We start from the raw sequence: 72,089 nt of genomic DNA on the forward strand, positions 1-72,089 counted from the left end.
TGTTCCTCTCCTCAACTATAACTTTTATCGCCTCTTATTACTCAACTCTATACTTTTACCTTTGAAGCTTTGCTCCTTATTTTTAGTGAGAGGAGGCAACATAGGAGTGGTGATTTTTAATTGAATAAAAGAATGACAAAAATTTTAAAATTTTTACACTTTTTGGCTTTGCTCTAACTTTTGTTAAAATGCCTTATTCTTAAACGCCTTGATAGAATTTTCAAAAAGTTTCAAAAGCTTTAGCTCGGACCTCGCACACCCCCAAATTTAGAGGTTAGCAATGTCATTATTGCTAAAAATGAATGATAAAATTATTTACAGAAAAGTCTTACAAAAGAGGTTTGAGTTTAGGGTTTAGGGTTTAAGATTATTCGCAGAAAAATCTTACAAAAGAAGTTTGAGGTAAAACTTGCTTGATAAATTTTAGAATTGTTTCCTAGGTAAGTTTCCATAACAAATTAAACATATAACAAATGAAACTTTATTTCACATGGTTTATTTCACTGAAGTTATCATTAAGACGCAAGAAAAAATTAAAGTACCAAAAGGCGGTAAGCAATCAAGATCCTTGATGCAATATAACTTAGTTAATGTGCTTGTGATTAAGGCAAGCACCTCCCAGTGTCTTTAAATGCCACACTTTCTTTACCTCTCGAGATTCAAATGACCAAGCTGCGTTAAGAAATTTATATCTAGAACTCTTCACTTACAAGACTTATAGAGCTTCATATCTAAGGGTGACAACCTCTCGGCGTCTAATACCCACACTTGTTCTCCTTTAAGGATTCAAATGATGGAAGTTATCTTGCCAAGGTGGAGTTGGTCTCCAAACTCCTTCTTGCGTGTGTTAGCCATATCCTTGCTACTTGCCCTATCGGATAGTTAGCGATAAACACTGGCCAAGTAATGAAAATAGCTCAGCTAACACGATAAGAAATATAGGATGACCTTTTTATCAAGAACTTATCATAAGACTTAACTACGAATAACACAAAGATAGATGAACAGTAAAGAGATTAAGGATTGAAACAGGTATAAATATGCAATGTATTAAAAAATATAGGACTTCGGCCACTGCACAATATGAATAAATACATTACTAAGAAATACAAAGAATGAAAATAACAGAAATAACATTACAAATTAGGAAAAGTAGGGAATATGATCTCCTTCACTCAAACCTCAAGCTCTCACTTTTAGACTGACCGGAGAAGATGAAGAAAATTTTTACAAATGGTGGAAAGGATCACTTTCCACCACTCTTGAAGGTTCAGCCCATTTAGGCTAAAAATAAGGGTTGATTCAGACCTCTTTGGCTGGTTCTCAAATATTTAGCTCTACACACAGTCGGTCCCTTTTCTTGATGGCAATAGAGTCCTTTATATAAGCATATTTAGGCAGAAAATCTATTCTTTGAACATGTCAGCACTGAAAGTTGCTTCTGTGTTAAGTCACATCAACTCAAACTACCACTTTTGTCTTCTAGCGCACCTCTTCTCGCCTACTTATATGGTTTTCTCGCCTAGTCTTCGCGCGAGTTCCTCTACGATTCACTAGTTTTTTCTTTTATTCATAATCCCACATTTAGACACTTAAAACATGGTGAAACAGGCATAAATGTTTATGTAAAGTGTGTTTCCAAATATTTATGAATTTACAACATAAGCTACGTGTTTTAGCACATTTCTTATGCATTTTGGTCTCATTATTCTATCTAAAGGCTATAATAACTTGTATTTCTACGAGTTATCAAAAATCTCCTAGAAATTTAATAAGAATACATGTGAGTGAGGACAAAGCATGCTGAAAAGACTCGTATTGGTTTATGGTGACGACTTTCACTCTAATAAACCTTTAAGACAAGTAAGAATGATGCTGCCAAAGGTCACAAGAGATGCAAGTGAATGTCGAGGACCCAAATTTTGAATCTTGGTCCAAAACTTGAACCTAGGGCATTACATTTAAGGTACAACTCCAAATAATTTAATCCAAATAAATAGAAAAATACCTTATGTTGGAATTTATGTCCTAAAACTCTTAGTTTGTAGTTTAGATTATATTCTATTCAATAAAGTTTTTATTAAAGATTTATTAGTGAAATTGAATACTATAATCTTGAATCCAATAAGCTAAGGTCCTGAAGCTATTTAGTGTAAACTTGAACTTTAGTAGAGACATAAACGTGGATCAAGTTCGAATATAACCTAAACGGTTTATAGTATATGAATAAGGTTGGGCGTCTTATTCTTGGGACACTATGGTGCGGCCCGCTTTGTTGTTAGAAACGATGTGATCTTGAACGATTCATTCATGTAGAGACATAGAAGTGGAGACATCCTATGCAAAGAGTTTACATAAGATTGGAACCATGAAATTGTCACTTTTAAGTTATAATACCGTTGATTGTATAAAACTAACTATTTGATTATTGATGACCTAGGTAACTTAATCTTAATCTTGAGCTAACTTATGAACTTTTATTTAAACGGAATTATCCTTAGATTACATTAGTGAGGGCATGCTCAACAGTGTTGTAAAGACCCAACTCCTTATACTGAGCCGAAGTCATTACAAAATGTAAATAACATAGTTAAAGTTATAAAGTTTGGTTAAAATGAATAAAACCTCAAAATTTTATTTATTTAAAAAGATCAAATCAGAGTAATGTGCGAAATGTAAACAAATATTAAAATCCTACTCGGGGCCTATCTACTTTTAAAGAAACGAAATAATAAATAAAGAAAAGTAAAACTCAAGTACTAAATGTTTAAAAGAGGTGTAAAGCGGAAGCAGAAATCCCTATGGCTCGCCACGGTTACTTCTGGTCGCCCGCAAGCTTGCCCTTGCCGTTACCCCTGCCTCTACCTGAAAATATGACATGGAAAGAGTGAGTATAAAATACTCAGTAAGGGACCCACTACTAGTCCCACTAGGTGCCTGTTAACTTCCTATTAGAGTCTTGAAAATGGTACCCAAAAACTGGCACGTTCCAAAACACACGCAACATGCGCTCCCTTATGAACGAAATCTGGTCTTCGGTGTCCCGGGGGAGCACCTAGGACATACTGGTCTGTAGTGAACCCGGAGGAAACACTAAGACAATCGGGCTACGAGGATCCTGTCGAATCACTCGAATCATATCTATATCCATGCTAGACTGGCGGTCCCGTCGGACTACGCAGTTCTAAATAGGTGGTGATCCCGTAGGACACCCATGCAGGTACGACTCTAATAGGCTAAGCTAACAAGTACCCTAACCATAGCATACGTATACATAACATCATCATGAAATCATATCAGTCTAATCATCATATCACATTTCATCACAACATCCAAACATAAAGCGATAACCAGTCGTCATCACATTAAACCATGCTATCATATCAAATCACGTCATCAGTCACATCATGTCCTCATTAATTAACATATCGTTATGCAGTCTAGTCCTCAAGTGCATAACTAGGAATACATGCGGTCTCATGATTCTAGTCGTAGAGCTAGTAGTAGAAATCTCTTACCTGGAGATTTGCTCAAAGAGTCCTAACAGCAAGAAAAATGCGCTTTCCAAGCAACGAGATCCTAAATGTTTAATAACGACAGTTTTCATAACTTGAACATTAAACGACCAAGGACTCAAGGATTTAGTTGGAATAACTTACGCGTGGTCGGGGTTACAAGGAGGTGGTCCTTACTGGAGGAGTCTTTCACTCTACAATCCAATTGATCCAAGCTACCTTTGTAAGAGAGATAAATCAGTTTAGTCCCAATAAATTATTTAGGTTCGAACATCTTAATTCCTTGCTGCGCTTTGCAAGCCTTCACTCGGATGCGACGGCTGGCGGAAGAACTCGAAGGCGCGGCGGGCTGTGGTCGGCGGTGATGGCGGCGCGGCTAGGGTTTCCAACACAAAAAGAAAATTAGGGTTAGCCTCCATTTTTCTTCTCTTTTGTTTGTTTTTTTTTTTTTTGAAGAAGATGATAGGTTTTGATGGTGCACGGGTCCCTAGGCCTTATTTAAACACCAATTAATCCCACCTTCTCTCTCCTCCCCCAAATCTCACCAAAAATCCCCCTTTTCTCTCTTTTAATTAATTCTTTCTTTCTTTTCTTAAATAAGACTCCCAATATCTTAAATTTTCAAAATCATCAAATCACAACACTCCCTTTCATAAATGTATATTCTTTTCCAAATAAAAATATCACATTAACTTAACTCAATTACTTTATCTTCAACAAACAACCTTACCAAATTTAATTATCCAATTAGAGAAATTATTTTATCCTCGGACTTAAATAATTACTCCACCAAAAATTTCATTAAAACAACGTCCAAGGTTTCAATAACTAAGCTTAAGATGACAAAATTAGATTCCAATTTGTTGGGGCGTTGCAAGTGTTGTCCTAATAAGCATTCTATTTTATAGGTAAGACTGTGTAGATAGCTAGGGATCTAGAGTGTAAGACGAAATTCACTATTACCCACTTTAGAATTAGTAGTTAGGTTATTCCTTCAAGGACTGAATCCAAGTCTTGAACAAAGGACCCCGCCCTCTCATTGACCTGAAAGGGATTTGGTTTATAGGTTGGACCTTAAACCAAATGTCAATAGTGGATCAATAGGACATAAAGAGCAAGATGTAGTCTCGAGGGTAAAATGGTATTTTGACCCAGCTAAGGTTACGAACTACTTGTGATAGATTAACTTACTATATCAGATGGACACAAATATATCAATAGTGAGGGGAGTGCAATTACGAGACTTTAGTAGAATGATCCATTAGTTAATGAATGTTGATTAGCTCGGTCTAAAAGGGTTTAGCCAGTTAATCTTGGATCGTTGGAGCCCATGATGTATAAGTCCATTAGGTTCTTTTACTAGCTCATATGGAATTAACTTAGAACAATATGCTGGAATAATTTGAACTTTTCGAATTAGGTAAAGAGAGAGAAACTGACAAATATATATGATATAACCGTCGATTATCAGTTTGAGATAGAGATTTATTTTTAAATATGATTTAAAAATATGAATGTGGAATAATATTCAAAAGCTCTGAATTGATGGAAATGGTTAAAATTGTAAAAATTCAAAATGTTGACCTTTGACTTTGAAAAGTCAAACTTTCATTGGTTTTGTATTCAAATATGAGTTAAATTTTCTAAAAGTGAATGTAGATTCATGCTTAGGAGGTCTAAATTAGTCAAGATGGGTAAAATGATAAAAAATCAAAATGTTGACTTTTGACTTGAAAAAGTCAGTTAAAGTCAAATGACCATTGTCATGCTCTACCCCAAATATTGCACCCTACGATCAAATGGAGCTCAAAGCATTTTCCTTTATGGGATGAGGCGCTAACCGTTTAATAAGCAGAACAACTTATTACTTTAAAAATTTATATGCAGAAGGTAAACTTTGATGAAAAGAGAATACTTCATTAATGTAGTATTAGTGGTAAGATAAATAATATTAGCTTCTGGACTTAGCTTTTAGTTTTGTGGTATATGTTCTAGTATATATATATTCTCTATGTGGTGAGTCATGGTCATTGCATGCGAGATGCTCACTATGTCTCTTATGCTTGTGTAACTATTAAATCCTCGTTAAGTACACATTTTCCTATTGCTTGTCCAAGTGTACACAAAACATTAGGTTTTCTGAGAAATCCAAGGTAGAACACAGGGAATTAATATCAAATCTTAGTTCTATGGCTTACTCTTCATCCAGGTGGTATAAAATTTCTATCTATACAGTACAAAGGAAAATGTATCTAAAGCTAAACTACTATCTACACTAAAGATTCTATAAAGGGGAATAAAAATGAAGGCGAGATGGATGTGTGAACTAACTTGTCTTAAGAAAGAGTGAAGGAAGATCTCCGTGTTACTAGGCGACTAAGCCATGCAGTAACTTTGATGCGATAGATCAATTAACCAACTATGATTAAGGCGACCACCTCTCAATGTCTTAAATGTCACACTAGCTCACCTCTCGAGATGCAAATGATAAAGCTTACTTAAGCGAGATCTATCTAGAAGGGTTCACTTACATGACTTATAAAACTTCTCTTTTAAGGGTGACAACCTCTCGACGCCAAATACGCACAGTTATTCTCCGTTCGGGATACAAAAGTAATGCAAGTTATCTTTCCAATGTGGAGTTTGTCTCAAAACTTCCCCTTGCACGCATTAGTCATATCCTTGCTACTTACTCTCTAGAGTAGTTAGCGATATATATTGGCCAAGTGAAGATTATAGCTCAACTAATGCGATAAGCTTTATAAGCTAAAATTCTTATCAAGAACTTATCACAAACTTAAACTAAAGATAATAGAATGACAGATGAGTAGTAAGGGAATGTTGGAATTAAAAGGTATAAACATGCAATGTATTAAAGAATATAGGCCTTGGACCACTGTACAATGTGAACATATACATTACAAAGAAGTATCAAAATGAAAAGTAAAGAGAATGACTTTACAAGTTAGGGGAAAGGAAGGATGAAATCTTCTCTGCTTTGACTCTAAGCTTTCACTTACAGACTGATCGGGGAAGAAGAAGAATGACTTTTGTAGACGATGGAAAGGCTAGTCCTTTCCGCCACTCTCTAGGTTTTGGCCTATTAAGGCACACCTTGCTTGGTGTAGAAAGGAGACTTTATATAGGCAACTTTGGATAGGAAACTTCTATACTTTTGATCATGTTAGCACCAATTGCAGCCTTGTCAAGTCACATCAATCCCAACTACCATTCTTATCTTCTAGTGAACCTTCCTCACATGATGACGTTGTTTCTTGCCTAGAGATGTATTGCCAGACAAGTTTCTTCTTGCGTAAGTTTTGCACGCGCTCCTCTACGATTCACTGTTCTTATTAATCCTGCGTTAAAACACTAAAAACCAAGGTAAAACAAGCATGGAAACTTATGTAAGATGTATTTCCTAATAGTTATGAATTTACGATAGAAGTTGCACGTTTTGACACATTTTCTACGCATTTTGGTTCCATTATTCTACTTAAAATGCCATAATAACTTATATATTTACAAGTTATCAACTAGTACACGTGACTATGGGTACTTAAGTCCCTTCAAAAGAAATAAAAGACAACTGACTTGACTTGCTCGCATAACCCCTACATGTTAGGAGAAAAGACAGTGGCCACTAACAAAATGATACGATTTTAGGGCACATAAGGCGATCACGACTGCAATTCAACGATGGATGTCCTTTGCTACCTTGAGGGGATAAAACAAAAAGTTTGAAAGGTTAGACGAAAACGTCTAGTGAACGGACCTTTTATCTTTTACCGTTAACAAATCAAGTTGCCGAATGACCTCATAATCAAACACAAGAAAATTAGTTATATCAGGAAGTAACTTTATCATTTGGAGATTCTTCATATCGCATGTTTTAAGCATGCTGAATATTCATTTCATATAAGCATTCTACTCATTTGGTTTACACACTTGTACCCTTTTTCCTCAACTCAAGCGTTTACCACACTCTTTTGTTACGAGCATGCAGAGTAAACTCATCGCATGAGCAATGCCCATCAATTCCACTATGTGTTGTGTGTCTTCCAGTGGCAGATCACTCATTAAGCAAAGAGCATCTGATACCAGATCACACAACAAATATGAGGCATTTTATTCAACATCACACAATATGAATAGGGCATTCTATCTCAGATCACACAGTAAGAATAGAGCATCTTACCCCAGATCACACAACAAGGGTAAGACATTTTATCCCAAATCACACAACAAGGATAAGGTATCACGTCATCAAGGGTACAAGGTTAGTTTATCTTCATTATGACATTTGATCTCAATATCCAACATGTGATGATACAATATCTAGGATGTTAAATCACCACGTTTAAGCATAAAGCTGTTTAGAGCATATTGTCACACATTCTTTTCATTGGTGAACTGACTCACGTTAGTAGTGGAAAAACTTGTAGAAAATTTCACATTGTCCATAAACTCAGAAGGAGCTAGTAAAACATTAAATAAGAGTTAGAAATTCTTTTCTTATTTCAAAACTTTTAGTAAGAAACCACTCATAGTTACAATCAGCCCTTTTTGCTTCTCCAATCGAACTCCCTTCGCTGGTTTCAGAATCTTGATCGAAATGAGCTTGTCCCGTCTCAAATCCTTAAGCACCTTTAAATTTTCTTTCTCTTAACAAGATTAGAGTAAGAAGTATCTTCAGATGACTCGTACTCTTTATTTATAGATCTTTCCAGACGGGTTTCTCTACACTAAAATGATTTTCCTAACCGACGGTAGAAAGTGGCCCAGTTCGAAAATGCCACGTGCCTCTGACACACCTTATCCAAAACTTAGGTTGGGTGGTTAGGTCCCATCAATCACTTACCTACCACCTTTTGCATCATATCACCGTCTCTACGTGAAGTAGACTGACTTTACACATCTAATCATCACACCCCCTTCTGGCATCAAGGTCCTTATCCCGATTTGGCAGTAGCCAATGCTTTCGCGATCAGAAAATCTCTTTGAGTATCATTCTTATCGTAAGGCTCTTCGTCGCATTGGCTACATGTGATTGGGGTCTTACAACCATATTGCCCTTGGACTTAAAGTTAGTGAGAAAATCTAACATTTTGTTGGATAATTTCACTAACACTTAGTGGCATAAATGGATACATGAGATAAAAAATCCAAAAGTTCTACCATGACTAAACTTATAATTTAAAGTATACTTTAATAATGGTGACATGACTAAGCATGAATAAAATTAAGATTCATATAAACTATAATTGCCATGAAAAGTTTTGTAGGACCCATCAAATGCCCATGCAATGAAGATTTGAGTTTATAAAAAGCTCAAGTTTGTAAGGTAGCATTTGCAGAGTCAAACTATTCAATCAAACAATTTCTCTAACAATTCTCTCTTTGTTTTAGAGATATATATCTCTTCTTCTTCTTCTTCTTCTTCTTCTTCTTCTTTTTACAATATGGTTTATTTGGTGCTTGCTAGAACAGTTATTGGTATCATTGGTAAGTAAATTATTAAGAAAAAAGAAATTATATAAATCCCATTTTCTAAAAAGTAGACATATTTTAATCCATTATTATATAAAAAGTAGACATTTAGACAAGAATATGAAAAGAAAAGTGATGTTATATTTGGTATATAAAAAGGGTGTGCACCCTCACAACTTGTTGCTTCATTAACTCAACAGAAGCGATGGGCCTCTGGCTTCCTTGAAATTTTATTCAGCAAGCATTGCCCTATTTTTGGTACACTTTGAGAAACTACAATGGAAGCAATGTGCAGCCTACTTATGGATCCTCACTTGGGGCATTCATTCCATTCTTGAGCTTTCTTATGCTTTACTTCCACCCTACTGCCTCATCACTAACTCCTCTTTCTTTCCAACCGTAAGTACAATTCAATTCTTGCATAGATTGGACAACACTCTGATGAATAAAATTTAAGTATATAACACAGCTCCTAAACACGCACGCACTCACATATTTCTAAACTTTTTTAACTTTGTTGCAACAAAGCCTAAAATGTTTAGACTGGAAGTAGTGTTTATTTATAAGCAAGATAAACAGACACTCAAATGCTGAAACAAATTGAATTTTGAGATTGATGGGTGGTTTGCAATCTAAATCGAAATAAAAAAACATGCTAAAAACCCCAAATTAAAAAAATCGCGACCACTTGAAAGAAGATGGAAATTTTACCGTCATTGCTGTGAATGTGAGAGGGAGAATGAGAATGTGAGAGGAAGACGCGGACGAGCGGACGAGTTTCTTTAGAAGGAGAGAAATGCAGCCGAATTTGATTCCAAGGGTGGGGGAACAGAACAACAATCGTGGCGGCGATAGAAATGGTGGCGGCGATAAAAATGGTGGTGGTAATAAAAATGGTGGCGTCGATCGGAGAAGAAATGGAGGGGAATCGTTCGGAGAAGACGAGGGAGATGGTCGAATAGATTTGGAGAAATCGAGTTGATCTTCATATACCAGACGATCGAAAAGGGTAAAGTAAGAGAGAGAATGTTATTTTTTCACAAAAAAAATTATTAAAAAAAATTAAATGGACCTTTAATGTCGGTGGAAAACCGACATTAAAGTGTCTAATTTTTTCACAAAATAAAAATATTAAAATTAAAATTTAAATGGATCTTTAATGTCGGTTTTCAAAATGGCGGACCTTTAATGTCATTTTAGAACCGACATTAAAGCTTAGTCTTTAATGTCAGTGGAAAACCGACATTAAAGGTCCGCCTTTTCAAAACCGACATTAATGTTCTTTTTTCATTTTTCCCAAGCGACATTAAAGCCTATATTTCTTCTAGTGAAACATCTAGCTCACTAAGTTCCACTAATGATTAGTAGAATGTTAGAAGTTAGAGATATAATAAACTAATTACATGTAATTTTGCATGTAATTAGTTTTTTAAAGACCTTTTTTGAAATATTGGAAGAATTTTGAAAATTTTGGTATTTTTTATTTTACAAAATAAAACCAAATTATTTTTCTCTCTCAATTCTCATCCTAAGATTCCTCCTCCAATTTCCATATCTCTCACTTAATTCCTTCACTTATCAGATCCCACAACCCGATTTTAAGTTTGAAGAATAACAGGTAAACTCCAATTCTGGTCCCAAGTTTGTGTTCATGAGGAGATTAGGAAGATCGAGTAGCTAGCTTCAAAGGTATGTTTTCTTTTAACCCTAATTTCACTTAGTTAGGGTAGATGTAGCATGTCAATTTCTAAATAGTTTATATGTAATTATGGTAAAATAAATTCTGTTTTTCTGCTATGCATGTACCACTTTCCATTACCTTAAAATTCAAGATATCACACAGAATTGCATGTTTTTTTTTTATATATATATAATCATGATTTTTTTCAAACTTCGGCATAGGACATATGAATCTTTCATCGTAATATATCCAATATTTTATCTCTTATGAAGATAACGATGTCAAAGAAAAATGATGACCTTTGTCTTTTCTTGACTATATGTCATATTTTATTCTTTAATTGCTTCTTCAAGATTTACGATATTCAAATGAAATTAAAAAGCACCCATGGCAAATAATTATTTTTATTGATATCAAGAGCTACAAACTCTAATTTTGTAAGATTTGTTATGGTAATTGTAATGCCATGAGTTTAGGGAGAGACATGAATGAACCAATATTGCATATGACTGAGAGGGATTTTAAGGACATGAAAGTAAGGTTAAGAAATGCTTAAAAAGAATTAAAAGTTAATATCTATACTAACAATGTACACCTTCATTTTTCGTGACTCAATCATAAAAACTCCAAAATTAAGTGTGCTGAATCATAGGACCTGTGTTAGTTTGTAGGGACAGTTTTCATGAAAAATGTACTTATATTAAAAATTTAATAAACATACCAAACATGCATTCTTGAACAATGTAAGTAACTAACACATGTTATATTTTATGTTTTTAAAGTGTATATCTAAGGTAGATAACATGCGTAATATATACTTTATTATACACATGATATCTACATACTAAAATAATAATAATAACATGGCATATAATACAATATCAATGAGATTAGTACATGAGTAAACTAAAATAATTTCACTATTTATCAATGCTACCTATAATTAATAAACAATAATATTTTACAATATTTATAAATATTTTTTTCATTCTGCTATATCTTTTTTAGGTTTTTTTAATATTCATGAGTGTTGACCAACTTACACTCAATCTACAATAGCTAATCCTTTTTTTAGTTAAATCATTAATTATTAAAATATGCATTTTATTCGCTAAAGGTACATATGTGTATACATATTAAAATACATAGTAAGGTAGTAACAATATACCAATCCTTTTTTAGTTAAATTATTAATCTCTTAAATATGCATTTTATACACATATTGATGATACAACAAATAAACAAGCAAATTACAATATTAACCTCACTATAGACTCATAAAATAAAATGATTTATATATATATATATATATATATATAAATGGTTAACATGTTTAGATAAAGTGATATATCATTTTAGAATAATTCTACAAATATCACAAATATCAAGTTTAGATAAAATAAGAGGAGAATCACAAGATTAAAAGATCTTTTACATAACCTATTATTTTCATACATGAATAATAACATAAATCATAAATTAGAGAATAAGATGAATTTAATCCTAAAATTATGATCAAATAATAACTTTGTAATTATAAAATGTAAATAAAAGCAACATGTCAGTATGTTTACAATAATTTACCGTGAACATTTAAAGCATACACATGGATTATACGTATAGAACGTTCATAATAAAAAAAACTTACTTTTATCAATGAGAATGATAAAGATTCAGGTTGATAAGAGATATTATAAAGTCAAAACAATAAGAACTAAAATGAAAATTAAAGAGAAAGAGTAAAGAAAATAAAAAGGCAAATGAAGTTAGTTATGGTGTATATTAAGTATACACTACCACATTATTGATGAGACATAGAAGACTATATATTATAAGATAAAACTGAAGGGGGTTATGAAATTTTATATATTATAAGATAAAACTGAAGGGGGTTATGAAATTTTATAACTTATGAGTATCTACTAAATATTACACAACATTGGAAAAAACTTTTAAAAGAATATTTTTTTTTACGAAAAAAAAAAGAAAAAACATTGAGGCCAAAAGAAATATTAATTTGAAAATGTGAATTCGGTTTTTCAATTTCTCTTTTAGTACGAACCCCTACTTTGCTACTCTTCTCTTATCAGTCATCAACCACTACCTCTTTCTTCTCACTTTCCTCGCTCCCCCATTTCCTGCTCCTTCGATCATTCGCATTTTCACCTTCCTACTTTTTCATCACTTCCTCAATCTCATTTTCTGTTGAGTCACTGTTGGGGCCTTCTGCTTCCAAACGGTCCCACCATAAATGGAATCAGAGGATGAGCTCGACATGCACGATGCCCATGACGACGACGACGACTCTGTTGACAATGAGGAGGACTTCTACAGTGGCGGCGACGACGATGCTGCTGGCATTGACAGTGACGATGCTGATGTCGGTGATTATGAGTTTGTTGATAATGATTCCGACGATTCCGACGACATGGTTTCCTATCGCCACCAGGTTCTTATTGTTCCATTTTTATGTTTTATTTTCTGTGTGTTCGCCATGGGCATTCAGACTTTGCGGTTTTGCGAATGCTGGTGTTTGTTGATTGCTCTATTATACTCTTTACCAATCTCAATTTCCGATTCTTTTTTGATTTCTTTGTTTTTCTTTCAAAATTTGAGTATGAAATTGGGATTGTTTTGCCTCTTTCTACGAATGCGCAGCTAGAGATTCTTTTTTTATCACTCTGTTGATAACGGCACCACATTAGTCATGATAAATTCTATCATTCTCTTCATACGGGTTTGTTTCATTTTGATGGTTTGATTGGGTACTAAAGTAAAATTAAACTCTTGGAGTTTGTTACTTTTAGTTTTATACCTTGAAATGTGATACTATTTCGGGAAGAACTAGAGTGTTCCATGCCTAGGTCGAGGTTGAAGCATAATGGCTGGTTTGTTGTGGAGCGTAGCAGCTGAGCCTGCTGGAAGTGGCTTTTCTAACTTAAAATAGTATGAACAACAAGAGATAACCAAGACCAAGAGCGTAGTTTTCTTTTTGCCACGCAATGATTACTTTGTGATCTAAGCTTTTGGAAGCTTTCCTTTTCTACAGGACTTGTTCTGGATTAGATTGGCTGGTAATCTGGTGGTTTAGTTGTAGGGCAAAGATACAGGAACTGTTGGAGAGTTTTGTGGACCAATGTTTGTGGTGCTCTCCTCTAAAACATTTGCTAGTAGGAAAGAGAGAGAGAGAGAGAGAGAAAAAAAAAAAAAAAAAAAAAGAAAAAAAAAAGAAAGAAAAGAAAAGAAAAGAAAAAAAAAAAAAAGAAAAGAAATGAGCTTGGTTGAGTAGACAGGAGAGAGTGGCTTTGAGAAGTTATTGTTACCTTATTTCCTCAAAGAGATTGGGGGATTTCCTTTATCATAATATTTGAATCAAAAGGCTTCAGCACCAGGTCAACTTAAAGTGTGGAATAAAGTGGTTTTTGGTGAAATTCGGTTGAAAAAGAAGGAAGTTACCGCAAGGGTTGATGAGATTGATGCTTGGAAGGCTCCCTTGAAAGTGGTCTTAAGGAGGAGAGGGTAGGTTTAAAAGGGAACCTTGCGGAGTTGATCAGAAAGGAGAATGTGAGTTGGAAGCAAAAGTGTAAAATTAAGTGGGCTAAGGAAGGGATTGTAATACTGAATTTTTCCATAGAGTGGTAAATGGAAGAAGGAATAAGAATCATATTGGTCTCTTGCTTTTAGACAACAGGGTTTATGCAAGTGATAGTAAGGTGATAGAGGAGGAAATCATTAAATCCTTCTCTAATCTCCTTATCCCTAAAGTGAGGATTAAGCCGTTTCTGGAAGGTATTGACTAGAGTCCTATCTCGCCTAGGGAGGATGAGGAGTTGGTGGTGCCGTTTACCATAGAAGAGACTAAAAAGACTGTTTTCTGTTGTGAAGGTAACAAATCTCTAGGTGCTGATGGGTTCTCTATGGCCTTCTTTCGAAAGAATTGGAATCTTATCAAAGTGGATCTGGAGAGAGTTTTTAAAGAGTTATTTGAAAGAGGAAATACACGATTAAAGAAAAGGAAAGTTCTCTCTCCTATCTCTCATCTCCCTTCTCTGTTCCAACCACGACTTTCCTTGGCAAACTTCAGGCATTCAACGGACTCATAAATGGAAGTGAAGAGTTGCAAAATCATAGATTCCTACTACTGTATTTAGTTTGAAAAGGGGTTGTTTCACATCAAAGATGTAGATTTCCAAAAAATTCTTAGTCTATCCAAGCACCAACTAGAATGGTTTGTTTATTCAATTTCAGGTCTAGTCAAAGAACCTGATTGGAAGTTTTTCAAAAAAAGCCGATATGACTGAAAGGAAGCTACAAGATCGACAAAATTCCGAACCCCATCAGGTTGGTTTTTGTGGTGGGTCGCTCGAAGTGCATCCAGAATCCAGTCATCTGTTCACATCTTCTTGGGAGACTCAAAACAAGGATGGTTTTGCTTCCTGAATATGATAAATAACTTTTGAAGATTTATGACTGCACATTATGGCAATCCACACTACACATAGATTTTGATTAGTTAGGGCTGCAGACATCCCACCTTCCAAAACCAGGTTCAAGTTATTCAGATAAACTAAAGTTCTACGAAAAAGAAACATTGTTTTTAGTACTGGAAAACAGAATATAGATATTGTATCAACAAATCTGATCCAATTTCCAGGTGGAAGACCAAAACATAGCATAGAAACTTTCCTATTTCTACTGGCCATGATTAAGAGCAAAAGTACTGGTTTCGAAAGCCAGAAGACATTTTAGAGGAAGACTTCTCCAATCTTTGGGTACTTACAAGATTATTTGCATTTGACGAGTGGAAGGATATTAGAGTTCATTTGGAGGAATTGTTTCATCTAAAAGCATCAGTCCCTTATTTGCAGACAAAGCCGTTTTCAAAGTAACTCAAGGAAAGATTGAAGATCTGATTATCAATCAAGGAAAATGGTTCAATCACACGGAATACCTTTTTTCTCTTTGAAAAATGGGATGATGATAAGCACAGTAGACCAACTCTCATAGCAGGTTTCAGAGGGTGGCTATCAATAAAGAACCTCCCTCTCGACCTTTGGCAAAAAGAGATTTTTGAAGTTATTGGTGCATATTTTGGAGGTAGGATTGCATAGCATTGGACACTATTAATCGTATTAATTGCTCCGAAGCAAGAATTCAAATACAAAAGAACTTATGTGGCTTCTTACCAGCTACTATTGAACTAGAGTGAAATCATGGAAGTTTTTTTTTCTTGAACTTTGGTGACTTTGAGCCAACTGAAGTTCCAGAGTCCGTAAAAAAGAATTATTTCCTAGTGATTTCACCTATCCGATTGATTTAAGTAGATTAAATTCAGTTTCCATGGATGAAGAAGTTACCGTGGAAGTTCTAGTAATTGGAAAACATCTATTTATACAGAAAGATCTGTTGATTACAAGAAATCCATTTGAAGCTTTGAGAAACATCATGGAAGATGCAAAGTTTGATTAACCGAATACTGCTCCAACCAATACAGTCTCACCTTAGAAGAAGACAACACAATTCAAGCGCCAAAATTCAAAAACACGTGAAGAAGAGGAAGAGTCGCACAACACTAAAAAATTAATGAAGCCTATGATAAAAGAGAAAATTGGCAGCCGAAAATCTTGCAGCAAAAGTCAACTCCCCTCCCAGAAACCACCCTAGCGCTTCTCCTTCAAATGAATCCTATGCCTTATTTAAGACTGGCTCACAAACGATTTAATCCACCTTCCCTTGCTCCAATTCGCTGATGACACCCTCCTTTTTTTCAAATATGATGATCAGACGCTTCTCAAGCCATTAATCTCTCTAAAGGAAGCCATTAGGCTTTTTGAATGGTGTTCGGGGCAGAAGGAATTCCTCATTAATCTCTCTAAAGAGGATGCTATGTTGACCGGCATTGCAAACAAGGATATGTAATAAGTGGGGAGATTGGCCAATACTGATTGACATAAGGTTGTTCTTCCTCCTCCTGACAAATTGAATCTCCTCCATTTGTTTAACTTTCTCTGCACTTTATCAATCATGGACTGCCAAAAGGTAACCAGTCTTGGGTACCCCCCAATGGAAGCCCTAAATATAAAAAGGGCATCTTTTTCGTAGAGCAGCCCATCTTTTCAGCCATTAGTTTCAGCTCATCCTCATCCACATTGACTCCACATAGGGCTGTTTTCGCTCAATTTATCCTCTATCTAGAGCACCATTCAAAGAAAGCAATTGTGTCATTAAGTTTCGGTAACATGCTTTCATCATACTTACAAAACAAAAGAGTATCGTCTGCGAATTGGAGATGGTATGTGAACCTTTTCTTTACCAACTACAAAGCCTTTGTAATGCCTATTTACAAATAGCTTGTTCAAGAGCTCCCAAAACCTCACTTACTTTTTTTGAGAAGGAGACAAGCTTCAATATTATTAATAAACTCAAAGTACAAAAGAGTTATACGTTGAGAATAATAGAGAAGTCTAGAAATGGGGGCGAGAGAGAGGATCAGTAGGTGCACCCAGACATCTCAATTAGGTTGACACCTCCTTAGCACCCTCATCATATCCAAAATTCAAGAGCAATACTAAGGTGTTGAAAAAACTCAGATAACAATCAAATAACAGTATAAGCTTCCTACGGTAACCAGAAGCAAAGCTGGAAAGTAAAAACTCAACCATAGAAATACAAATTAAAGCCCGTCAAAACTACAAAAGCACAAATTTTGAACTAGAAATTGGGGGAAACTGTATTTAATCTCTTCAGATGAAGGCTGTCCAGTTGAGGCAGATATCCTGTATGGAGTAATCTTTGATTTTTGCATTTGAAGAACACCAAGCTGCAGCGTTTCTTTTAGAATTGTCTACGATGTCAATCTAATCTCTTCTTTTATCATGGAAGAAGTGTTGGTTACGTTCAAACCAAATCTCTGCTGGGGAGCTTTTATCAAATTAACCCAAAACCTCGCTTACTAAAAGGAAAGGGGAAAGGGGATAGGGCCGAATTCCTCTAGAAGCAAAAGTACGACCTCAAGGCTTTCCATTAATGAGAATGGAGAATCTTGGCATTTTTAGGCCGCCCATAATCCAGGATATCCATTTCTGGTCAAAATTGTTCTGTATATGACTTTTTCGAGGAAATCCCATTTCACATAATCGAAGGCCTTTTCGAGATCAAGCTTCAAAATCCACTCTCTTTTCCTCTTAGCTCGCTATTCTTCCACAATTTCATTTGTAATTAAGTCCGGATCAAGGATTTGCCTACTTTCAATGAAAGCGCATTGGGAGGGGATGATAGTGCTGGCCATAACGGATTTCAGCCTTTCCACTTAGACTTTTGCTACTACCTTGTAAGTTGAGGTCGTGAGGCAGATTGGTCTAAGTTCCTTTACAAGGATAAGGTCAATGCTTAATTCTTAGTTAATTGTTGTAACCTTGTATTATTTTCTTTCCGGATTCTCGGTAAGTGGTCTTAACTCTTTGATTTGTAGTTTTGGGCTGTTTGTATGGGTTGGATCTATTCTCGTTTTTGCTGTTGGTTACACCTTTCGGTCTTTGCTCGGATATGATGAGGGTGTTAAGGGGGTGTCAACCTAGTTGAAGTATCGGGGTGCATTTGCTGATCCCTAGGACTTTATATGATCTTTTTTATTGTCTATTTATTATCTCAATGAAGAGACTCATTTCCTTTTTTAGAAAAAAAAAGTAGCAAAACTTATTCAGATCAAACCATTCAAAGTTTTCAGAATGTTTCAGAAGTAACAAAAACCATAATAGAAACACTTTCGCATTAAAACAAGTCAAAACACTTCAACTGACATTCAAAACATTGTTTGACAAAATCAACTAAAAATATGCAAAATACTTTCCGTAGATTCTCAAATCATATGAACATGTTTTCTAATAAGAAACCATCTAAAACATCAATAAGAGTTTAGTAAGTTTCAAATGGTGCAAAACTTATTTACAGACATTCAAAACACACTTTCAAACATCCATCAAACCATAACATTCATAACAGATGTTTATCAAAATTTATATTGTGAAGGTGATGTGGAAACTACTGACCTCGATTGACTATCTTTAATTCTCAACCCAAAAATCCACCTCTCTCTTGAACCAACATCAACTCTTAGGAAGCCTAAACAATAAACACAATGTTCAGGTGTTCAAACTTATTTCGAAAACCTTATTCGACTTTGTCTCTTTTGGGGACATCTAATAGAATTGGAATGGTGTAGAGAAAATTAGCATGGCCCTTGCAAAAGGATGACACGTCACACACACAAATCGACAATACCTTATTCCGCATCGAGAGGTTCTCCAAAAGGCATATTCTTAACCAAAATTCACCATACACTTTAACTATTCACTCTTATTTAGTCCGAAACTACAACCACAACCTTTCACAAGTCAGTTACTGCTTAAACATCATTGAATGTGAACTAGTCCGAGGCATGTTCAACCTTGCTGAACCTTAATAAGAAATACTTACAAATTAACCAAAACACAAAAACAAACGAATTCTAAAAGTCAGAACGATTTTCAAACACTCAAATCCAATTTGAAACAAGAATTAAAGAAATAATTCTTATAAAAAACTCGGTGAAAAGCCTTCAGACCTTGCTGGTTGGTGTTTGATAATATCCAAACTTGCAAATTTGGACTCACACTTGGGTAAATTGATTTAAAGTCAATCGAAGCGTGGGTCAATGTTGAAACTCATTGGAAGTGTATTCTCAAGTAAAAATTGTTGCTGCAAGACAAACCTAATCGTCCAAAAATGATATACAAATTGTTATTCACTTTGAAGTCTCAAATGGAGAAGAAACGGAACCCCAGAAGCCCCAATAAAGTTGTCTGAGTTGTGCTTGCAAAGCAAGTTGAATTCATGGGTGAATGTAGGCTGTCGTCAACTCCAAAGGGAGCATCCGTGCTGGTCTAAAACTCCATTTTTCGTTTGTGGAGCAAGAGCATGTCGATTTGAATCATCTTATGCACAAGAACTAGTTGCTAGTCCATTGTTGGCTATTGTGTGTGGGTGAGGTTGTCGACAAAGGACATTTGGCGTCCATCTGGTTTTGCAGAACCGCCAGAGAAAGAGGGGGGAGTCGTTGTTTGGGGTGGGAGGAAGAAGATGATGTGCTATGGTTTTTCCCTTTTTCCTTCTCTTTTTTCTAACCCTTCTTTTATGACCTCATAAATAGAGAGCCTTTCTAAAACTCCAGAAAAGTTTTTTTACTTCTCCAAATAAAATCTTTATTTCCAAAACTACAAATGTAAGATCCAAGCTTGAAAATATTTGGGTCTTTCAAGCTCAACCCAACAATGCAAATAATATATTAAATTCCCAAAATTATGAACGTGACCCTTAATTTAAAATCTCCAATTCATAAAATCAAAAACTTAAATATCTTAAATTATTCCATTTTAAATCTAATTTATCCCAATTGGATTCTACTAGCTTAAATAAACCAATTAATTAATAACCCGATCACATCCAACAAATAATAGAATACCAATTAATTAATTGATTTAGTCCAAATTAAACCAAAATTAATTAGCCCAGATATAGTCCAAATTGAACGCCAACAGACAAAAATTAATTATATCTGGAAATTGCGGGGCATCACAGTTAGATAGTTAATGAAGTCAAAATTTGGAAATAGGGTACGCTTTCGAATGCCCTTTCCCAAAGTGGGTTGTGAAGACTCATGGTATGGAACCAAAATAGAGGTTAAATGGAGATGGAATCTAGAAAAATCTGGGCAGTTTACAACCAAAACTCTCACCCATCACCTTGCTTCCGGTGGTCACTAAGAAAGCGGTCTCCTTTACAAAACTATTTTGAAGGGTCCAATCCCAAACAAGATTAAGTTTACTCCAGGAGGTTAGCCATGGTAGCATTAACACTGCAAATGTCTTTATAAAGAAGTCTCCATGGATTTTATCTGAAACGATTTTTTTTAACAGGAGTTGAATCTCAATTTTTATTAATAAAACGAGACTATTGCTCAAAGTACATGAGAGTTATACAAAGAATATTGAAATAAAGAGACGGAGGATCAACAGGCACGCCTGGACATCTCAAATAGATTGACACCCCATAGCGTCCTCATCATATCCGTCAAAAAACTAGCATCAAAAGATCAATCATCAAAAAGGGCCAAATCCACCCCTGCCTCAAATCTTGAGGGAACAATGGTAACCCAAACTAGAAACTGAGAAGTAAAGAAATACATAGAAAAAGTTGAGTTACAAGTAAAACAGATAAATCTAACAATCTGGAAAATTAAAAACTTAAGCTTATCTCCTGAATGCTATAAGCTTCAAAATCTTTATTTAGAGAACACCAAGCTGAAGCGTTACGGGTTGCCGATTCAAAACGGTCTATCCACCTCATCTCCTTGTCATGAAATGTTCTTTGATTCCTCTGATACCACAAATATGCAAGCAGTGCTTTGACCATGTTTTCCCATAGAAAATGCTGTTTCTTTTTCAGAATATGTCCTGATAATAACTGTTGTACATTATGACTATAGTTATTCTCAAACACCTAAACAGTTCAGAAAACCGATAAAGTTTCCTCTAACAGTTTTCAGAATATATGCAATAAAAAAATAGATGCTGGAACTCCTCCCCTGATTTTTGCTTAGTGGACACGTAGAAAAAGAATTACAGCTATTCACAAGCTTCCTCTACATAACACGGGTGCAGTTTAATGCCCAAAAAATCATTATCCAGCAAAGTATGTTGGCCCTTTTTGGGCTATTAGTCTTCCATAATGCTTTGTATAAACAGCTGCTTATTTGAGAGGAAGGACAAAGGTGAGAGGATAGTGACTTTACTGAAAATTTGCCCGAGGGATCCAACAACCAAATTCTTTTGTCTAGGTTATCTGACATTGCCTTTATGGAAATTAGACCCTAGCATATCTTGGTATTCCAAATTTTGTCTTCTTTGAGCAAATGACAAAAGATGATAGACCATGAGGAGATTGAGTGATCCCAATGTTCTGCTATGGTGCTACTGAACCATTTGACGATAAAGTAATCCTAAAGAGTTCAGCAAAGCAGATACTAAGGGGAATGCCACCAACCCACTGATATGTCTAGAACGCAATGTAGAAACCCTTTCCAAGTTCGAATGTAGCCAAGGCACTTTCCTCCAACTTCTAGAAATGGAAATCCAAGGACTTCTCAACTATTCTCAGATTTTTCCTTTGTGTGCCAATAAAAAATTTCTTGCCTGTGAATGCTTCTAACAATTGGTCTCCACAAAGAGCTTGCTTCCTTTGAAAAACGCCAAATTTTGCAAGAAGGGCCAAATTCCTTTTCTTAAGGCTGCGCACTCCAATTATAAATAATTTTAGGAAACCTCATCAATGATAAGGTAAGTCCTCTCTTCTCTCTTCTCTCTCCTCTTTCCTCCCCTTCCAACTTTCCTTAGCTACGGTTCTTTGGCAAAGACCGTCGTCATCAGTATTCTGCGGCCAAAAGCATTCTTGTTTCTCAGTTCCCCACTAGAGGTGAATTCTTATTCTTGAGTTTTCCGACAAGCAAGTTTAAAATGGAGGTTGAAAGCTGTAGAATTCTGGGAGCCGCCTACTTATTTGGTATGAGAACGATTTATTCCTTGTTGAAGATATGGAAGCAAAGAAAATCTTGCTGTTAACAAGCTCCCAACTTTGTTGGATCCTAGAAGCTACAGAAGAGCTTTGTCAACAACCTGAAAGGCTATACTTCTATAAGAAAGAAAGATTCGACAACGACATAACAGAAGTTTCAAAATTCAGAATAGAGAAAGATTGGATTTTGAGGTCCAATTTTTGCCCCGAATAGGTGGAAGATCATTCATACATATTCTTTCGGGTGTGGATAAACCGGGCTAGAAGCTGTATTTTAAAATTCTGAAAAGCTATAAGTCAAAGATTGACTATGCGATTTGGTTTTCAGATCAGATTAAGGTGGAAAAGAATCTGTCAGGAGGTCCCCTGTATGATCTTAAGAAGAGAAGTTAGATAGCTATGCTGGGTGGTCACGTGTCTTTTTGAGTTCAATGGCTGGGCAGAGATTAGAGATACGCTACAATTGTACTTTTCAATCGGAGGTATTCATCAATTCACTATTTACAAAGAATGCTTTGATTGATTTTGATCAAGGTACATTTGATGGTCTTATAGAGCAACGTGGAAAATGGCCGGAGTTGGGGCGCTTTTTGCTTAAAGTTTGATAAATGAAATAAGTTAGTTCATTGTAGGCCTTTGTATGCTAAAGGTTATGGTGGTTGGATCTCGATCGAGAACCTACCTCTAGATTACTAGAATAATCAAACTTTTGAGGTCATCGGGGTTTACTTTGGGGGCTTAGTAGACTTTTTCACGGAAACTATGAATTTCTTAAATGTTTCTGAAGCCAAAATACAAATTAAAGAAAATCTATGTGGATTCATTCTTGCAACAATTGAGATTAATGTTGAGAAGAGAGGGAGTTTTTCTTGAATTTTGTTGATATTTCTTCTTTAGATCCACCTAGCATAGTCACAAGAGAGCTATGCAGGAGAGCTTTCAATTCAGGCATTAATTATAAAGGCATTTCATTGAATGGTGATGGTCCCCTTCTGGAAATTTATCAGACAAAGCTGAAGAGTCCATTTTAAAGAAGAAAGAGAGAGAATTTCAATCTTAAAAGCAGCAAAGCCAACAATGGAGAAGAGGAGCTTTAAGGAGGAAAGTGAAGATTCCAGCCAAGACTCCCTCCTTGCCATTTGAAACTTTTGCCGTTTCAATGACCTCTAATTTTTCCTCCAAAAAACCTTTAAGTTTCTCCTCTTATCAATTTCGGTTTCCTCCTCATCTCTTTCTTTCTCAGTTAGATCTGGATCAAGAACATTGTTAGCTTACAAGTTAGTTTTTAGGATGTTTTGTCCTTGTTATCATGATTATCAGTGGACCGCAAAGAACTATAGGCAAAGAATTATTTCAGTTGATAGTTTTGAAGTAGACAATTGCCTCTTGGTGTTTCCCTTCTCCTTTCAAATTGAAGGATGTGGAATACAAAATTCCAGTTGGAAGTGGGTGCTTTTCGATCAAGTGTTTCTATTTTCTTTGTATTGAGCCCTTTATTAATGTTTCAATTCTCAATTGCTTTGGTTCTTTTGTTGTTTCTACTTTGTGATCGTTTGTAGGTTGTTTTCACATTTGTATTGCCCAAGTTCATCTTTGTTTAATTTGTTTGGATGATATTGTCTTTATCTTATTTTGTTCTCAGTATAATACTCTTGTACTTTGAGCATTAGTCTCATTTATTATTAATAAAGAAGCTTGTCTCTGTTTAAAAAAAATAAGCCTGCCCACTTCACCAAATGGTTAAGTTTACTCCCCCCACATGTCCTTCCCAAAAGAAATTCCTTATGATTCTCTCAATAGATGATACCACTTTGTCAGGCATTGCGAAAACTGACATATAATAAGTGGGAAGATTAGCAAGCACGTAATTATGAAGAGTAGTTCTCCCTCCTTGGGTTAGGTTAAACCTCTTCAATCTGTCGAGCGTCTCATGGACTTTATAATCACGGGCTGTTGGCTCTCCTGTACGACATTTGGTATTTCCTCTCTTTCTCTCCCATATGGGATTGCTTTAATGAGAAGAAAATGCCGTGACTTTCATTAGGACATTTTAGGTCAACTTGGTTGGAAAGGAATTTCGTTAGGGCGTTCATGTCTACTTGGTTAGAAAGGAATTCTTTTACTTTCTTTGACGAGAAACATGATATTGGTTCATTCATATTTTTCTTACTTAGCTCTCGCTAGGTGTAAATTGAACCCCTTGTAATCATGGTTTAACTTCATTTATTACCCATTTGAAATGTTTTTGAAATTTTTTAAATAGGAACCTCCGTATTTAATTTTGTTTGTTTACTATAAAAATGTCTCACAAGTATCTATCTTTATAAATTTTCAGCAAAACTATATAATCTTGGCCGAGGCAGATATTCAACAATGTCAGGAGGAAGACATCACGAGAGTATCCACTGTTCTTTCTATTTCAAAAGTAGCCGCTAGCATCCTGCTCCGATATTATAACTGGTATAAATTTATCAACTGTATGTGAAGTACTTGAATACAGATGATTTACATAATGAACCCTATTACTGCAAACTACATGTCTTAACGTTTTTTATTACATAACATTGTAGATTTAGTTATCGATATTACAACTGGTATAAATTTATCAACTGTATGTGAAGTACTCGAATACAGATGATTACATAATGAACCCTATTAATGCAAAGTACATGTCTTAACGTTTTTTATTACATAACATTGTAGATTTAGTTATTACATGACAATATTGTCTTGGGAACCTTTCGTAATATGTCCCTCACCTGAGTTCACTTCATGTTTTCTCCACTTTGTAAATATCGTATGCCTAATTCCATATTCTAAATTTTGGGGATTCTACAATGATCTTGCTTTGCAGGAGTGTCAGTAAAGTGCATGATGAATGGTTTGCAGATGAAGAAAAGGTTCGTAGATCTGTTGGCTTACTACAAAAACCAGTGTTGCGACATTCAAATGAATTAGAAGTAAGCAATCTCATTTGTTTTAGTTTTATTGAGATTCTGTTAATTGTTTTTGCATAAACAATTGATTGGTAAAATTGAGAATGTAAACAGCATTATGATATACCTTATCTTTTGGCAGCTACCTTGTGGTATATGTTTTGAAATCTATCCACTTGATAAGATCCAGTCAGCTGCCTGTGGCCATCCATTTTGCAATGCTTGTTGGACAGGTTTGCCAACTAATAACAAACCATTTTTTTTTATATTTTTTTGGTTCTAGACTTTTTTTTTTTCCATTGCATAAGAAACATTCAAGGACAATATATTCCAAAAAGATGCAGCAGAACAACCCAAGGGCCTGGATAGAGAGAACAGCACCCCCCTCCCCCCACAAGCGCACACACATTGACAACAACATCAAGAAGAGCTACAGAAAAGAGCCTTCAAATCCCTAATAATAATGGACAGACTGTAATTACAAAAGAATAATTGAAGTGTAATCACTTGGGAGCATTTCTTTTTCTTTTTTTTGAAATGGAAATAGAAATTTTCATGGGTTGAGAAAAATCTACAGGTCTTTCAAAATAAAGCATCCTCTTGGTTTGATAGATATGAGTTCGCACGTCTGAATGCCTGTTCATGGTGCTCTCTAAGTAAACAATTTATGGACTTCTCTATGCAAGATATTTTATTAAACTGGCAGGCCTTTATCTTTCCTCCTTGTTGATGATTCAGATTGGGTTCACGACCTTTGATGTTTGTACCAGTTCCAGATTCTTTCTTTGTTTGGCTGTATTTTATTCCTAGCCATGTTAGAAGTTGTTTCATATGTTCCTTTTGAGTTGTATTGGCTGTGATTAGCCCCACACTTGGACATTTTTAATTGTTTCGTCTTTTAGGAGAAAGCCTTTTTTTTTTTTTTTTTTTTTTGAAGAATTAATGATTTGAGGCCTTTGTTCTCTCTCTTTGAAACTCATTAAATGTCCAGCCAACAGTGACTCTTGCTCTTCTTCACGTGCGCTGGACACAGCTGTTGGCCAATGACAGTTCTGGATCTTGTCTGAAACATGCTTTCAGATCTATCTCTGATGAATTTGAAATTTCCCAACTGTCCATCTCGGGTCATGAATCAAAATTTCTGAGTGACTCGAAATGGTTCCTTGAAATAGACTGTTTGTTTTGCTTGAGAAAATCCCAGTTCGATGAAGGAAATTGAACCATCACTTCTTCATCAGAAGCCACAAATTCCAATCTACATAAATCAATTGGATTAGAAAAATCACTATGAATAAATCTTTTTTAACAATACTAGGAACAATTAGTGATTCAAAATCTCCGAAATTAAGAAATAAGCTGCCGCTGATCTCATTCTTCAATTCTATTGTAGCCGGCATGAATCTGCAAAGGTTTTCTTCAAACATGGATTCTTGCATGAGGATGTCCAATCTGGTTGAGAGTATCCAGTGCAATGCTCTCCAATACACCGAAGTGAGCTCCAATTACTTCAAAGATGTCTCTTCTGAAAGGTCAAAAGGTAGATTTTTATGAATAACCAACCTCCGAAACCTTTGATGAAAGATGACCTGCTGTGTTTGACCGTGTTCCACTTTTCAAACAATAAATGAAACTTTCCACAATCAAACCATTTTCCTGGTGTCATGATCAAATCTTCTAACTTGCCTTGGTTAACTTTTATGGTAGCTTTATCATTAAAAAGGGATTAATGATGATCAACTGAAACAAACTTTCCAAGAACCTTGTAGTTTTGTTGCAGTCATCAAATACAATTAATCTTGTTATGATCCACAATTTGTTAAAATCTTCCCTAAGGACCTCATCACATTTTCTAACCCAATATTTATGCACACTTTGTTTTTCGAAGTGAGAAGCAGAGTAGTGATCTTGACAGGACTCTTCGCAAACCTGTTTCATGGTTCTCGGCTTTTTAATATGTTAAATAGAGTTCTTTGAGCCGAGAAACTTCACCTTGTCTGCGTAGCTTGGACCATGTTGGTTCTCATGACTAAAGTGAGTAGGAGCCTGAGGTAAATCTGATGGCCACGACTTGTACTCATTTTTCATCAAGTTCAAGAACGAAATCCAGCCTTGTTTTGCATTCCCTGAAAACATGTCAAAAGAATGATGCTTTGAAAAATTCCGCATGACACATCTTAGAATCCAGCCTAAAGCAGCTTTGTACTCCGTCAATCTCATGGTATCACTTGCGTCTTTACCGTTTTTTGAGAAAGAAACTTTGAACAGAAAGTTGAACGAGTTCGGATAAAGCCTCAATGAATCAACTCAATTTAAAGCCTCAATGAATCAACTCAATTGTTCTTTTTAAATTTGTCGGATTTTTCAAAAATCAAGATCTTCAATATTAAAGAGCCCATTTTTGAAACCAAATGCAGTAGTAAGAATTGAAAATCTTACAGCTCTCCACTTCCATTTTTGTTACTGATGAACTTGTTTGAATAGTCGCTGGAGAAGCTAATGGACTGGGATGAAAATTCCAGCTTTTCTCATAGATGGACTTCGGCTCGTAGGAGTGAAAATGTTATTTCAATGCTGAAAAACAGAGAAGGGCGTATTCTCCTTAGAAAAGAAGAAGCTGTCGTTTTACCTTTTGATGGCTTGGATCGGAGAAATTTAAATACTCAAGCAAGTTGGGCCCTGGAAGGACCTTTTGAGGAGACTGAAATTTGGGAGGCTATCCGTGACTTGTGGATCCTTTAATCGCCTGGACTGGATTTTACCCAAAAAAAATCTCGTATCATCTGAGAAAATTTTTCAAAAGCTTTACTAACGAGTCTCAAGTTGGTGTAAAATCCTTAAACCTTTTCCCCATCTGGTATCAAAGTGTCTTAACGCCCTTTTTCCTGTGCAAAACACTTAGGTTTGAGAGAATCAGAATTCCTCATTGCATTCACTAAAGAAATTATATATATACAAGATATAATGGTGACCAAATAAGAATAGTGTAGAAAAACCTAAAAAAGGAAAATATAACAAAGATATTTACAATAATAGAATTATAACACTCCCCCTCTAGTTGGAGCACATACATCACTCATGCCAACTTGTTACATAGATAATCTATACGTGTTTCATTCAATGCTTGTGTGAAGATATCTCCTAATTGTTCTTCGATCTTCACATATCCTATAGACACCAAACCTTGTAGAATTTTCTCACGTAAAAAATGACAATCAACTTCAATATTTTTATTCCTCTCCAGAAACACTGAATTAGATGTGAAATGAAGTGCTGCTTGATAATCACAACACATTTTTGTTGGTGTGGTTTCAAATCCCAACTCAACAAGAAGATGATATATCCTAATCAATTCACATGCAGACTGTGGCATTGCTCTATATTTTGATTTCGCACTTGAACATGACACCACATCTTCTATCTTATTTAGATCCTGCCTAATTGGTGTATGAGAAACATTGGTACTTCTTAATCTCCTCATGGTCTATCATCTGCTTGCTCAAAGATGATGAAATTTTGTAATACAAAGACTTGTTAGAGCTAATTTCTGGGAAGGCATTGTCGGATAACCTAGACAAACGAATTTGGTCGTTAATACTATGGGCAAATTTTCCATAAATTCGTTATCCTCTCATCTCTCTCCTTCCTCACCAATAAGCGGCCGGTCTTTAAAAAGTGTTCTGGAAGACTAACAGCCCAAGGAGGGTAACCATTCTATGCTGGATAATAATTTTGGGCTTTAAATTGTTCCCCTGCAATGCAGAGGAAGCTTTTGACCAGCTGCATTTCCCCGTCTATATGTCCGCTATGCAAAACTGCAGGGGAGGAATTACAACATCTACTTTTTGATTGCACGTATTCCAAACTGTTGGCAGAAATTTTTCTCAGTTTTCCGAACTATTTGGGTGTTTGAAAATATTTTTAGTCATAATGTACAACAGTTGTTATCAGGGCATTCTCTGAAGAAGAAACAACGATTGTTATGGGAAAACATGGTCAAAGCACTGCTTGCAGATTTGTGATTAAGAGGAATCAAAGGACATTTCATGACAAGGAAACGAGGTGGATAGATTGTTATGAGTTGGCAGCTCAAGCTGAATAAAGACTTTGAAGCTTATAGCATCTAGGAGATAAGGTTAAATTGGGGGTTTTTATTTTTCCTGATTGTTAAACTTTCTGTCTTGATTGTAATAGGCTAGCTATTTAAAAATTTCTTTACTTATTCTCAGTTATAGCTTTATTGTATCACTGTTCATGGGATAGGGAAGGAGTTTGACTCTTTGATTGATTGATATTTTGACGCTAGTATATTTTTGGTGGATATGATAAGGATGCGAGAGAGGTGTTAACTTAGTTGAGATGTTCGGGTGTGCCTACTGATTCTTAGTCTCTTCATTTGAGTGCTCTTTGTATAACTCTCATGTATTTCAAGCATTAGTCTCCTTTTATTAATAAAATTCGAGACTTGTGTCCTTAAAAGAAATAATAGAATTTTAACTTTCTGAACCTTCTGAAATTTGACCAATCACATTTTGAAATTCAATAACCTCATTTTTAGCAAATGCCGAAGCACGATAGCTAGTATTTAAATTTTCATTTCACTTGTGATATTCTTATCAATGCAAAAAAAAAAAAAAAAAAGAGAGAAGAAAAGAAGATAATGTTTATCTTTTTCTTTTTATTGCCCTTGATTTAGGTTACATTAGCACATCTATCAATGATGGTCCAGGATGTCTAATGTTACGATGTCCAGATCCATCCTGTGGTGCTGCTATCGATCAAGATATGATAAATCTATTAGTTTCTGAAGACGACAAAAAAAAGTACTTTCGTTATTTTGTTCGATCCTACGTCGAAGACAATCGGAAGGTATTTTGAAATTTGAACTCTTATGCTTACAAATTTTTTTATTTTTTATTTTTATTGTAATACGCACGAATAACTTAAATAATGATTATGCATGCATTGAAATGTTGGATGTTCCATGGTTTATTGGAGGACCATACATCTGCTTTGTATAAAAAAGAAAAATAAAAGGAAGGACCATACATCCTTTGGTTGAACAATGACATTTCGTTGCATGTTGTCGGGATCTTGATGGAAAAGTTTTAGGTTGCGCACATGAATTACCTAATGGATTTTCATCCATGTGGGCAACGCCACTGTATAAGATGTATTCCTTACCCTTTTGAGGACTTCCACCGGTCCCTTGTATTTTTTGACGAGACGCTGGTCTTTGCTTCCTCGGAATCGTATTTGTTCTGGACGTAGCTTGATGAGGACCTGATCTCTCGCCCGAAATTCTAGGGGACGGTGCTTCTTATCTTGCCACTTCTTCATTAGCTTTGAGGCTTTCTCTAAGTAAGCTCGACCGATGCTTGTTGTCTGTTTCCATTCCTTTGTAAAGTTGTGAGCCTGGGGATTCTTTTCTGCATAGGAATGACCAACAAGGTGTGACAATATGAGTTGCCTGGTGCATACAATCTCGAACGGGCTTCTTCCAGATGACGAACTTGTCTGAGCATTGAAACAGAATTGAGCCACATCCAATAGCTGAACCTAATTTTCTATCTTGCATCCACAAATGGCGTGGATATTTTTCGAGCATACAATTGAATCGCTTCGTCTGGCCGTCGTTCTGAGGATGTAGCTTGAGGATATATTTAGACTTATCCCCAAGAAATTAAATAATTTTGTCTAAAAAGTGTTAATGAATTTACCATCCTTGTCGCTCACGATGCTTATCGAAACTCCTTACAACTTTACAACATATTTGAAGAACAACTATGCCATCAACTCGGCTGAACATAACTTGGTAGTGGGAATGAAGGTGACCTATGTTGAAAATCGGTCAACGATGACCAAGATGACCTCAAAGTTACCCACCTTTGGGAGATGGGTGATGAAGTCCATAGATACACTCACCTAAGGTCTTGTCAGAACTGGTAGAGGTTCGAGAAGCCTAGCAACTTTCACTTTCTCGACTTTATCCTGTTGCCAGATAAGACATGTCTTTGTGTATTGCATGACATCGTCCCTCATATTGAGCCAGAAGTAGCCATTTTTCAACAAAGCATAAGTCTTCTGCCACTCAGAATTGCCAGTCCACAAAGTGTCGTGGCACTCATATAGTAGTTTCTTCCACAGATCCCTTGCTCTAGAGACATACAATTGATTTCCTCTGGTTACTAGTAAGCCCTCTTCTAGCCAAAATTGTCTTGTCTTACCAGCCTTAGCTAAATTCATGATTGTTTGGGCGACAGGTTATTTTGCAGGAAGTCTCTCAGGGTGTCGCACATTGACTCATCGATCTTACTCGTCTGAAGGAGAGCTAACTTGCATAGAGCCTCATGTTCGTTTTTCCTACTCAAGGCATTGATTGATCGGTTGCTCAATCCCTTCTTATGTTCAAATTCAAAGTCAAACTTGCCTAGGAATTCTTGCATCTTGCCTACTCCGAAGTCAATTTCGTATGAGTAAAGAAGTGGCAGGTGGCTATTGTCCGTCTCAACAACAAACGTAAATCTCGATAAATACCGTCTCCAAGCCCTTAGACAATGGACCACTGCGAGCATTTCTGTTCAGAAACTGTATTCCTCTTCTCTGTTGCATTTAATTTTCGACTTTCATATGCGATGGGGTGTATGTTCTGCAAGAGAACACCCCTAACGCTTAATCGGATGCATTAGTCTTGACCTTGAAGGGTTTCGTCACATCAGCAATCCCTATGACTGGCTCCTCAATTATGACTTGCTTTAAACTATCGAAGGCGGCTTGACATTCAAGGGTCCAACTCCATTTGGTGTCTTTTTTCAATGATTCAGTTAGCAGACTTGCTGTTTTGGAGTATCCCTCCAGAATCACCTTTAGTAATTGGCCAACATGAGAAAGGAGCGTAATTCAGTGACTAACTTTAGTATTCCATAATCATGTATTGCCTCAATCTTCCCTTCTTCCATACCAATTCGTCCATACTTTATCACATGGCCTAGAAAGTTTATTTGTTGATGTGCGAAGGAGCATTTTTCTTGTTTGACATACAACTGGTTTTCCTTCGGTTTCTGGAAAACCATTTGAAGGTGGTCCTCGTGTTCTTCCATTGTTGAGCTATAGATCACCATGTCGTTTAAGTAGACTATGACAAACTTGTCAAGATATTCAAAAACTGTCGGGCATCAGATCACTGTACTTCTCTAAGACAGACAAAATGTCTTTAGGAAATGTCTCTACCGAGGCTTCCAACAACTCAAGCGGAATGACCACGAGCGTTGATTCATCGCGAGCGAGGCCCTCCTTTAGTTGTAGGGTCGAAATCATTTTTGACCCATTAGGCTGTCGAATGTTTGTTTGCACAATGGTGTGGGCAGATCCAGTGATCACTAAACATTTGGCTAGAGGCATCAATATCACCTGATGTTCCAATAGAAATTCCATTCTAAGTACAACATTGGATTCGTCCATTTTTACGACCACAAAGGCTGCAAGGCCGTTCCATCCTCCGAACTTTATCATCATTTGTTTTGCAACTCCGATTATAGGTAGAGCATCAGAATTAACGGCCTTCATTTTTCCGATGTCTTTCTCCAACGAAGACTTAATCACCTGGGTTTTGTTTTTGTTATGAAGTTATGAGTTGCATTGGAATCGACCATAGTACTTTTGGTTGGTTTTTGGTTGATCCAAGTGTCAACATACATTAAACCCCTTTTTATCGGCCCACTTGTCTTCTCCCACCTTCTTTTGGAGAGATGATAAGAATTTCAAAGCCACCATTCTATGATTATCACCTTCTTGTGTCTGAGCAAGTTCGCCTTCTTCTTGACTTGATTTATCATCCAAATCTAAGGTTAAAGAGGCCTGAAAGGCATTAAATGCAGTTCGATTCGAACATTCTCTCGTCCGATGTGGTCCCTTACATATGAAACAAACGAGAGGACGGTTATATGTGTTCTGATTATTGAGTCCTTGCCATGTGTTTCATGTATTTGGCTGGAAAGGCCTACGACCCCACTAGGATGTTTGTCTCCCCAACAGCTTTAGGAGAACTCGTGCAACTATTATTGTTTCCTCCAGATGAGGAATTTTGGTGACGTCTCACATTTTCAGAGTTGTTGGATAGATCAAACAATCGTTTGACCCTTTGTTCATACAAGCGTATGCAGACGTGAGGTCTTGGACCCTTTGTTCGTACAACTTGGTCTTCGCCAACGGTTCAGATCTTCGACAAAATAGAAAAGCTTATCTTTCTCTGACATATCGTGTATATCTAAAATCATCCTCGCAAACTGTTTCACATACTCTCGAATGTTGCCGGTGTGTTTTAATTCACGCAATTTACGTCGAGAAAGGATTTCAATGTTCTTAGGAAAAAATAGCGAACGAAGTTCTTTCTTTAAATTGTCCCAAGTGTCTATTGTGCAATGCCCTTCCTGGTTATCAACATCTCAGGATCTCCACCATAACTTTGCATTCTTAGCCAGATGCGTAGTCACCAATGTCACTTTGATTTCTTCTGTGTTCATGGCTTTGAAGTATTGCTTGAGACCAAAGATAAAGTTTTCCAAGGCTTTTGCATCCCTTGTCCCACAGAAGGGCATAGGTTCAGGGATCTTTATTCTGCTAACTGTAATTGCTCCTCTAGCTGGAGCTTGGTTTGCCATCGTGAGGTTCACCCTCGTGCTCACGTTTGCAATTTCATTCCTAACGACATTGAGGGCAGCTAAAAAATCCTCCAACATGTCGTTTATGATCTCCATGATCGTCTTCTGGGAGCTATCTAGTTCACCAACATGTTCTTCTATATCAGCAATTGAGCCCGTCGAACTGTTCCCACGCTCGTAGTTTCCAGTTCTTACAAATTTTGTCTCTAAAGTGTCGATCCTTGTCAACAACTCTTGTATAGGTAATCCGTCGAGGCGATCGGTCACCGCATCAATGGCGTCGGTTTTCTCGGAATTTTCTTGAGTATGGGTTTCCAAGAAGTGGACGAAGTCGGGAACTTCTACTAGGTAAAGCATCTGCTTTTCAAGCTTTACCAGTTGATCTACATGGGCCTTGCCCAATTATTTTGCTGTGGACATGTTTATGTCTTAACTGACAATAGGCCAACTAGGCTATGATACCACTTGTCACAATCGTCGCAATCTTTCAAACGCAGGACGGGCGATTGTGCAACACTTGCTCAAATTCTGCGAGCAGGTCAGTCGTATGAAAACTAAAAATTCACGGGCAAGATCACTGTACGATGTAGCCTTCCTTCAAGTTTTTAGAGAAAATGCTTTTATAAAATGATAGAGAAAGAAAAGCTTAGTAAACATCATTTGAATAAAGCATTGAAGACTGTCAATTATAAAAAAAACTTAGATTGCAAAGAGTACGATAAGGTTTGGTTGGAGATTCAACTAATGGGTTTCCCCTATAGTACAGTTTAAACATTTTTAGGTTTGGCGGGCTTGCATATGAAAAATGCAAAATGACACTTACAAGGTCACTGACATCAAAAGGAAAGCGATAGACTAAAGTACTAAACATAAAGACAGGATGATTTGAGGATGTTTGGGCATGCAACCATAAGTAAACAACACCCTGGACAAGCATGCTTATGACACTAGGCAGTGGCGGGGCGTGGGCAGACGTACTTGCCATCTGCGTTAGTTTTCCTCCACTAAGCAGTGCGGCTGGCTCCAAGGGTGGGCTCAGAGTGCTAATTGGCGACGTTTGAAGCTGTCGGAACAGTTTTTCCATGGCGGCAGCAATGCGACGGTAGTCTCAATCTATGGGTTTTCATCAATATTGGTGTCTAGGGTTCTGTCTTTACCGCACTTTGATACCATATGAAAAGCGGTAAAGAAAATACAAAACCAAGTTACATAGAAACCCGAGTACCGGGAGAAAAACCACGATCTGACATTTGTATTATTGTCTCGTATTAACAAAAGATACAATAAGGGAAAAATAAATAGACAAGTAGCTTAAGATAAAAAAGGAAACAATATTAGGGTTAATCTTTCCTTGGGTTTAAGCCTACTAATTCTAACAGATATAATATTTAATTTACCTAATCCCACTAGTGTAAACTTTTTGGTCATTCATTGATTTAAGATGATCTTAGAGCAAACGGTCCCAAGAGTTTTGTGTTCAAACTCTTGTAATGATATTTTCTTATTGATTACTATTAGAGTTAGTGGGCTTAGCTCATAATGAGAGATTTCCCTAATTATTTTTTCCTTTTTTATTTCTTTGTACTATTCTATTTATTTTCTCTCTTGCTGCTATTGTATTTATCAGAAAATAATATGAACAAAAGTACCGTATTGCTTTCAATTTTGCTCTTTTATTGCTTTCATTGATTCCCACTTGTTATACCTACATATTGCAAGTTCACAAGTGAGAGGGAATGTTAGATGCTATAATATTTTAATTTTCTGTCGGTCCATTAGCCTAAGCTTTTAGGATAATCGATAGTTTAAGATATTCTTTAATGAATAACAAACATTCACAGAGAAAACTAGTCGAATTCAAGAGTTTAAACCAAAAAAAAAAAAAGTAAAGCCCACAAAAATGGAGGTGAACTGGAAAAAACCTCCTCCAATCAAACAAAATGAGATATAATGGGTAAATTACAAAATACTTAGTTACGGAAGCCCACACCTCACTTAGGGATGTGAAAAGGTTCTCTCTTTGAACTATTTCTTTCTTTCCGTCCATCAATGAAAAGGTTTTAATTTCTCTTGTTCTTTTTAAGGAAAACAAAAACTTTTCATTGATATAATGAAAAAAAAGGCTAATGCTCAAAATACATGGAAACAGAAAATTCAAGAATAGATGGAATACAACAAAATTAGCAAAGCCTCAACAATTAAATTTAAGAGAAAAGTGCCTCCCAAATCAAAACTGTAACTTGGACCGGGAAAGTATAAAAATCTCAGAAAGAGGACAACTTCCCAGATGACTCTAGCTACCTAACAACCTAAAACAGTAAGAACGCCCAACTTTGCATTTGATTAAACATGAAGTAGCTGCTGAAAATACACAAATTTGCCTCTTTAAGCCATCCAACATAAAATAAATCATGCATTGGAATTGAAGATGAGCTCAATCTTACATTTATATGATTTTGAAATCTTTCATTTCGAAAGCATCAAAAATTATTTAAGAAGAATATCATAAATTATTTCTGTTCCTGCTCAATGATTATATTTCCATTTAAATACTTCTGATGTATGATAATTATCCAGTTACGTTGGACGTTTTCTTCAGCAAAGTTGGTGTTCACATTAGGCATAGCTAATGCCATATTTCGGTTTATTTGTAGACCAAATGGTGCCCTGCTCCAGGATGTGATTATGCTGTAGATTTTATAGTTGGAAGTGGAAGCTATGATGTTACTTGCAGATGCTCCTATAGCTTTTGCTGGAATGTGAGTCAGCTTCATACTATTTATTAACTAGATTTTTTATTCAACATAACTGGATAGAAGTTGCTTCTTAAGTTTTTTTTGAGTTCTATTGGCTATGGTTAGTCCTGCACTTGGATATTACTAGTGTTTTGAATTTTTATCAGGTATGAGGGTGCTAAGGGTGTGTCAACTTAGTTGAGATGCCGAGGTGCACCTCCTGATTCTTGGTTTGAGTGCTCATTGTATAATTCTCTTGTATTTTGAGCTTTTGTCTCAATATTTATTGATAAAATAAACGAGGTTGTTTCCTTTTTAAAATAAATACTGTAATTATCATCTATATTGATCATTATATCTCAATTTCAGAGAATTGTTATGGTTAGATTACTTTATCCACCAATGGGCTTCTCTAAGGAAAAGTATGATCTCTCTCTCTCTTCTATGGAGGATCATATAGAATGAACTTGTAGGTTTATTTTGCTAGAAGTACGCTGAACCTGGGGGTCTTGATAATATGGATGTTCCCCCACAAAAGTAGTGGAAGTAATGCCTTGAATCCCATTTGTAGAACAGAAGCTACACAAAGGCGGAGGTGGGAAATTGAAGTCAGCCTGGTGAGAACAGTATAGCCTATCAGTTGCTTGAAAGACCTTTGAACATTTTGAAATCTGACTTAATGAAGGTATTGCAACATTTTTAGAAAATGAGATCATCCAAATGATTCCTACATCTTCTAATCCTCAAGAAACTGAAGGGAAATAGGGTCGCTGAATGTAGACCTCATCTACTCGAGATTTCTTCTCTTTACATAGTAATTGTAAAGACTCGTTCCCTTATATTGATGATCTGCAGGCAAATCATGCCGTGGAATGGATTATTGAGGTTCTTAGTTTGATTTAAGAGCCCAAGGAGACGGAAGGTTTTTAATAGTTGTTTATTTCATTCCACTCAGTACACAAAAACATTGTACAAGAATTAAACCACAAAATCACCTATGGGCCAGTGGAAGTTCTGCTCTGCACAAGCTGACTGTGCTGTGATGTACATGCATTAAAACGCAAAAACACAGACTTGTCAATGATTATTTTGACATACAGTCAAACAATTTACACTATGTGTTCTTTTCCCAAAACAAATGAAAATGTGAAATTTAATATAAAATCAGACAAAATTAAAAAAGAAAGAAAGAAAGAAAAAGACACCATTTGCTGCACATGCTAAAAGAGGAGTAGAAATTTTTGGGATTTTCTGGGCAAGTAGGTTCATGTTTCCTGGGTTTATGATTTACTGATGATACTAATATTATGGCAACATGGTCTTTCAGGTAGAGCGGAAATGATTGGAATCGAAGCTGTTAAAGAATCTGTTTAAGACTAGTTGGAGAAAAGTAATGTAGTTAATCTCAAGAATAGAGTTTGGGGATGTTTTGGATTTGGCTAAGTTTCATTGTTCTTCATTGTCTACGTATTTTGTAATTTAAGTTCCATAATCTACTTTGATTGGGTTAGGCTTTTTTTTTCTGTTATTTTTGTTTTATCTGTGGGAATTTGTGGGTTTTGGTATATTGTCTTGGAACTTTTTCATTCAACAGTGTTATGCGTTTCCTTATTTAGAAAAATGATTTGTAAATTTCATTCTAAATCATTATCACAATATATGTCCTTTCGCAGTGTACTGAGGAAGCTCATCGTCCTGTTGATTGTGTCACTGTAGCTAGATGGATATTGAAGAATAGTGCTGAGTCGGAAAATATGAACTGGTATGTAATTGGTTCTTGACAATTTAGATGTCCTGTTCAATTTCACAATTAATTGAGGCTGTTGAAAACTTCATGAACGTAATAAATTGAAGAATGTTAATGGTGAACAAATAAAGGAAAAAACCTTAAGGATATGGTTGAGACCATTCCATCAATTTTTGTAAATGGCGTATCGTATTTGTTACATTTTCTCATCCTCCCAATGTTGACGTTTGTCTTTAGGGTGTTCAGGAGTCTTGTGAGGTTGTTTGGAGTTTTTTCTACTTAAATACTTCCTTTTGGGCTATTGTGTCAATTATTATTATTGTGACGCCCTTTACTTTTTATTCTCAATTGTTCTAGCTGTTTCATATAATTTTGTTTGGGAAAGAAAGTTCAGAAATAACTATCTACTTGGAAAAGGTTCTTTTCAAAGGAGGGGACGATTAGTCTGATCTGTGGGAGGTGGTTTCAAAGCCTTTGGAGCTTGGAGGTTTAGGTTTTGGCACCTTGAGATTGTGTAATGAGACTTTGTTGATGAAATTGTTGTGGCATTTCTTTCTGGAGCCTAATTCTTTGTGGTATAGGGTTTGTTGCGAGTGAACGTGAACTTTCAGTTCACGTGGTTGGTTTTAGGGTTCTAGTAAATATCCCAGGAATCTTTTTTTTTTTCTAGTGCTTGTTTTCACAATTGTACCAACTTTGGTTAAGAGACTACACTCTATGGCTTCTCAAAAGTAGATTTGAAAAGTGGATACCACCAGATCCGTTAGCCCAAAGATGAGTGGAAGATGTCAAAATAATCGTCCCAGGAAGACTGCTTCTTAAAAAATAAAATAAAATAAAGATGTATTTGAATGACTTGTATTCATTTTCTTAATGAAGAGGGTCTTTTTCTTAAAAAAAAGAAAAGAAAAGAAAAGAAAAAAAAAAAGAAAAGAAAAGGAAAGAAAAAGAAAAAGAAAAAAAATGGTATATTTGAATGACTTGTAATGTCATTCAAGTTATCCAAAGCTCCAAGCACATTCATGCACTTAATGGACCAATATTACATCCTTTCCATCACAAGTTTATTGTTGTGTATTTTGACAATAAGCGTATAACAAGAATATCGAGGAAGATTAACAGCATCTCCATTCCTTATTGCAAGGACTAACAGCTGATGAATTATATATAAACAACAAGAAGTGTCTCTTTCTTGTGAAGGAGATCTCATTCCTTGATTTCTTAATGGGCCAACATCAAGTAAAGGTGAATCTAATAGCCATAAAAGATATCCAAGATTTTCTTGGATTGACTTCATTTTATAGAAAGTTTATCAAAAATCTTCAGCTCTGTGCAGCCCTTATTACTGATTGTTTGAACAAGGAAAATTTTTTGTGGGGTGGAAAGCAACAAGTCACCTTTGATTGCATTAAAAAGAATTTAAGTACCAGCTCTATTTTGAAATGACCCAATCTTCCTTTCACTTTCGTTTAAAGTTGTTAGAATAACTAGAATTAGTGGGTTTAGCCCATTGGGAAGATTTACCCTAAATATTCTTTTCTTTTTTATCTCTTTGTACTTTTTTATTTATTCCTTCTTGTACCTATTGTATGAATATCAGAAAATAATAAAACTAAAAATATCGTGGTTTTTCTCCCGATTCTCGGGCTTTCACGTAAGCCGGTTTCGTGTTTATTGCTTTCAATATGGTATTAGATCAAGGCAACAACGAAACCCTAGAAAAAATTTTAGGAATCACTTGGACCAAAACAGCCGCCGCCGTGGACACCACCATGGAAAAACTACTCCAACGGATTCAGACGGCGTCGATCTATCCAATGGGCCAACCCTCGCCGCCATCCACACAACCTTCCGGTCCGAAACCACTTCACGCGCCGCCTCTGTCGGGCGTATGGGCCCATGCGCCGGTGTCCGTTGATCTCACCGCCCATCCCATCTGCTTTTACGTGTTGTCGCCTGTCCAACCGTCTCACCCTTTCGGTCATCCCCCGCCCATCGCCGTCGGATAGCAACCTTTGAAACTGTCAAATCTGTTCAGCAGTGAAAATCTGTCCGCTAACCATTTACAGCAACCTTTCTTCTACAGGAACAGGGCTGACCAACACCATAATAGATCGGGGATTGAAGCGGGTGAGTCATCGGCACCCTTTGGTTATGGACAGCCATATGTTCATGATTTTGGGATTAATCAAACCTACAGGAGAGCTGTTTTTGAAGTTAGTACATACTTGGCATAGACCGATCTACCGATGTATTCCAAGAACCCGGTAATTTTGCTTCCTAACGTGCCTTCAAATTATATAACTAACTTTGTTGCCTTTAGTGCTCGATCCTTGACCCATGATAATGGGAAACCAATTCTCGTTTGTGAGCATTGCAAGAAACAACGGCATACCAAGGATCAGTGTTGGAAACTCCACGATCGGCCCACAAGAGGTAACAAACGCTCCTCCAACGAGCAATAGAACTCAGGGCGTACCGATGTTAGGGAGACTGCCAGCACCTCTTAGCCCATTGGCCTTACTGCTAGTTAGACCAGCTCTTCTACTCTAAATGCCATTGCTCAATCAAGTATGTCTCAGTCCCTTGGCCTTATTAGTGTTGATGGGACGAATCCTTGGATTTTGGACTCGAGGGCCACAGATCACTTGACAGGTTTCTCGGAGCATTTTGTCTATTATACCCCTTATGCCGGTAATGAGAAAATCTGGATACTTAATGGCTCTTAAACCCGATTGCTGGGAAAGGACAAATAGTTCTCTTTTATGGTTTCTCCCTCCAGAATTTTTCAGGACTTGTTTGTTTGCTTTCAAGACTTGAATTCGGGAGGGACGATTGTCACTGCTCGGCATAGCAGGGGGCTTTACATCCTTAATGATGATACCTTCGGTAGTAGTATCTCTACGACTAGTTTATTGTCTTCCTATTTTAGCACTTTTGAACATGACTTTATGTTGTGACATTTTTGATTAGGTCACTCGAACTTTACATATATGAAATATTTGTTTTCCCATCTCTTTCTTAAAATAGATGTCTCCTTGTTATCTTGTGATGTGTGCATTCGGGCAGAACAACATCATGCTTCTTTTTCCTCACAACCATATAAACCCACACAACTGTTTACCCTTATCCATAGTGACGTTTGGGGTCCCTTCAAGGTCACCACCTCATCTGGGAAAAGGTGGTTTGTAACCTTCATTGATGATCATACCCGCTTACCTGGGTCTACTGTGATGTGTGCTTTCAGGCAGAACAACATCATGCTTCTTTTCCCTCACAATCATATAAACCCACACAACTGTTTACCTTTATCCATAGTGACATTTGGGGTTCCTCCAAGGTCACTACCTCATCTGGGAAAAGGTGGTTTGTAACCTTCATTGATGATCATACTCGTCTTACCTGGGTCTACCTTATCACCGATAAATCTGAGTTTTTCGCTATTTTCCAAAATTTCTATCACACCATTGAAACATAATTCCATAAAAAAATTGCTATTCTTCAGAATGATAATGGTCGGGAATTCCAAAACCATAACCTTAGTGAATTTCATGCTTTAAGGGGATTGTTCACCAAAACTCATGCGCCTACACTCCTCAACAAAATGGAGTGGCGGAGCAAAAAAATCGTCACCTTCTGGAAGTAGCCCGTTCCCTTGTGCTTTCCACTTCCCTTCCTTCATACTTGTGGGGAGATGCTATTCTTACAGCAGCTCATTTAATCAATAGAATGCCTTCTCGTATCTCCACCTTCAGACTCTCTTAGAATGTCTTAAGGAGTCCTACCCTTTTACTCGTCTTGTTTCAGAGGTTCCTCTTCGTGTGTTTGGGTGTACCGCTTATGTCCATAGTTTTGGCCCTAATCAGACCAAATTTACCCCTCGGGCTCAGGCTTGTGTGTTTGTTGGATATCCCCTTCACTAGCATGGTTATAAATGTTTTCACTCGCTGTCCAGGAAATATTTTGTTACTATGGATATTACTTTCTGTGAGGACCGACCCTATTTTTCCATTAGCCAATCTTCAGGGGGAGAGTGAGTGAAAAGTCTAATAGCACATTTGAATTTATCGAACCTACTCCTAGTACCGTGTCTGACACTGATCCTCACCCTATAATCCTACCCACAAACCAAGTTCCTTGGAAAACATATTACAGGAGGAATCTCATAAAGGAAGTCGGGTCCCCTACCAATTAGCCACTGGCTCCAATCCAAGACACCAAACCTCCTCGAGATCAAGGTATGGAAAACCCTACTGAACCTTGCACTAATAATACCATGAATGAGAATTACAGGTATGGTGTTGCTGTTCTTGAAAATGTGGAAGAAAAGAACAGTGGTGATGAGACTGAGGTCAGAACAGAAACCAGTAACAATGAAGCTGAACAGGGTCATACAGAGAAACTTGACAAGTATGATCCTTCTCTTGATCTTCCTATTGCACTGAGAAAAGGTATTAGGTCTTGTACAAAGCACTCCGTATCTAATTATGTGTCATACGAGAATCCCTCACCACAGTTCAGAGCTTTTACTGCCAGTCTTGACTCTACCACAATACCGAAAAATATTCATATTGCTTTAAAGTGCCCTTAATGGAAGAATGTTGTCATGGGAGAGATGAAAGCTCTTAAAAAGAATAACACTTGGGAGATTTGTGCTCTACCCAAGGGACACAAGCCTGTGGGATGAAAATGGGTGTTCACTCTCAAATAGAAAACAGATGGTACACTTGATAGACACAAGGCAAGGTTAGTTGTAAAAGGATTTACTCAGACCTATGGTGTTGATTATTTAGAAACTTTTTCTCCTGTTGCTAAGTTGAATACTGTCAGAGTCCTTTCTGTTTCTGTAAACAAAGATTGGCCTCTATATCAGCTGGATGTTAAAAATGCTTTTCTGAATGGAGATCTAGTAGAGGAGGTCTACATGAGCCCTCCGCCTGGCTTTGAAGCCCAGTTTGATCAACAGGTTTGTAAACTCTAGAAATCCTTATATGGTTTGAAACAGTCACTCAGTGCATGGTTTGACAGATTCACTACTTTTGTCAAGTCCCAAGGATACAGTCAGGGACACTCTGATCATACTTTATTTACAAAGTTTTCGAGACAGGGAAGATTGCAGTTCTGATCGTTTATGTGGATGACATCGTTTTGTCTGGAGATGATCAGACAGAAATCAGTCAACTTAAGCAGAGAATGGGTAATGAATTTGAAATCAAGAATTTGGGAAATCTGAAATATTTCCTTAGAATGGAGGTGGTCAGATCTAAAGAAGGCATCTCCGTGTCTTCGAGAAAATACACCCTTGATCTGCTAACCAAGACAGGTATGTTGGGACGTCATCCCGCTGGCACTCCTATTGAATTCAACTGTAAACTAGGAAACTCTGATGATCAAGTTCCAGTTGATAAAGAACAATATCAGCACCTTGTGGGTAAATTGATTTACTTATCTCATACTCGTCCTGATATTTCCTTTGTTGTGAGTGTTGTCAGCTAGTTTATGCAGGCTCCCTACGAGGAACACATGGAAGCTGTCAAAAGAATTCTGAGATACTTAAAAACAACACCTGGTAAAAGGTTGATGTTTAGAAAGACAAACAAAAAGACCATTGAGGCATATACTAACTCGGATTGGGCAAGATCTGTTGTTGACAGAAAGTCTACCTCTGGTTATTGTACCTTTGTTTGGGGCAATCTTGGTACTTTGAGGAGTAAGAAGCAAAGTGTTGTGGCCAGGAGCAGTGCTGAGGCCGAATATAGAGCTACGAGTTTGGGAGTATGTAAGGAAATTTGGCTCCAGAAAGTCCTGTCTGATCTTCATCAGGAATGTTAGACTCCATTGAAGCTCTTTTGTGATAATAAAACTGCTATTAGTATTGCTAACAACCCAGTTCAGCATGATAGAACTAAACATGTTGAGATTGATCGGTATTTCATCAAATAAAGACTTGACAATGGGAGCATATGCATTCCGTACATCCCTTCGAGCTGACAGGTTACTGATGTTCTCACCAAGGGGCTTCTCAGACCAAACTTCGACTTTTGTGTTAGCAAATTGGGCCTCATTGATATTTACGTCCCAACTTGAGAGGGAGTGTTAGAATTATTAGAATTAGTGGGCTTAGCCCATTGGGAAGATTTACTCTAAATATTCTTTCCTTTTTTATCTCTTTGTACTTTTCTATTTATTCTCTCTTGTACCTATTGTATGAATATCAGAAAATAATAAAACTAAAAACATCGTGGTTTTTCTCCCGATTCTTGGGTTTCCACGTAAGCCGGTTTCGTGTTTATTACTTTAAATAAAAGTAGTTGTGGATATTTGTGGCTTGAGAATTGGCAGTGTTTTGTCTCAACAAGGCCACCCAATTGAGCACTTCAGTGAGAAGGTTAGTGATCTAAGACAAAATTGGACTACTTATGAACAAGAGCTATATGCTTGAGCCTTGAGCATTATCTCCTTTCCAAGGCGTTTCTTTTATTGGCTGACCATTTCTCATTGAAATACTTATAGTCTTAAAAGGATTTCCATCGTATACATGGGAGGTGGATTTCTTTTATTTAAAGATTTAACTTTGTAATCAAGGACCAATCGTGCAAGGACAATAAACTAGTCAATGCTTTTAGTCACAAGGATACTTTAGTCACTGTTTTATCCACTGAGGTTATTACCTTCTCTTACCTTCCAGACTTATATGAAGGTGATTGTGACTTTGCGAATGTGTGCTATAAATGTCTCATTGCTTGAGAGTTCAAGATTTTTACATAGTGAATGGTTTTCTGTTTAAGGGGGAGCAAATTTGTATTCTAAACACTTCAAGAAGCTCTTACAAAAGAAGCACAGTTGGGGGAAGCTTGGCAGGACATTTTGGGCAAGATAAAACCTTTGAGCTAGTTTCTGCACTATTTATTGGTCATGACTCCACAAAGATACAAATAATTGTCCAATGTTGAATTTGTCAAATGGCCAAGGGAACATCTTCAAATGCTGGTTTTTACTCTCCTCTATTTATCCCTTCAATCATTTGCGAAAATTTGTCAAATATCTTGGGATTACCAAAAACTTAGGGAGAATATAATATTGTTGCAATGCCTTAAATTCGGTATGCGGCGCTACGAACAACCTAGCACATGTACTTATTTATGAGTTATTTACGATTTTGATTCTGGGGTTGAGAGAAGTGCAATATATAAACTCTCTAACCTAATGGCGTTGTATTATATTTTTGAAAAAATTGTCTAATAAAATTGTTCTACCTCTACCTTGTGGACGTAACTAACCCTCTGTTTTTTTCCTTCTTTGAAAAGGAGATGAGCTTCGTTACTCAAAGTAGAAGAGAATTATACAATGAGAATAATAGATAAGCTAACACACTGTTAGTGAACCACGTATATCTGTGTGTCAACGTTTTTGTGTTGCTTAATTGTTGATTTCGTAACAGATGCAATTATGGATGTGGTAGATTGATTTAGTAAAATGGTCCATTTCTTGGCACGTGATTAGGATTGAGGTCGAGCATATGGCTATGCCCTAGGCTTAGTTTTGTTGGTAAAATCCTCATGTGTTGAAGTTTTGAGCCTCCATGAAATAATCACGTGGAGATCTAATGATTCATCTCTTTTAGACAAGTGATGTGCTCCAAAAGAGGAGTTGATCTGATAAAAGCTAGATAAATAGATGAATACTTGAGGGGAGGCTCGATAACATTTTGTTTGTGATGAGGATTGTAGAGAGTGTAACCAAAGTCATGTGGAGACCTGTGATTGATCTCCATTAGATCAGTGATGTGGTTTAAAGAAGAGGAGTTAGCCTAGGTAAAAGCAGAGGAGTTAGCCTAGGTAAAAGCTAAGATGACTACTTGAGACTTGAGAGTTTTTTTGAAAAAGATATGGGTCTCACTATTATTAATATTGAAATATAGAGAGACAAAGCTCAAGTACATGAGGGTTATACAAAGAGCAATGGGGGATTAGCAGGTGCCCAGACATCTCAACTAGGTTGACACCTCTTAGCGCCCTCATCACATCCAAAAAGCGAAAACAAAACCCTTATACTAGGTTCCTAATCTCAATACAAGATCAAGACAAAATGCCATAAATACAAGGCCAAACAAAATGATAAAATAATTTGTCCAAAACAAAGTCATAAATCATGGGCAGCAGGCCAAGAACAAAGAAGAATAATTCATGATTTAGCAAAAAGTTGTTTGAAGTAGAGGGCTGATCCAGAAGGCCTGATGATATAGGACTTCAAGGTGGGGAGGCTGTAAAGGCTGACCGATTTAACACAATCTCCTACGAAGAGTAATCCTGAAAGTATTTGGATAATGAACACCATGAAGATGCATTCAAACGAGTAGAATCAAAACGTACTTGAGAGTTGAGGGTTGAGGGGAGTCTTGATGACATTTTGTTGAAAGAGTGGGTTGTTGAGAGTGTAACCAAAGTTCATATTGGATAGAAAAGAGAAAGATCATATCTATAAATGAGGAGCAACATCTTTGTTGGTATGAGATCTGTTGTGTGATACTAAGAACAAAGCCTTGACGGCGTATATTCAAAGTGGACATTATCATATAATTGTGGAGATATGTGAATGGTTGTCCCTAATAGTCTTTCACCTTGATTAATATCAATTTTCACTTTGATCCCAAAAAATATTAATTTTCATTTGTTAGCTTTTCTACTAATTTCTAATCTACAAGTGAGGAGGAAGTGTTCAAATATTTGAATAGTTGAACTTACCATGCGGGTGAAGATAAATTTAATTATATATCATCTAACATCCCCTCATTGGTGGATTTGAAATATGGGAAAGGTCCAACAAGTGGAAATTAATATTAAATGCGGTGGAAATAACATTTTTGAGGTTGGAACACAGAACCTCCCTAGATCACCTGCTCTGATACTTCTTAAATCACCGGTTGACCAAAAAGCTTAAGCTCGTGGACGAAGATAAATTTAATTATATATCATCTAACAGTTAAAGCCTTACTTTCAGAGTTATGGTTGGATTAGAATAAAAAATCTTAGAAACTAAACACTGGCATTCAAGTTTATCATTTCAAAGCCTTCCAACACGTTCAAATTTATTCTTTTACATAATTATTTTACTTCTATTACATGTTCTTTTTTAATGTTTATTCATTGAAATATCTGTTCCTTACGACAAAATAAAGATTGTTGCATTACTAGACATTTTCTAGTAACATTTTAATTATATCTTTTCCAGTATTGTAAATATTCCTTTATTGATTTCAGGATATTGGCAAATTCCAAACCTTGTCCGAAGTGTAAACGACCAATTGAGAAAAATCAAGGATGCATGCATCTTACTTGCACACCACCTTGTAAATTTGAGTTCTGCTGGTAATTTTGTGCCATAAGAATCTTTAAGATGTGTTACTTCTCTTTATTATAAAGTTTGTTGTATAGCTTATCTTCCCCACAGTTGCATTGTTTTCATTGTTTTCGTTCCTGTTTGAAAATTCCCTTATTCGAAAGGAAAGTTAGCGATTTGCTAATAGTGTCTTTAGTACTTCTTTTTTTTTAAAAAACAAATTGTTTAATTTTCACAGGCTTTGCCTTGGTCCATGGTCTGATCATGGAGAGAGGACAGGTGGATTCTATGCATGTAATCGCTATGAAACTGCCAAGCAAGAGGGAGTGGTATAATTATAGACCTTATTATTCATTTATTTTGGCATGTAAACAACACTTTTCATTGACTAATTGAAAAGAGACTAATGCTCAAATCACAATGAGTTATAACTATAAAGGAGACAAGAATAGATCTTATTTATAATTCGACTATTAAGATTTTTTTGATTCTACACGTTTTCTTTACTATAGACTGTTCTCTTTCTTTACTGTAGCATGTTTTCTTGGTTTAGATATTTTGGGTTGGTCCTTTTTGTTCCTTATAATCTCGTTGTATTTCCACTCGTTACTTTGTACTTCGTTCTTTGAGCTTTAGTCTTACTCTTTATGTCAATGAAGAGGCTTGTTTCCGTTTTTTTTAAAAAAAAAAGAAATCTTGATTATGTTTTTCTCCTTTCTGTTCATCAGTATGATGATGCAGAAAAGCGAAGAGAGATGGCAAAGAATTCTCTGGAGAGGTATACACATTATTATGAAAGATGGGCTACCAACCAATCGGTATGCTTTCTTTTTCTTGCTCACCAAAGAATAATATTCCGGGAGACTTTTGAACTTTTTTTTGTTTATTGGGTGCTGGTTATTTCCTCTTCTAAAGAGTATTTTCTGTATTATTTCCTTATTTGCAATGTAATATTTCTTGATGGTATTAGAGCTGTAGAGCTAAAAGAGAAAAAAAACATTAAAACTAAAACCGGCTAGTCACTACCCTAGTCATCATCGTCATTTTTTATCATCCGTCTTTTGTGACCTATTGCCAAAGTGAACATAGATCAACTGGCATAATGTGTATACCTCACTTGACAGGTGTATGGTTTGATTTCTCCACCCAATGTTGAACTGAAACAAAAGTATCCATATGTGTTTGTGGATTGGAGAAAATCGGCTACCTTATTGGTTATAAAACTGCTCACTGAAAAGAATATAATCCTTTGCTTGCTGGTTGGGCAATCATTCACAATTAGTAGCACATTGGAACGTTCTGAGTTGCAAGCTTTCCCCTTTGTTGGAAGTTGTTTTCCTTCTCTTAGCTGTTCTTTCTGCAACGTTTATGAAGTTTGTGGATCTTTTGAAGTCTTACTCTCTTGGGGATTCTTGTGGTGTTCTGTCCTTAGATAATTTTTGAAGCCTGTAGATCTCTTGGGGATTGCATGCGATTTTCTGTTCATACATAATGTTTGAAATCTTACTCTCTCTCGTGGATCAATATTTCTAAGAGTTGTGGCGTAGCTTGAATCAAATCAAAGTCTTTAGTAATCAAAACTTCAACAGTTGTTTACAACAGAGGGTTCTTCTATTTATAGAGAATTAAATGTAAGATAGGATCCTAAAAGGATAACTAAAAGGAAGCTAAAATGTAATTAATCAAGGATTAACAAAGATTGATTTGAACTTACCAAATTATCCTAATCCTATTTGTCACTCCCAACCAGATTGTTGCTCTTACTGCTAGATTTTCTGAAGCAGAAACTTTTAGGGCTGTAAAAGTCCTTGGAGAACAAAGCTCTGAGGCCCAATGGATTCACGACTGAATTCTTTTGAAGCATTGGCAGTTGGTTAAGGACTCACTCAAAGCCTTAATTGAAGATTTTTATGAAAATGGAAGACTTAATGCTTGCGTGCAGGAAAATTACATCTGTTTAACCCAAAAGGAGGATGCTGTTCTTGTAAAGGATTTCGGACCAATTAGCCTCATGAGCTCAACGTATAAGCTAGTAGCTAAAGTTTTAGCGTAACGGTTGAAATCCGTTATAGTCCATATTATTAGCCCTTCTCAAAGTGGTTTCATAGAAGGTAGACAAATCCTTGATCCAGTGCTGATTGGAAACGAGATTTTGGAAAAATACCGATCCAAGAGGAAAAGAGGGTTGATCTTGAAAAAGCCTTCAATTGTGTGGATTGGGAGTTCTTAGAAAAAGTTTTGTACAACAAGAAATTTGATCATGAATGAATCTCTTGGATTATGGGCTGTCTAAAAAAGTCAAGATACTCCATTCTCATTAACAGTAAACCTCAGGGCCCCATTTTTGTTTCCAGAGGAATTAGGCAAGCTGATCAATTATCTCCTTTCCTATTCCTTCTAGCTAGTGAGGTCTTGGAAGCTCTTTGAACAAGCTAGTTGCAAATGGGCATTATGTTGGATTTGGGGTTGGTAAGGAGAAGGTTCACATATCTATTCTTCAATTTGTGGATGACACCCTCCTTTTTTCCAAGCAGGATGAAGGCATGTCAATAAAATTAAAGGACACAATTGTGCTTTTCGAATGGTACTCTGGGCAGAAAATTAAATGGGAGAAATCAGCCTTGTGCGGAGATAATTTGGAAGAGGATGAGCCAGTACATGGCTGAAAAGATGGGTTGCACTAAGGAAAAGATGACTTTTTTTATATTTAGGGCTTCCATTGGGGGGATACCCTAGACAAGCTTCATTTTGGCAGTGGATGATTGATAAGTGCAGAGAAAGTTAGACAAATGGAAAAGATTTAACTTGTCAAGAGGATGAAGAGCAACTTTATGTCAATTGTTTTGGCCAATCTTCCTACATACGATGTCTTTGTTTGCAATGCTGGACAATTTAGCCTCTTCTTTGGAGAGATCAATGAGAAAATTTTTCTTGGAAGGGCATTCAGGAAGTAAAATCAACCACTTGGTTTAATGGGCTACGGTTATTTGGCCTCAACATGATGGATGACTAGGCTTGGGAGGGCTCCAAAATAAGAATTTGACTCTCCTGGCCCAGTGGGGATGGAAATTTATGGAGGAAGAAGACCCTTTATGGAGGTTATTCAAAGCATTCACAGAAACTGAGAAAAGAACCGTTTAATTGGCTAATGATTGGGAAATCTAGTCATGGCTTAAAGATCCCTTAGATTAGCATCTCAAGAGTTTGGAGGAAGGTGGAGTCCTTGGCCTTTTTCAAACTTGGTAATAGCTCCAGAATTGCTTTCTGGACTGATGTGTGTGTCGATGATCTGCCCCTTTGCACTCAATACTTGCAGCTATTAAGGTTTGCACTCCTACCAAATGGATCCATTGCAGCACATTGGGATAACTCAATATCCTCTTCGTCCATAACTTTTAGAAGGCTTCTTAAAGATAATGAAATTCTGGATTTTCAAAACTTGTTTTCTCAGCTGTCAATTCGAAATGTTTCTCACAATCATGATAGAAGACTATGGTCTTTGGAAGCTTCTGGCAAATTCTTGGTCAAATCTCTCACCAGGCACCTCTCAGCTTTATTTCCTTTGAATAGAGATCTCTACAAACTTTGTGTGGAAATCTAAATGCCTGAGGAGAGTAAACATCCTTGTATGGGTTATGATTTTTGGACTTCTAAACTGGTCTTCACTCATGCAAAGAAAGTTACAAAACAACTGCCTTTCACTCTCAATATGCCCGCTGTGAAAGCAAGAAGGAGAATATTTGCAACACTTGTTCGTTTCCTGTCCATCTTCTGCTAACTGTTGGTGGAAGTTCTCCATATTTGAAGTTGCTTAGATTTTTGGAGATCCAAACCTACCGCAAGTTCTTTTGGGACCCATTTTAAAGAAAGGACCGACATTAATTTAGGCAAATTTATCAAAGGCTTGCTTGGCAGAAATTTGGTCTGAGTGGAACCAGAGGATCTTTCACGATAAAGAGATGTGCTGGTTAGATTGTTTTGACACAGCCAATCAGAATGCTGTAGCTTGGTGTATTTTATACAAAGATTTTGAAGCTTTCTCTATTCAAGAACGATGTGTCTTTTCCTAATCAATTTTCTTCTTTCTTTTCCAAAAACGACGTGTCTTTCATCTTCTTGGTCAGATCTTTTGGTTTGGGTCACCTCTGCCTTGCCCACGAAATACCCAAATTTTTTTTATTCTAGACATGTCATCTCCCTCCTTGCTTCGTAGTCACCCGTAATTAGGTCTTCAAGTTTTTTCAAATTGGTTTTCCCATGGGTATTTTCTTCTTTTTTAGAAATTTTGTGACTCCCCAATTTGTGTTCATTGTTTTCTTCGTCAAAGTGAATACCTTGAATTACATCCTTTTAAAGTTATTGCAAATGTTCTGAAAATTGCTTCACTTTTTGAGTTATCTCTCCCGGCGAACGTTAGGTTTTCTTGACATCCATCTTTATTTCTTCAAAAACTTTACGAGTGATGTACAAATTGGGCGTTCTTGAATAAGCTTCTTCGTCATAATTGTTGTAGGACCGATTCTTGAATTTTCTTACATATTTCTCGGTCTTCTCCATAACAAAAGTAATAGTTTCTGTCCAAGATTGTAGTTCCATAAATTCCATTTTTACAAATTTTGATAATTTTTTTTGTTCTTTTTTTTTTTTTAAATTTTAAGGGTTCCCCCTATTAGATGTGTGTTGTTCGGAAAAAAGCACAATTCACAAATTGTTTTCCGGTCTTCCACCGGTGGCAATCAACATTGAAAACAATATATGTGAGTTAGCAATTTGATGTAAACCAAATCAAAGAATTTTATTAATGTTCAAAAGTTGTGAGTACAAGAAGATAAATCATTAAATCATCTATTTATCCTTGAAAAGCAAACTAATCCTAATCCTAATTAATAAAAGAAACTAATCCTAATCATAATTAATAAAAGAAACTTATCTTAAAATAAAAGAAACTAATCCCAATCCTAATAAACAAATTGATGAGATTGTAGAATGCTTACGCATGATGAGATTGTAGAATGCTTACGCATGATGAGATTGTTGAACTCTAGCAACTGATGGGCAGTTCATGTGAGTTAGCAATTTTAGAAAATTCAAATGCTAATCCCTACATTATTGAAGATTCTTGTTTAAAACTTTTGTTTACCCCGGTTCAGCCAGCCCCTCAAGGAATGTCTTTGGAACATGCATTCGTCGGGTCATTACTTTATCGATTGTCATTCTGAATTTTGACAACAAATTTTTCTGGTCCTTCATCGTCTGCTTCACCAATTTTGATAGAGACAATAGTCAGTATAGGCAATCAAAAAATGAAAATTGATTAGGAAGTTCAAAGTGAAAATGATCGTTTTAAACAATTTTTCACCCTACTTTTTTGGATGAAGCTGTAAACCCTTGTTTAAAGTTTATTCATGAACAGGTCAGTGAAGATCCAGAAGAGTTTGCTCCCTCAATTCCTCAAAAAAAAAAAATCATATTTTATTAAAATTTGCAGTCTACGGATGCTGCAATTTCAACTTGGTTACCTCAGTTCAAAGTTTAGTGATTTGTTTTTGGTTATTCCCTCAAAAGAAATAATTTCATGGAGTACTAGAGGATGTGGGTTGCTTTGAAGCGATCGGTTTTAAAGAAATCGCTTCAAAATCAATGCCCATATTTGGTTTTAACTCAAGATGATAAACATTGTAATGTTTGAAAGAAATTATTAAATCTACTTGAACCTAGTTGGAAGGTAATGAAAGGCATGAGAAAGTTTAACAATCGTATTGAAGATCATGGTATTCTGAAACTGCCTCTATTCACATTGTCAAGAGTAGGAGATGTGGCTTCTCACTCATTATTTGACAGGTTATTTGTTTCTAGAAAATGGGTCAATCTTTTTTATGATTCCTTTTCTCCGAAAATAGCTTGTTTTGTTTAAACAGTAGCCCGAGCTGGTTGTTTATGTCAGTTGGAATGAAGAATTTTGTCAAGAACTGCATTAAATGGTGCAACAATTTGGACCGCAAAAGTAATCTTTTGATTTCCATCTCTTCAGCAGGAAGTGCACTATTGAAGATTTCTTTCTGTGGATTTATTTTTTGTGGAATAGTCCAAGTGCACTATTGAAGATTTCTTAAGCAGGAAGCTGCAACTTGGACATTCCTGCCTATTTTTCATCTTAAGAACCTTCATAAGTTTTGGATAAAGTGGAGCTCTTTTTGTAGCTTATCAGCTGCGTTTTTGTTTGCTTTGTCAGTTGTCCACTGTTTCATCTTGTAATTTTTAGCTTCTTTCTTTTTGGTTCTAATGTATTTTTCCATTTTCATTCCTTGAACATTTTTTCTCCTTTTTGATACATAGGTTTTTTTTTACTAAAAGAAAGGGGAAAACATTGTTCCCGATTTCAACTTCTTTCTGCTGTGATACTGATCATCTTTTAAAATCGAAGTTTTCTGTTAATTTATTTAATGCTTTCTTTGCTTGTACATAATTCTTTTTGTAGTTTCAAATTTATGATTTCTTAAAAAAGTTATGTGGAATTGAACTCATTATGTACCCACTATGCACATTTGGATTCGGTAGCATAACCATGCTTTATAACTGCAGTCCAGGCAAAAGGCACTTGCAGATCTCCATCAAATGCAGACCGTGCATGTAAGTTTATGCATTCTTGCTATTGTGGATTAGTTGGCCTATTGTTTTCTTAAATGGTTTTAAGCCTGTAATCCTTATATTTTTATTTATCTCATCCACTTCCCTGACATTTTTATTTGCCAAGGAAAAATATATCAAGTGAGTTCATGTTTTTCATTCCAAAATCATTTTTCTCAAATTTGTCCCTCAAGTTCATGTGCCAAAATTTTAAAAATTTATCCTAATGTGGTCAACATTTTGACTATTGGGAGAATGGTGAACATGAGTAACTTACCAATACTAGGATCTTCAGTCTCTGTTGGGTGGGCAGGAATTTTTTAGCTGTTAAATTTACTATATCATTAATAATGTGTACAAAAGTTTATACCATTCTCCGTGGATTAATGTTTCCAATCTGTTGACATTTTCTTTGGTGTTTTCATCTCTTAAATTATATTTATTTAGGAATGCACAAGAGATGCATGTAAATTTTATTTTTGAGAAAATCTAGGAGATGACTGATGAGGATACATTATCATTAGATTCTATTTGAACTTTATAGACTTGTACTCTGCTACCGTGATTATTGTCTATCCTGAAATTAGAAGACTATTAATTATGTTTGACACCTTTTCTGAAAGATGTCTAACCCTTCTCTCAACTTTGGTCTGCAAGCAACATTTCACAATTCTCTTCAACTATTCTTTTCAACGAAAACAACTTAAACCTTCAATTAAGAATTTTTTTTTTTTTTTTTTTGGTATTGATTCTCTTAAATTATCTCACATTACTGATGGATCTGAAAAATATGATGCAACTGCAAATATGGCATTCATCCCCTCACAAAAATTCATGAATTTTTTTTTTTAATTTTTGTACTTGTTTCATTTCTCTCGTTTCTGGTCCACCTACAGCCAAGTTTTAAGGTCTTTATTTATAATTGAGGTGATTTAGTTTAATGAAGAAAATGGACCCAATAATCTATCGACGATTTTGTTGGTGCAAGTTATTTGGGACATATGAGTTCCTCAAGTTCTTCTGCATGTTCAAATTTTTGGCTCATTTGTGGTTTAATAAAAAAAGTAAAGCTTGTAAAGGTCGACGTTTCCAGCAGAACCAGAACAATTTAATTTAATTATCTTAACCTATTCACTGCTTTATAGTTAAAGCCTAAGATTAATGGACTGGTTTCATTTTATGTGTGTGTGTAGATATATAAATTGTAGATTATTTTGATAGGAAACAACTATATGTTATTTTCATAGAATACAGCCATATGTATCAAAAAGATGAACAAAAGAACCCTAAGAGGAAACACTCTCACAAAGTCTTCTTGACTAGTGCCTTCCAGCCACTGATAATCATCAGGAGATTTGTCACTTACAAAAGGAGTTTGGAATGTGAAGAGGTCTACCTGGTTATCATATTTTGTACAAAATTTCAAAGTCAAAATGAGGAGACTTGTCTTATAAAGATCTGTCATTTCGTTGGAGCCGTAAGTGCCACAAATTAGATGTAGTAGCAAAGGCTCCCAGAGTCCTAGCATTGCCCAGTATATACCAACTGTTGTTTCGTAGTATATATCAATTAATCTTTTACCATCTCTTGCAAGTTGCAAGTATAAATACAAAGCCTACTGTATTTCAACGTTATTAATGAAATCCTACCTTTGTGAGAAAAACTTCGGAAGTGCACAGCATTTAGAAACCATTCAGTTAATGACCCAAAATAGTTTAACACGAGTTCAGAAGAAAAGGAAATTTTATCCACCCAATCTACCATTTCATCTTGTCTTGGAAATATAGTAGATATCTAACATTATTCTTGATATTGTAGCTGGAAAAGTTAAGTGACATTCAGTGCCAACCTCAATCACAGCTAAAATTCATAAGCGAAGCATGGCTACAGGTACATCGTTATGCTCTTCTCTAAATTCCTAATGTTCCTTTATTGAATCCTAACAGAAGTTGTGTGTTCTCAGATTGTTGAGTGTAGGCGAGTTCTTAAATGGACATATGCCTATGGATATTATCTACCTGAGCGTGAACATGCCAAGAGACAATTCTTTGAATACTTGCAAGGTCTGTTGTTTCTTCAAATTTTGAGATAGTATGGATCTCATTTAATCAGTTTTCATCACATGATGGATTGAATGGTGGGGATGTTGATCCATTTATCACACAGGTGAGGCTGAGTCTGGGTTGGAACGACTCCACCAATGTGCAGAAAAAGAGTTGCATGCTTACTTAAATGCTGCTGATGGCCCATCAAAAGATTTTAATGAGTTCCGTACCAAACTTGCTGGACTAACCAGGTGATTCTCCTTGCTTCAACAATTCTTTTGTTATAGTTGAATATCAAACTTTCCGAATAATATTATGAGATTGAATCTTGAATTCATAGTGTATTGTTTTTTAGCATTAAGAGGGGTAAATGCTGCATGTGAGGTTAATGCTATTGCTGTTAGTCTTAAACCATTCCCTTTGAAAGTGATTGATAAGATAATGACAGGATTTAAGGTTTTTTAGAGGTTGCAATCAGCTAGAGATATATATCTGTTTGAGAGGTAATATTACAATAGTTTGAAGACCATTGAATATTTCCACTGCTGGAAAAACTTCCCTCAAATGATCTAGTCAGCATTATTGATAGCGATACTATGTCACAACTTTTCCTATTATTGACTTTTCAAGTGATTACAATAACAGTGTAACTCGAAATTACTTCGAGAATTTAGTTCGTGCACTTGAGAACGGTTTGTCGGATGTTGATTCACACGGTACCTGCAGCAAAACAGCAAGCTCAAAGAGTACTGGTGGCTGTAGGAGTAAAGGTGGAAAAGGCAAGATGAGTGCATTCAGAGGTAGCGGTTCGAGTCGAAACATCGATGATACTGACCATTGGTCTTGTGAACATTGCACCTTTGCAAATCTTAAGTCAGCTACATTCTGCCAGATGTGCCAACAACGGCGATAACCATATTTGGCAGTTGGAAATCCAACTTAGATGATGGCTTTTGGTTACTCCCATCATCTGTTCTTGCTGGTCGGAACGTCCTTAGAGCATAATTTGGCTTTCAGAAGGAAATGACTCATTTGTTGCATTATTTCAGGTCATTGAATTCTGCACTTGCACCATTGGACCGAAGCATGGGAGTGTTTGAGAAACTAAATATCAGCTGTATATAGTTCCTACTCTTTGATTGCTTATTTGTCATTCATAGCATGTTATAACAGTATTCATATGCATGTTTACTCGTCTGACCATTTCTTGTGATAGTATATTTTACAAATACATAATACATATAAATATATAAATCTGAATCGAGAATTAGAGGCAACAGGCACTGAGTCAATAAGGTGACAATATTAACTGTTGGAAGGATGATGATTTCAATGTTCTACACCATACGTTGATTCTCGAGAAAAATTATGCATTTTTCTTATAGAACAATTTAATTCCTTAATTTGTACTACATCATGCTCATTCTCCTTTAAGCAAGCAATATTATCAAGTAAATTTGTTTTCACTATTCATGCAATTGTATTTCATTCTAATCACAACATATTTGAAACTAAATTTGTATAGCTATGTTTCATATTTTCAAAAGTTTCAAACAACTTATCATAACAAATGGGCTTTATTTTCATCTTCATTTGCTCTCACTTTCATCCCGAGTTGGCTTTATTTTCTTCTTGCATTCATAACATAACATATTTCTTTTTGCTATTTTCAGATTTTGACCCTCATTTGGTTAAATGCTTCTTGAATTGTTTCTTAACTTTGAAGTTTTTATACTTGTTTGAAAGATTGGCAACATCATCTTCATTAGAGGCATCATCATTTGTAGAGTTGTCTTCATAGAGATACTCTTTAATGTATATTTTCATCTTATGAACTTATCCTTCAAGTACTCCTTTATGACGATCACATGTGTCATGAATGAACTATGGGTTCCTCCCATGATGGTCTAGTGAGTTCTATTGCTTTTAGGTTGTCTTCGCCTTTGCTTTCTAATTCTAACTTTTTAAGAGGTTATATATTCTTTAACAAGACCTTTCGAAGTATTTATGATCTTAGTAACTTTGGATAACTTATCGGTAAAGTATATTCATTCTATCTATCTGATATGCATAATTTTAACCTATCAAAGTAGATTTTTTTTTTGTTAAGTTGAAACAATAAAGTTTATCAATAAAATAAATAACAAGAGCAATCTCAATTTCACTGCTTTGATATCAATTATTGAATTGTATGACATCCCTCTAAAAAAATTGGGTTTAATTATGACTACTATGACACTTGGTTGTGCTCATCAACCGATATATGACAAATTAACACCAATTTAACTAGTCTACTATGAAAATTTTATCTGTTATCGATGTGTGATCTCAGATTAAGGTTTAATTTCTTTCTGTTTTTTTCAATAATTTAAATTCATGGTTAAAACTTCCTATAGTTGTTTTATGGTGGACAATTGAATTATAATGATCGCTATGAGAAAATTGACGCTTTGTTAAACTCTTTTCTAGCTTTATGAGTGGACTGTAGAGAAGTAACGTTTGTGCAGGTAGTCTATCAATGGTGGGTTTATGTTTTTAGCAGTAGTATATTGATTGAATTCTATAGGTCGAAGACTTTTATCAAAAAACATGTAGTCTATTAGTTATAGAGTGTAAAAAATACAAAAATGCCATAAATTTTGACCTAAAGGTTTTAGCTTCAATTCCTAACTTTGACGTTTTTTTTTCTTTCTATTTGATATTTCTTAAATTATTTTTTTTTCCCTTATTAACTTTTCATATTTATATGTTTATTATTGGTTAATTTACATAAGTATAATAAAACATAAAAATATTTAGACTTGTGTAACAAAAAATTAAAGTCCATGAAGCCACTACTGCTTTTTCATAAATTCCAGATTTGTTTTTTGTTGTTTTCTAATATTGGCAACCATTATGTTCACTTCACTTCTTTTTCTTCTCTTTGTGATTTATTCTTATCCACCCCATATTATTAATTTCTTCATATCATTACATCTTCTTCATATTCCCATTTGTTTTTGTTTGTGATTTTTTCTTTTCCTCTTCCAAAATTTCTTTCTTGTTCATCTCTCATATGTTTTTTTTTTCTTCTTGGCACAAGATTTAAATGATATTTTTAGGATTTAAATGATCGTGTACCAATATCTAGACGATCAATTATCTATGTCAGATAGAGATAGATCACTATCACTAGTGGATCATTTAAATTTGGTATAAGATCGTTTAAACTGGATATAAGATCGTTTAGACTAGGTACAAGATCATTTAGACTGGTACAAGGGTACAAGATCGTTTAGATAGATACAAGATCGTTTAGATTGGTTCAAGATCGTTTAGATAGGTAGAAGGTCATTTAGATAGGTACAAGATTGTTTACACTAGGTATAAGATCATTTAGATTAGGTACAAGATCGCTTAGACAAAATACAAGATTGTAGGTACAAGATCGTTTAGAGTAGGTATAAAATCGTTTTTAATCGTTTTTCACACGTGTGTCGTCAAAGGGTATTTTTGTTATTTCACGTTGTGTGCTTGTGGATTTTTTCCTTTTTCAAAATTGTTCTATATGGTGTAAATACTTTCACGCTTTATTCTTCCCTTCTTTATTAATTTTTCATGTATATGTTTAAAATTTTTAATTTTTCTTTTAATTTTTTTGTTCTATTAATTTTTCTTAATTATATGTTCAATTTAATTTTAAAATTTAAATTTTCAATATTTAAATTAGTATATTATTGATTAATTTACATATATAGAACAAAACTAAAAAAATATTTACGGCTCATATAACAAAATAAAAAAAAATCCATGAACCTCGCATAATTTGAGTTAATTTTTTCATAAATTTTAGATTTGTCTTTCTAGAATTTCTTCATCTCCTTTTCCAGAATTTATTCCTTCTTCATCATCTCTCATCCTTAGTGTCATCTTTTTCATAAAGACAATATTTTAATTAAAAAATATACTTTTATATTGTAATGTATCACCATACATTATACTAATTTTCAAAGTACATGTGAACATTTTTGTGAGGCCTAGATCCGAAAAAGAGAGTCCTGTTGAAAAGAAGCGTTAAAGAAAGAAATGACCCTTCTAAATGGAAAATAAGGAAAAGAGAAAAGCAGTTGTATGCTAGAATAAGTTTGGAGAAGCAGTGTAGTATTGAAAGATTGAAGGCATTAGGAGCTATAACCTTCGATGGAACCATGGATCCAACTGATGCAAAGAGGTGGCCAAACTTAATGGAGAAATGTTTTATGGTGATGGATTGCCCTGAAGAGATAAAGGTAAAGCTGGCAATATTCTTGCTAGAAGTAGGTGCTGAAGACTGGTCGACCTTGTATGCGGTGAGAGTGGAGGGTTGGATTTGGTTACTTAGGAAGGATTTCGAAGAGGAATGTGGGAGAAGTTTTACCTTTGTTCGTTCATTGATGAGAAAATAAGAGAATTCCTAAGCTAGGTGCAAGGTGAGATCACCGTCGCAGACTATAAGAAGTTCATCGAGTTGGCGAAGTATGTGGTAGCCTTTATAGTGGACGAAGAAGATAAATGTAAGAATTTTGAAGGTAGAATAAGTTTGGAGAAGCAGTGTAGTATTGAAAGATTGAAGGCATTAGGAGCTATAACCTTCGATGGAACCATGGATCCAACTGATGCAAAGAGGTGGCCAAACTTAATGGAGAAATGTTTTATGGTGATGGATTGCCTTGAAGAGATAAAGGTAAAGCTGGCAATATTCTTGCTAGAAGTAGGTGCTGAAGACTGGTCGACCTTGTATGCGGTGAGAGTGGAGGGTTGGATTTGGTTACTTAGGAAGGATTTCGAAGAGGAATGTGGGAGAAGTTTTACCTTTGTTCGTTCATTGATGAGAAAATAAGAGAATTCCTAAGCTAGGTGCAAGGTGAGATCACCGTCGCAGACTATAAGAAGTTCATCGAGTTGGCGAAGTATGCGGTAGCCTTTATAGTGGACGAAGAAGATAAATGTAAGAATTTTGAAGGTAGCCTAAGGACAGTCATTCATACCTTATTGACAGCGAGTGAATTGGTCAGATTATTCTAAGTTGGTTGAATCGGGCGTGCGAGTGAAAAAATCTCTGGTTAAGGGAGATGACGAGAAAATTTCAGAGTTGAAGGAGCCAAGCTTGAAGACAAGTAGAAAGGAAGAAAAGGAAAAAGGCAGAGAAGCAAGTAAACAGAATCAATCGTATTTTAGCCAAGGATCGTATCGGACTGATGATCGTAGCAACAAGAATTGAAGTCTGGCAAGAAGGAGTGAGTGTTTGCTATCTATTGCAAGGAGAAGACTGGTGAGGAAGAGTTGAGCATTCCAAGAAGAAAAGTTTAACGTTTCAAAGGAGACATATAATCTTAAGTTAAGCATTCCAAGAAGATAATTTAAGAGTTCCAAGGAAAGTAATTAATTCAAAGTTGACCATTGGTGACGTGTCGAGTTCCAATTGGTTGCATGACACAACAATCAAGTAAGTTGACGTGTGTAAATTTATAATTCGAAATTGGCGGGTAAATAGAGGGACTATCCAAAAGAATTAGTATAAGTAGGAGTGAAGACAACAAGAAGAGTGTTGTTACTCAGAAAAGCTGTCAAGAAAGTTTAAGAGCTAAGCTGTTGTTGGAAAAGCCAAGTAAGAAGAAAAGAGAAGAGAGCTAGGTGCTCTGGAAAGAAGAAAATCGAGAGTTTTCATTAGTGACCTTTCTAAGCAAAATAAGTATTTCATGAGTGATTTTATAAGTATTTGTGAGTGATTTTCTTAAAGAAATGAATTTGAATGTATTCCATCTGAGTCTGTGGTTATGGATAACGCGTTATGTATATCTACTTATGTATTGTTGTATTGATATGGTGGTTTCTATTTGAAAAGAGAAAACTGTTTTATATGTGATGATTGTGATGTTTATAGGTAAACCATTAGTCTTATTCCTATCAAATGTGCAGTTGTTATGTGGTGTGTGTAAAGGCATTGTGTGAACAACCTATGCAACAAAAAAGAGGAATTAGGAAAACTCTTGGACGTTGTGGATGGAGTGAACATCACAGTAGTCTACACGCAGGATGCTGGCGAGAGTGAATCGTAGTAGTCTTGGCGTGAGGAACATTCTAGTTCTTGATAGAAAGTAATAAGAAGCTAATGTGTGATTTGAAAAAAGAGGCGCGATGAGCCTTTATTTATGAGAGAAAAATGAATTTATGTGTTTGTATTGTATTCCTCAAGAGGTTTTTTAAAAGTTTCACTCAATAAGTATTTGACTTACGTATTTAGTTTCCCCTTCCCCAAGTGTTCAGGTCTAAAGTAAAGTAAAGAAGGATAAGATGAGTCATTACGCGGGAAAGCTGATCAAGTTATCCGTTTTCGGATGTTTCAAAGTTATTAAATTTAAAGAGGATTGCATCCCAGTTTTTTGTAAGGGATAAGCCTTTGTCCTAAGATGGATTGCTAGGCGATCAAGGAGGAAGAGTAGGAAGGAGTAATTATACTCCTAAACACCTTGAGCGTGGAGGGCAACATCTGAGTTTTGTGAAAGTTAGGCGAGGTGTTCAAAGCTTAAGATTTACCTTTGTACTACACGAGAAAGGAAAATGTAATTGTAAAGCATTGAATCGAGTAATAAAAGTAAAGTTGTATCTTTCTATTTTGTTGTGATGCATTGCGCTTATCGCTTAGTAGTTAAAGAGTTTAAGTTGAGCTAAGTATTGAAGGCTAAGTGCGATAAAGCTAAGTTTAAAAGAGTTAATTGTTTAACTTATTTTCCACTACATTGTGTTGAGGAAGTGTCTTGAGTTTAAGGTTGAAATTGGGCGTTGAGGCTGGTTTAAGAGTTATTCCACTCATTAGGCGCTCAACGTTTATCCCGCAGTGTGATTCACATTGAATGTTTAGGCAGAACATCTTTACTTGGTCGCATAACGTGACATTTGAAGTGAGGCGTGACAATTTCAAATTACAACAAATATATATATACCTCATTATCCTTTACGAGCTAGGAAGGGAACCTAATAGACCTATAGATAAAAAGCTACAATGATATGACATTAATTTACTAAACTCATTAGCCACATTAATGAATATTAATTAACTACGTGTGCACTCTACTAAAGACTCACAGTTGAACTTTTATCACTGTAGATATATTTTTTATGTCCACGGATATAGATCAATAACAGTAAGTTAGTTCATCATAAGTGTTCGTAACACTAGCTGGGTCAAATTATCGTTTTACCCTCAGGCTACTTCTAGTCTTTAAATAGCAATGCTCCTCTAATGAACAACTTGTTTATAATCCAACCACCAAATTGAAACCTCTTTTTTTGCTATAGAGAAGGTAGAGCCCTTTGTTAATGTCCTGAAGATATTATTTTAAGGGAACACTTATCTACTTACTTTAAAGTTAGAATGGAGTGAATTCCATCTTGTGTGATTATGTTCTCAGCTCGCCACTTGATCTTGTCCCCAAAATAATAAGCATATTAAGTCAAAGGACAATCCTCACGAACAAGAGCCATAATACACTCAAGATTAAGACGAAGTTACCTAGATTATCCTAATGAAATAGAAACTTAACTAGTTAACGGAGTTACATCTAGTGGTTATCATTTCATGGTCTGGTCTTATGCAAACTCATTGTATAAGATACCCTTGCTCACATGTCATCTACACGAACATGTTGGATGATTGCGTCTGTATCAAATACAAAGTGGGTCATATCTATAGATTTACCAGATAAGGTACCCAACCTTATTCCCATACTTAGACCACTTAAGTTGTATCTCATACGTTAATCTCTCTATGTCTATACATGTTCAAGGCTTATCAAACAACTTAGGATATATTAATTTATTGAATTTAGGTTATTGAGGCAAAACTAATAATATAATTAATAATGCTTTATTGAAAATATAATAATAAAAATTTATTAATAGCAGTCAATAGATTACATTTACTATCTATGAGCTTTAGAACATAAAACCCAAAAAACTCATTCTTGGACTAAAACTCTAGTCTACATGTAGTTCATTGGATGCACATATCTCACTTGCCCTAGATTACCTAATGTATATATCTCGCAAACCTAGACTTTCTAGATGACTCTAAAACACTTTAGCAATGAGAGTCTTTATAAATGGATCAACAATTTTGTGCTTCGAAGCGATCTTGGTTACGATCACATCCCTTCGTTGCACAATCTTCTGTATCAGCTAATACTTCCTCTCTATGTGTTTTCCTCGTTTATGGCTGCCATGTTCTTTAAAATTGGCTACTTCCCTATAGTTGTCACAATATTAAGTGATGGGCAAGTTTATGTTTGGAACAACTTCCAAATCATGCAAGAACATACTAAGCCAAACTGCTTCTTTTGCTGTTTTACAAACAGCGATGTACTCAGCCTCTATAGTAGAATCTGCAATGTATCCTTGTTTCATGCTACGCCATGCCACAACTTCCTCTTTTAGGGTGAACACTTATCCCGACATAGATCTCCTAGAATCTTTATTGGTTTGAAAATCAGAGTCAGTGTATTCTGTAAAGATCAAATGCTTAGCTCTATACACAAGCATGTAGTCTCTCCTAAGATACTTAAGGATAATTTTAAGTGTCGTCCAATAGTCTAACCCAAAGTTAGACTGATACATACTGACTATTTCCACTACATAACAAATGTCTGGCATAGTGTAGAGCATAAAATACACGTGAGAATACATCTCATATCTTTAACTTCTTGAGGTGTCTTAGAACATTGTTCCTTAGACAAGTGAACGTCGTATCTAAAAGGTAATAAATCCACAAGTGAACGTCGTATCTAAAAGGTAATAAATCCTTCTTAGAGTTCTGCATCGAATATCGAACCAATATTTTAGTGATATAGGTTACTTAAGACAGTGTTAGCGTTTTATTCTTACGATCCCTTATAATTTGGATCCTAAGAACATATTGTACCTCTTCCAAATCTTTCATTTAGAATTGAGCTGCTAGTCAAGTTTTAACATCAGTTAAGTATCCTACATCATTCCTAATGAGAAGGATATCGTCCACACATAAAGTAAAAAGATACCTATTTTACCTTTGTTGATTTTCTTGTATGCATAAGGTTCATCAACGTTTTGGTCAAAACTGTAAGATTTGATCGCAATATCGAACCTAATGTTCCAAGATTTGGATGCTTGTTTCAACCCACTAATGGATCGATTCAGCTTGCAAACTTTTTGCTCCTGACTTTGGGTTATGAACCCTTCGGATTGAGGCATAAAGATACTCTTTTCAAGATTGTCATTTAGAAAAGCAGTCTTGACAACTATTTTTCATATTTCATAATCATAAAATGTGGCAATGGACAAGAGAATCTTTATGGACTTACATAATAACAGGGGAAAATGTTTTCCTATAGTCAACCCCTTCCTTTTGGGTATACCCTTTGGCTACAAGCCTAGCTTGAAGGTGTATACCTTCCCAGCTGAATCTCTCTTCCATTTGCACCCTATAAGTTTCATCCCTTCAGGTAGATATACAAACTCTCACACTGAATTGAAGCATAGACTCCATTTCAAGGTCCACGGCTTTGACCCATTAGTCATTGTCAACATCATTCATTGCCTGTTATAGGATAATGGATCCTCGATGCATTCATCTGGTATGAAAACCTAAGTTTCAGTCAAACATAAGTAACGGTTAGGTTATGATACAATCTTCCCATTGCATCGAGGCATTCTCAACGTTGAGAAGGAGACTAACCTGATGTGTTAGTTTCATTAACTCTTGATGAAGGACCCAACTTCATCAACAACTCTTGTTGATTCATCAGTAGCTTCATTTAGTACTAATTTACTTTGTAGTTTATGATTTCTCATGTGGTCTTCTTCTAAGAAAGTAGCATTTGTCCATACAAACACTTTGTTTTCTTATGGATCAAAGAATAAAGCACCTCTCGTTTCTTTAGAGTAACCAACAAATTGGCATAATCATGAACGAGGTTCCAATTTCTTGAAATTTATCACTAACACGTGTGTTGGACAACCCCAGATTTTGAAGTAACTTAAACTAGGTTTACGACCTCTCCATAACTCGAAAGGTGTTTCATAAACACTCTTCAAGGAACATTGTTCAAGATATGAACTACAATCTCTACTACATACCCCTAAAACGAATTAGACAATTAAGTATAGCTCATCATTGAACGAACCATGTTTAACAGGGTTCTACTTCTCCTTTCTAATACACCATTTTGTTGTGGTGTACTAGGTGTTGAGAGTTGGGATTGAATTTCATGTTTTATCATATAGTCCTAGAATCGTAAATCTACGTACTCTCCATCTCAATCGGGTCGAAGTATTTTAATCTTTTTGTTTAATAGATTTTTAACTTTAACTTTATACTTCTTTTTTTTCAAGAGCTTCATACTTATGCTTCATTAGGTATAAATAACTATATCTTGAATGATCATCTATAAAAGAGATGAAGTATTCAAAACCTCCTCAAGCTTTTACATTCATCGGACCACAGTGGTTTGAATTTATAAGTTCTAGGGACTATTTGGCTCTATAACCTTTTCTAGTAAAAGGTCTTTTAGTCATTTTTCCTTCAAGACAATATTCACATGGAGGTAATGACTCATATCTTCCAACTTATTTAGAAGTCCATTCTTTACCAATTGTTCGATCCGATCGAGGTTAATGTGACCTAATTTTAAATGCCAAAGATAAGTATTGTTATTTGGAGAAATTCTTTGCCTTTTATTTTGAGTATTTGTACTTTTAAACATCTCATGATATAAAATTGCTTTCACTTTGTTAGGTCTTAATAGGTATAAGTTGTTTTCTAACTTAGCAGAATAAATACGTACACCATTCTTAAACGTGTTTAATAGCCTCTTGCTAGATTTGAATGGATGGTTGACCAAACATCTCTTTGAGGGAGTCAATGATGTGATATGCAGTGACCATGGTCAAGTGTTTCTTGCTTAAAATGTCAGACATACTAGCTAAGATGTAGACGTGGACCTTGTTGTTGGCCTTTGTCCAACGATCACATGCATCCCTGACAGTTTGGGACATTTCTCTCATGAATTGAGACAATCTCAACTAATTACTAATACTAGAATAATTCTTCTTCCTATAGTTTCTAACTACCGTTGTTCGGTCAAGGATTCATTAACCAACTTAATTCATCTCCTAAGTGTGACCCTACCATTTTTTAGATCTTAGAGGTACGCTTCAACAGTCTACCGTTCGGAAAGACAACTGTATCCATTTATGCAATTTTGTGTTTTCTGACTTCAATGGTTAGACCCTCCGAAGAGATGGTCACTCTAGGATGTCACGTAGGTGGATCATAGAAATCTCACAGTGCAACCTAATAGAGGAGACTGTAGGATTGCGTTGACATGTGTCCTTTTCCCACTTACTCATTTTCCCTATTCACCTTGTTATTGACCCATACAAACACTTTTTTTCTAAGGGAGGTCACACTCAAGATGACATGAATTTGAGTATGAATCTCACATGTGAGCTCTTAAGGATGAGAGAGCTAAAAATTGATATATCATATATACCATTTTCTCCCACTAAAATGTTTTATTAATTTAGGATTTGTTGTACTTAGTTAAATTCCGGCTAAATGAATCTAACTAAGTCTATTTTTATTATAACTCTCATAATAAAACTTTACTCTAAAGTTTCTAGGTGTATTAAACCATTTAATTTACGTAGTGACATCTTATTAATATGAATAAGGTTAATTCAACGCCGGTTTTAAGCTAGTTCCCAAGTAGGAGGTGTTCCGTAAACTGTCAACTTAAGTACCTCCAGCCTTAGGAACTTTACTGGTGGAGTTTCTTTATAACCTTAAATCCTATTTGTTCTACTTAGTTTCGTTGAACTAAAATAAGATTTAATTCTAATCCTATTAGACTTAATGTGGTCTTAGGTCTATTTAACTTTAAATAATTTAAAATTAAAACAAATAAATCCTAAGATCCTATGTTTGCATGCAACTCTTTATTATAGGTTGACACTTTCTAATTATAAATTTAGTAACTAGTATAAAATTAATTAATTAGGCCTACGATGCATACTATGGTTTAATTAATTAAAATCAAATTATAACTAAATAATAAATCATATTACATACAAAACATTACATTAATATAACAATTATATTAAATTATGAATTTAATATGCTAAATGCAAATTGATTTTCATTTTAATTAATATAACACTTATATAAAAAAAATAAGAAAATCAATCAATCATAAACAAGACATTAATTTTAAATATAACAAATTATATTTAACTAAGTAATGTCATGCATAATGCTTATTCAATTTTATATATTGAAAATATCAATATACTTTAAATTACTCATGAAATTCATAGTCATGCATTAATACCATACATTATCACACTTATAATATATAAAAATGCACGAACATGCTTAACATAAGGTGAGATTTATCTAAATGATATCCATAAAGCATTTAAATAACAATTGAACCTGTAAAATTGGTCCCTAAGATAAAACTAAGCAAAAATTACATTAATTAAGCTTTAAAATATCCTAAAAGAGCTTTCAAAGCTCCAAAATCAATCTCAAACCCTCCAAAATGCTTCAAATCGGGCCCAAAAACCTTGAATCAACCCAAAATTAAGCTAAATTGGTCCATTAGAGTTGAACCGCGTCTCCTAGACCATGAACAAGGCCAAATCGAAGCCGACCACACGAACTTGGCCGACCGAAGCCAAACTGCGTGAACTGATTTTAAGCCACATTCAAGCCGCCAGCCGCGCCTTCTGATGCTTGCGAACGTTAGCCCTTCTTCAACCTCTAGCTATTGAAGTTTTTTTTTTCAAGTCTCAATTTCTATGTAGTGGCGAAAAACACAAATTGGAGCCATTCTGGTAGTCCAATTGGAACAAATTTTGTATCATTTTTCACAGAAAAATATTCAAAATCCAATTTTGGACTCTAAACTACAAGATTTACAATATAAGATGCCAAAAAATGTAGGGGCCTTTACAAATGATCAAATAAAAAATGTGAATCTGTGGCCAAATTTTACAAAAAATATTCAATTACAAACCACATTCACAATACAAAGATCCCACAAACTAATGCAAATTTTTTTAGATTTTCAATTAAAAATTGAGATAGCTTTCATACCAATTGAAGGGATAAGAGGCCTATACAGCATAATAAATTTAAACATAACCTAAACTCAATTTAATTTGGAAAATTAAAAATAACAATACATTGGAAAAATAACTAATTTTCTATGGCTAAGCATGCTTTAAAAGAATACAAAGAACATGAAGGTACGTACTCGCGTTGACAACTCTGTATCTACAATCTTTGTTTGTGGGACCAAAATTGGAGAAAGAGAATTTTGGGAGAAATTTTTGTTTAAGAGAATAAACAAAGTTACCTAGAAGCCCTTGTGTTAACTTCCATACCTTATCTCCCACTTCTTCCTCTCTTCGAGAGGGAGTTAGAGTGATTTTAGGATACGTACTAGAACTACCCACATTACCTATTAATTTAATTTAAATTAAATTAAATTAATAATAAAATAAATAAATAATTTAATTTAATTTATATAATCAATTAAATTAATATTAATTAAATCATATTTAATTAATATTTCATTTAAATACGATTTAAATAAATATCTCTCACATAACTGATAGTTTTAATTTCACTAAATCAATTTGATTAAATAAATCTAAACTAAACTATTAATTAATACTCCTATTAATTAATGGGATTTTTAAAAAAATATAACAAAACGACAAAATATTTACACTATATAGAACAATTTTGAAAACGGAAAAAGCCCACATGCCCACTGTGGAAAATACCAAAAATGTCTCGTCAACCATGTCGTCAACAACGCGCGCGTAACATATTTGATACACGATCATTTAGATATGACTATTGTTTGGTATACGATCGTTTACATTTGGCTACAATTTATTTTTCAATTATATCGTTTAATTTTATCACAAGATCATTTAATTTGGTTATGTTTATATTTGGTTACACAATCGTTTAGATTTTACTCAAATTTTGGTAAACGATCGTTTAGATTTGGCTAAACGATTTTTTTGTTAATTCTTTTGGTATACGATCGTTTAGATTTGTCTACACGATGATTTATTTTTTTTACACGATCGTTTACTTTTTTTTACATGATTGTTTACATTTAGCTACTTCAATCTAAATGATTTTATTCAAAATTCTTTATACACGATCTTTTAAATTTTGCTATTTTTTGTACACGGTCATTTAGATTTCGTAACTCAAATTTAAGCGACTTAAAAAAAAAGGAAAAGAAGATTCTTTATACACAATTTTTTAGATTTTTCTATTTTTTGTACACGGTCGTTTAGATTTGGTTATCCAAATTTAAACAACGTAAAAAAAGAAGTGGAAAAGAAAAAATACATGGAAAGAAATCGCAGCAGAAAAAAAGAAGAGGAGGAAGACGAAAGAAATCGCAACGAGGAGGAGAAGAAAGATAGATTGGTATATCTGGAATATTTAATGACTAACATCATGTAATTTGTTATATGAGCCGTAAATAGTTTGGTATTTTATTTTATTTATGAAAATTATCCTTAATTAATTTTTAAATTAAATATCTTATATTTAATTTAATCCAAATTTGAATTATATTCAAATATAAATTTATCTCATAGCTTGTAAATTTTAATCTATAGTTTTAGTATAAATCTAATTTATATTAAATTAATATTTGAACTCATTCAAATATTTTATTCTCATAGATTAATTTTGAATTATATTCAAAATTAAATTTTTTTATCCACACATGAACATGGTTGATAAGACACAAAATGAACACAATTTCACACCAAATAGAGCACAAACGGAAACACAAAATTGATTTTGAAAACAAGAAAAATCAGACTTCATAGAATCTTAACAAGGTGATAAACTAGAAGAAAAAAATCCAACAAATTCTCTGCCCTCCAATAAATAGACAAGTAGAACATAAATCAAACGGGAAATGATTTTGAAAATGAAAAAAATCGAGGTACAGAGAAAGAACAAACTTCAAGAAAAAATCGAACAAAAACTGTTAAATAGAAAGTTGGATTTGACAAAATCTCCCAATGACTGAAGTTGAAAAATCTCCAAATGAAGAAGCCTCTAGAAAAACAATTTCTACCTAAATCAAATAATATCTTCTTAATTTTAGGGCCGCTTGTTGAAGGAAGTTGAAGAAAAGTTGTAACACGTTGAATCAAAAACGAAGGAGAAAAAGATTGAATCTAATCTTAATACTAACAGGATTTTAGTCGCTGAAAGATTACTGTCATACATTTTCGATACTTAAAATGTTGATGACACATGAATGCAAACTTAGTTTCCTACCTATAGTAAGTTCTCTTTAAATATTTTGGGGGACTAACAACTAAAGGTTTTGTGTTTAATTTATAAATTTGTTCAATGTAGTTGAATCAAAATTAAATTTTTGCATGCAACTCATGATTATTTTGATATTATTGTTTTGAATAGGAAGTTGGACTCTTGCTACACTTTTCCATATTCTTACTTTCGGTTTTTGACAATCTGCATCACATGGGTCGTTTCATGTATACACTAAAAAAACCCACATTTTGAAAACCACTGTTTAATATTGTTTTAACTGTATTGATGCATGTATACACATGATTATAATGATTCTAATTTAAGCCTTCTA

General features: G+C 35.3%; 1 protein-coding gene and 1 non-coding gene across 3 annotated transcripts; both read left to right on the forward strand.

Moving 5' to 3' along the window:
- The first annotated feature begins 12,727 nt into the window (after positions 1 to 12,727).
- Positions 12,728 to 57,782, forward strand: LOC103485827 (probable E3 ubiquitin-protein ligase ARI8). Of its 2 annotated transcripts, none has more exons than XM_008443547.2 (15): positions 12,728 to 13,135; positions 24,629 to 24,753; positions 25,148 to 25,253; positions 25,372 to 25,462; positions 29,923 to 30,095; positions 36,541 to 36,645; positions 38,295 to 38,383; positions 47,629 to 47,736; positions 47,946 to 48,036; positions 48,436 to 48,525; positions 54,290 to 54,337; positions 56,153 to 56,224; positions 56,298 to 56,397; positions 56,501 to 56,630; positions 57,025 to 57,782. In XM_008443547.2, exons 1-15 carry the CDS (start codon positions 12,938 to 12,940, stop codon positions 57,290 to 57,292), a joined length of 1,794 nt encoding a protein of 597 aa, XP_008441769.1. In that variant the 5' UTR covers positions 12,728 to 12,937; the 3' UTR covers positions 57,293 to 57,782. The 2 variants fall into 2 exon arrangements, with proteins under 2 accessions (XP_008441769.1, XP_008441770.1); XM_008443548.2 differs by having other exon boundaries at positions 12,738 to 13,135; positions 57,106 to 57,782.
- Positions 18,868 to 18,970, forward strand: LOC127149635 (U6 spliceosomal RNA). The gene has a single exon (XR_007821338.1). It is a non-coding gene; the product is annotated as a U6 spliceosomal RNA (small nuclear RNA).
- Positions 57,783 to 72,089: the final 14,307 nt, after the last annotated feature.

This window comes from Cucumis melo, chromosome 5 (genome assembly GCF_025177605.1).
Source record: "Cucumis melo cultivar AY chromosome 5, USDA_Cmelo_AY_1.0, whole genome shotgun sequence".
NCBI lineage: Eukaryota > Viridiplantae > Streptophyta > Magnoliopsida > Cucurbitales > Cucurbitaceae > Cucumis > Cucumis melo.

Bases quoted from the DNA above. Each gene is read 5' to 3' on its own strand.
- LOC103485827 (XM_008443547.2), top strand. From the start codon at position 12,938: ATGGAATCAGAGGATGAGCTCGACATGCACGATGCCCATGACGACGAC. The intron at 25,463-29,922 runs GTTTGCCAACTA...CCCTTGATTTAG, and splicing joins TTGCAATGCTTGTTGGACAG to GTTACATTAGCACATCTATC. The intron at 56,631-57,024 runs GTGATTCTCCTT...TTACAATAACAG, and splicing joins AAACTTGCTGGACTAACCAG to TGTAACTCGAAATTACTTCG.